Consider the following 72,089-nt stretch of genomic DNA (forward strand, 5'->3'; position numbering starts at 1 on the left):
TCCATGCAGTGCCTTTTTTGTTTCCTTATTGAGCCATGTAGTCACGAACGAGAAAATTGCACAGGCTCAGGGCACAACTAGAGTAAATCTTTGAGAATAACTCTCTTCCCGTTCACTATAGCAAGAAGAAAAATTAGACGTGCGAACGTATAATCTGATCCCTTGCCACACATCCGAAAACCAATGTATGCATGTTCTAATTTTATGTGATTGTGCCTTCCAAAAAATGCCATGTAGTTTTTAAAATCGTTCATGAATTTTAGAATGTTTATGTGTTTTAATGCTCACACCAATTGAAAATTGTTCACCTTTTTCTCAAATAAAATTGTTCAGGTAATTCTAAAAAGTGTTTACATGCTTGGGTGTATGAGAGATGGTGTATGTACTAGGTGCAGGCCGTAGCTCGGGAAGGGCACGTCCAGCTCAATGAGATTAGTTCTGAACGATTAGACATTCACTTGCGACGATGTTGTTCAATGGCAAGTGTGTGTGGGTTTAGTGTTTAGGTAGCGGCCGAGATCATCACCTTGGGATTGGCCACGTTCAGACACATTGCGATTAGGTGGACACCACGACCATGGTTGGCAGGAAAGAGGATAAGAGATAACACGGATATGGGCAATGTTAAAATATATAAGATGAACCCGTGAAGGGATCTTAAATTGTGCTTCTATTATACTAGAAGCATGCATTTCTTTTTCTTCCATTGCAACGCACGAGCATATTTGCTAGTCTATCCCTAATAATAAAGCACGGATTGACTCCGTGGGTTCACCGTCACAATACGTTTTTTCCCGTGAACTTACGCTTTCAGTTTTTTTTCACCTATATTATTTTTTACATCTGAGGTGGTACTATTTTACCTGTGTATCTATTACAATACGACAACGACTACCCCTCCGCTAGCCAGTCCAATCTCTCTCCCACCTCGATCATGACTGCTCAGACAACGACTACCCCTCCGCCAGCCAGTCTAGAAGCATGCATTTCTTTTTCTTCCATTTCAACGCACGGGCATGTTTGCTAGTCTATCCCTAATAATAAAGCACGGATTGACTCCGTGGGTTCACCGTCACAATACGCTTTTTCTCGTGAATTTACGCTTTCAGTTTTTTTCACCTATATTATTTTTTACATCCGAGGTGGTACTATTTTACCTGCGTATCTATTAAAATACGACAACGACTACCCCTCCGCCAGCCAGTCCAATCTCTCTCCCACCTCGATCATGACTGTCATGACTGCTCAGACAACGACTACCCCTCCGCCAGCCAGTCCAATCTCTCTCCACCTCGATCATGACTGCTCGACTGCGCAGTGCCTGACCCGTCCTCTCTGCGACACTCTGCTCTTTCCACACTCGCGGCGACCACCACCACAACATGCTTCCTCCGGATGGATCATAAGGATGGCGTGCAACGACGGCTGGATCGACCCACAAACCACCCCTTCCGCCTCAACACAAGCAAAAAAACACGTCAACAACGGAGCTCGACTGCACCTTGTGCCGGAATAGGTGGAGGCCACACTGCGGGTCATGAGAGATGGACAATGAGAGGCGGCCGAGGCTACCATGTCTCAAGCCAGTGCAGGATATGCTCCTGCTTGGCGGTCCAGCTAACCTCCGCGTCACGGCCGTCTCCGGCGCGCTGGGTGGACATTCGTATGTCTCCCCATCCCCACGCACTTAGGCAACCTTGCCGCGGTGCACGCGCGGACGAAGGATTGGAGCCGCTGCTAGGGGACGGGACCACGGTCCGCTATAGCGCAGCCTCAGCAGTGTTTTGGGCGGTGTGGAAGGGAGCTGGTGTACGCAGTACGCTCGCCTCCTGCACGAACGGGGGCCCTGCTCTTTCACGAGTTAGGAACCTCCGCGGCGGCGGTCGAGCCGCATGGCGGGGCAAAGCAGCGGACGGAAGGGGGGGTGCAATGGTGAAGCGGGGCCTTGAACCTGTTAATGAAGTGACGAATGGAAGCGGCAGCGCCATCGGCGGCTGGACGGGTGGACAAGGGCGTGGCGCAAGATGTCTGATCTCTGATGACGGACGAAGAAGAGAAAGGGGATTTTTCCCTTACCCACATGTGGGCACTTAATTCCTGATTGATTGTTGTTTACAATCTACTTAGAGCTGTCGAATAACCAGGGTTAGTTCGTTTCTTGATCCATCCTGTGTGAGATTAAAATGCTTTGTGCCTTTTTACATGTTTTCTCTTCACAGAGAATGTGATATACTGATATGCATATGTTGGTCTATGGTATTTGCTCACATACTTTGTCTATACATCTTGATAAGTACTCCCCTATTTCTGCTATTAATCTACAAGTTTTTGGCGTGAGTCATATGTTGTGTAAACCCGCATTCTTGCTATATCTTGAGTTGTCACAATGTCTTACTATATTCAGGATTCAACTTAGGAGAGTGTACAGAACATGCAGCTCTGTATTGTTTCCGGTGTATGTTGGTCATGCATCGGATATCACTCAGTTTCTAGGAATTTCGAGATGGCATGTAAGCTTCTCCTATTTTATGTATTTTTACTTTCTCGAAATCTCTTTATTAATACCAATTGTGATTTTATTTCTGTCTGATGACTTAATATCATATTGTTTTAGCAAAGAAACCGACAAACAAGGAGAGAAAACTTAAGGTCTCTTTTGGTTCATAGCATAGAATTATCGTATGAATATGAATTTTGTAGGAAATGTGATAACATGTATCTCAAATCTTATGAGTAGGAATAGAAAACGAGATGTCATTTGGTTGATACCAAAGAAAATTTTTCATTGAGTCTAGGCTCATTTTTATTTTCCTATGAAATATGAAGGATAGGAACCAATCCTATGTAGGAATAGAAATCCATTCCTATGAACCAAAGGGCTCTAAAGAAAAAAATCCTATAAGAATCCTATCTTCTAGAATTTCTATGAAATTCCTCCAAACCAAAGAAGGCCTAAACAAGAGAGATGTAGATGTTGGTGTCTCATCAAACATGTATTGTGTATGGACTTTGTGGAACAATGAAGTAGAAAACCATCAAATACAAAGGTTGTGTCCCAGCAGTAACTAGGATTTTTTTTAGTGAAAGCAGTAACTAGATTTGATTTAGTTGAGTGACAAATAACAGGTGAGGCCCTATCTGAGAATGTATATGTTTATCCAAGAATGACCCCCTGGTACTTTTAATTATTTTTTGCTATTTTGCAAATTTATTTTTTGGGTGATAAAGAACGGATTAAGTTTTTTGGGTGATAAAGTACGGATTAAGTTTCCGGATTCACCGTTACAATACGTTTTTTTTCATAAATTTACGCTTTCAATTTATCAATAAAAAAACGTTCGATCCACCGCCTCTGCGTCCGCAAGGAAAAATAAATTGTAGCGTGTGGGGATCGAACTCACGCCCTGTGTTAAAATCGACGGGACAGAAACCAACTGGGCTGGCTGCCCTTTCTTTCCTTTAAATGGGATATGTGCTATAGAAAAAGAGGACACGGAAGAGATCCAACACAGAGGGGATATTCGGATGAATTTCTTAGAAAGAAGACATACCCCATAATGAGAAGGTGCAGCAAGACCAAATAACTGAAGTCAAAGATTTCTTCATAAAAATTACATGCAAAGACCACATAATGGGAAGGTCCGCATGGATCTGCTGCACGCATGCAGCGTGCATATGGCCTACGCATAGTGGTATGTTTTTTTATCATATGTATGCTTTTTTACTAATTCTAAAACGTATTAAATGATACTAATTATTCGATTGATTATTTTAAAACAACACCCAAACTTTTTACTAAATCTAAAATAATTATAGATTAAGTGATACTAATTATTTGAGTTATTATTTTAAAACAACACCCAAACGAATTATACAAAAAAAATCGACCAGCGGAGATTTACTACTCATTTAAATGATGATGGAGAAGGGAGGTATTAATTGTTAGTTATTTTGTACTGTTGCAACGCACGGACACTTTTGCTATCTATATCTGTATCTATACCACCTATATATTAATAAAAGAGTTATTGCTTCTTACCACCGTAATTTCGTCCGTCCACCTCGTTCATGTAGTTTCGTATGGTTTGCCCGAGGTGGTACTATTTTTCTGCGCAGGTTCACGATCGTTCAATTTTATTTATGGACCACCAGCCGGCGTGTACGTCCGGCCAGGCTAGGCTGCAGCAAATGCACGAACTAGCCCATCTAGAAAGGGCTCTCGTAAAAACGGAAGAAAGTAAAATAGTCCCAACAAAAAGACACAGGTTTCTTCACGATAAAATAGTCCCACCTCGGCTTTTTTCATTGAATTCCACCGGTTCTTATAGTTCGCGTAAAATAGTCCCAACAAGTAGCTTGGGAATCAACAAAGATTGTGGGGCATACCATGCATGTTAAGGAGGTAACCAAGGAATCACATCAAACGGCAAGCTCCTTGGTTAATTAAGAGGTGGGATTGTGGGCAAGAATCAGTAAGCAATGAATGGTGGAAACCAAGGAATAACATGCATGGCATGATGCGGTACTCTGAATAAGAGAAGAAGGAATTGTGGGCAAGAATCACGAAGGAGAAAAATCTATGTGTGATGGCCAGCTAGGCCAGCGACTCCTGCATCCAGACGCCGAAGCTCGCAGGAAAGAGATGGTCGCTAGCAACATAGCGGCCGTCCATGGAGCCAAAGCAGCGACATGAAGTCAGCACGGTTTATACGCGCATGGATGGTGGCCTGAGCGGCTGCGCACATGCAACCTATTTGGGAATGGGTGCACGGGTATGGTACAAATGTTGGAAATATGCCCTAGAGGCAATAATAAATTGATTATTATTATATTTCCTTGTTCATGATAATCGTTTATTATCCATACTAGAATTGTATTGATAGGAAACTCAGATACATGTGTGGATACATAGACAACACCATGTCCCTAGTAAGCCTCTAGTTGACTAGCTCGTTGATCAATAGATGGTTACGGTTTCCTGACCATGGACATCACATCATTAGGAGAATGATGTGATGGACAAGACCCAATCCTAAGCATCGCACTAGATCGTGTAGTTCGTATGCTAAAGCTTTTCTAATGTCAAGTATCATTTCCTTAGACCATGAGATTGTGCAACTCCCGGATACCGTAGGAATGCTTTGGGTGTGCCAAACGTTACAACGTAACTGGGTGGCTATAAAGGTACACTACAGGTATCTCCGAAAGTGTCTGTTGGGTTGGCACGAATCAAGACTGGGATTTGTCACTCCGTGTGACGGAGAGGTATCTCTGGGCCCACTCGGTAGGACATCATCATAATGTGCATAATGTGATCAAGGAGTTGATTACGGGATGATGTGTTATGGAACGAGTAAAGAGACTTGCCGGTAACGAGATTGAACAAGGTATCGGGATACCGACGATCGAATCTCGGGCAAGTATCATACCGATAGACAAGGGAATTGTATACGGGATTGATTAAGTCCTTGACATCGTGGTTCATCCGATGAGATCATCGTGGAACATGTGGGAGCCAACATGGGTATCCAGATCCCGCTGTTGGTTATTGACCGGAGAACGTCTCGGTCATGTCTGCATGTCTCCCGAACCCGTAGGGTCTACACACTTAAGGTTCGATGACGCTAGGGTTATAAAGGAAGTTTGTATGTGGTTACCGAATGTTGTTCGGGGTCCCGGATGAGATCCCGGACGTCACAAGGAGTTCCGGAATGGTCCGGAGGTAAAGATTTATATATGGGAAGTCCTGTTTTGGTCACCGGACAAGTTTCGGGGTCACCGGTATTGTACCGGGACCACCGGAAGGGTCCCGGGGGTTCACCGGGTGGGGCCACCTGCCCCGGGGGGCCACATGGGCTGTAGGGGTGTGCGCCTTGGCCTATATGGGCCAAGGGCACCAGCCCCAAGAGGCCCATGCGCCAAGAGATAAGGAAAGGAAGAGTCCTAAAGGGGGAAGGCACCTCCTAGGTGCCTTGGGGAGGAGGGACTCCTCCCTGGCCGCACCCTTCCTTGGAGGAAGGGCCAAGGCTGCGCCCCCCTCTCTCCCTTGCCCCTATATATATGTGGGGGGTGGGAGGGCAGCCATACCAATGTTCTGGTGCAGCCCTCCCCTTCTCCCAAGTACTTCTCCTCTCCCATGGTGCTTGGCGAAGCCCTGCAGGATTGCCACGCTCCTCCACCACCACCACGCCGTTGTGCTATTGCTGGATGGAGTCTTCCTCAACCTCTCCCTCTCTCCTTGCTGGATCAAGGCGTGGGAGACATCGTCGGGCTGTACGTGTGTTGAACGCGGAGGTGCCGTCCGTTCGGCACTAGGATCTCCGGTGATTTGGATCACGACGAGTACGACTCCATCAACCCCGTTCTCTTGAACGCTTCCGCTTAGCGATCTACAAGGGTATGTAGATGCACTCTCCTTCCCTTCGTTGCTGGTCTCTCCATAGATAGATCTTGGTGACACGTAGGAAAATTTTGAATTTCTGCTACGTTCTCCAACAGTGGTATCAGAGCCAGGTTTATGCGTAGTTTCTATGCACGAGTAGAACACAAAGTAGTTATGGGCGTTGATTTTGTTCAATATGCTTGCCGTTACTAGTCCAATCTTGATTCGGTGGCATTGTGGGATGAAGCGGCCTGAACCAACCTTACACGTACGCTTACGTGAGACCAGTTCCACCGACTGACATGCACTAGTTGCATTAGGTGGCTGGCGGGTGTCTGTCTCTCCCACTTTAGTCGGATCGGATTCGATGAAAAGGGTCCTTATGAAGGGTAAATAGCAATTGGCATATCACGTTGTGGTTTTTGCGTAGGTAAGAAACGTTCTTGCTATAAACCCATAGCAGCCACGTAAAACATGCAAACAACAATTAGAGGGCGTCTAACTTGTTTTTGCAGGGTATGCTATGTGATGTGATATGGCCAAAAGGATGTGATGAATGATATATGTGATGTATGAGATTGATTGTTCTTGTAATAGGAATCACGACTTGCATGTCGATGAGTATGACAACGGCAGGAGCCATAGGAGTTGTCTTAATTTATTTATGACCTGCGTGTCAACATAAACGTCATGTAATTACTTTACTTTATTGCTAACCGTTAGGTATAGTAGTAGAAGTAATAGTTGACGAGACAACTTCATGAAGACACGATGATAGAGATCATGATGATGGAGACCATGGTGTCATGCCGGTGACAAGATGATCATGGAGCCCCAAGATGGAGATCAAAGGAGCTATATGATATTGGCCATATCATGTCACTATTATTTGATTGCATGTGATGTTTATCATGTTTATACATCTTATTTGCTTAGAACGACGGTAGTAAATAAGATGATCCCTCATTAAAATTTCAAGAAAGTGTTCCCCTAACTGTGCACCGTTGCTAAAAGTTCGTAGTTTCGAAGCACCACGTGATGATCGGGTGTGATAGATTCTTACGTTCATATACAACGGGTGTTGATGAGCCTAGCATGTACAGACATGGCCTCGGAACACATGCAAACACTTAGGTTGACTTGACGAGCCTAGCATGTACAGACATGGCCTCGGAACATAGAAGACCGAAAGGTCGAGCATGAGTCGTATGGCAGATACGATCAACATGAAGATGTTCACCGATGTTGACTAGTCCGTCTCACGTGATGATCGGACACGGCCTAGTTGACTCGGATCATGTAATCACTTAGATGACTAGAGGGATGTCTATCTGAGTGGGAGTTCATAAGATGAACTTAATTATCCTGAACATAGTCAAAAGGTCTTCGCAAATTATGTCGTAGCTCGCGCTTCAGTTCTACTGTTTAGATATGTTCCTAGAGAAAATTTAGTTGAAAGTTAATAGTAGCAATTATGCGGACTAGGTCCGTAAACTGAGGATTGTCCTCATTGCTTCATAGAAGGCTTATGTCCTTAATGCACCGCTCAGTGTGCTGAACCTCGAACGTCGTCTGTGGATGTTGCGAACATCTGACATACACATTTTGATAACTATGTGATAGTTCAGTTAAACGGTTTAGAATTGAGGCACCGAAGACGGTTTTGAAACGTCGCGAAACATATGAGATGTTTTGAGGGCTGAAATTGGGATTTCAGGCTCGTGCCCACGTCAAGAGGTATAAGACCTCCGACGATTTTCTTAGCCTGCAAACTAAGGGAGAAAAGCTCAATTGTTGAACTTGTGCTCAGATTGTCTGAGTGCAACAATCGCTTGAATCGAGTGGGAGTTGATCTTCCAGATGAAATAGTGATGGTTCTCCGAAGTCATTACCACCAAGCTGCTTGAGCTTCGTGATGAACTATAATATATCAGGGACATATATGATGATCCTTGAGATATTTGCGATGTTTGACACCACAAAAGTAGAGATCAAGAAGGAGCATCAATTGTTGATGGTTGGTGAAACCACTAGTTTCAAGAAGGGCAAGGGCAAGAAGGGGTACTTCATGAAACGGCAAAACAGTTGCTGCTCTAGTGAAGAAACCCAAGGTTGAGCCCAAACCTGAGACTAAGTGCTTCTGTAATAAGGGGAACAGCCACTGGAGCAGAATTACCCTAGATACTTGGTAGATGAGAAGGCTGGCAAGGTCGATAGAAGTATATTGGATATACATTGTGTTGATGTGTACTTTACTAGTACTCCTAGTAGCACCAGGGTATTAGATACCGGTTCGGTTGCTAAGTGTTAGTAACTCGAAATAAAAGCTACGGAATAAACGGAGACTAGCTAAAGGTGAGCTGACGATATGTGTTGGAAGTGTTTCCAATGTTGATATGATCAAGCATCGCACGCTCCCTCTACCATAGAGATTGGTGTTAAACCTAAATAATGGTTATTTGGTGTTTGCGTTGAGCATAGACATGATTGGATTATGCCTATCGCAATACGGCTATTCATTTAAGGAGAATAATCGTTACTCTGTTTATTTGAATAATACCTTCAATGGTCTTACGCCTAAAATGAATGGTTTATTGAATCTCGATCGTAGTGATACACATGTTCATGCCAAAAGATATAAGATAGTAATGATAGTACCACCTACTTGTGGCACTGCCACGTAAGTCATATCGGTATAAAACGCATGAAGAAGCTCCATGTTGATGGATCTTTGGGCTCACTCGTTTTTGAAAAGTTTGAGACATGCGAACCATGTCTATTGGTGTATATGCATGAAGAAACTCCATGCAAATGGACCATTTGAACTCACTTGATCTTGAATCACTTGAGACATGCAAATCATACCACATGGGCAAGATGACTGAAATCCTCGGTTTCAGTAAAATGGAACTAGAAAGCAACTTGTTGGAAGAAATACATTTTGATGTGTGCAGTCCAATGAGTGCTGAGGCGTGTAGTGGATATCGTTATGTTCTTACTTCACAGATGATTTGAGTAGATGTTGAGTACATTTACTTGATAAATCACGAGTCTGAATTATTGAAAGGTTCAAGTAATTTCAGGGTGAAGTTGAAAGATCGTCGTGACAAGAGGATAAAATATCTATGATATGATCATAGAGATGAATATCTGAATTACGAGTTTGGCACAGAATTAAGACATTGTGGAAATTGTTTCACAACTAATACAGCCTGGAACACCATAGTGTGATGGTGTGTCCGAACATCATAACTGCACCCTATTGGATATGATGCATACCATGATGTCTCTTATCGAATTACCATGATAGTTTATGGGTTAGGCATTAGAGACAACCACATTCACTTTAAATAGGGCACCACGTAATTCCGATGATATGACACCGTATGAACTATGGTTTAGAGAAACCTAAGCTGTCATTTCTTAAAAGTTTGGGGCTGCGACGCTTACGTGAAAAAGTTTCAGGCTGATAAGCTCGAACCCAAAGCGGATAAATGCATCTTCATAGGACACCCAAAACAGTTGGGTATACCTGCTGTCTCAGATCCGAATGCAATAAGGGATTGTTTCTAGAATCGGGTCCTTTCTCGAGAAAAAGTTTCTCTCGAAGGAATTGAGTGGGAGGATGGTGGAGACTTGATGAGGTTATTGAACCGTCACTTCAACTAGTGTATAGCAGGGCACAAAGAGTTGTTCCTGTGGCACCTACACCAATTGAAGTGGAAGCTTATGATATTGATCATGAGACTTCGGATCAAGTCACTCCCAAACCTCGTAGGATGACAAGGATGCGTACTACTTCAGAGTGGTACGTAATCCTGTCTTGGAAGTCATGTTGCTAGACAACAATGAACCTACGAGCCATGGAGAAGCGATGGTGGGCCCGGATTCCGATAAATGGCTCGAGGCCATAAAATCCGAGAGAGGATCCATGTATGAAAACAAAGTGTAGACTTTGGCGGAACAGCTCGATGGTCGTAAGGCTGTTGAGTACAGATGGATTTTAAAAGGAAGACGGACAATGATGGTAAGTATCACCATTAAGAAAGCTCGACTTGTCATTAAGATGTTTTCCGACAAGTTCAAGGAGTTGACTACGGTGAGACTTTCTCACTCGTAGCGATGCTAAGAGTCTGTTGGAATTATATTAGCGATTACTGCGTTATTTATGAAATCTTGCAGATAGGATGTCAAAACATTGTTTCCTCGATGATTTTTCTTGAGGAAAGGTTGTATGTGATACAACCGGAAGGTTTTGTCAATCCTGAAAGATGCTAATAAGTATGCAAAGCTCCAGCTATCCTTCTGAGGACTGGAGTAAGCATCTCGGAGTTGGAATGTATGCTTTGATGAGATGATCAAAGATTTTGGGTGTATACAAAGTTTATGAGAAACTTGTATTTCCGAAGAAGTGAGTGGGAGCACTATAGAATTTCTGATGAGTATATGTTGTTGACATATTGTTGATCAGAAATGACGTAGAATTTCTGAAAAGCATATAGGGTTATTTGGAAAGTGTTTTCAATGGAAAGCCTGGATTAAGCTGCTTGAGCATTGAGCATCAAGATCTATAAGGATAGATCAAAACACTTAATGGAACTTTCAAATGAGCACATACCTTGACATGATCTTGAAGGTGTTCAAGATGGATCAGTCAAAGAAGGAGTTCTTGCCTGAGTTGTAAGGTATGAAGTTAAGACTTAAAGCTCGACCATGGCAGAATAGAGAGAAAGGACGAAGGTCGTCCCCTATGCTTAAGACGTAGGCTCTACAGTATGCTATGCTGTGTACCGCACCTGAAGTGTGCCTTGCCATGAGTCAGTCAAGGGGTACAAGAGTGATCCAAGAATGGATCACAGGACAGCGGTCAAAGTTATCCTTAGTAACTAGTGGACTAAGGAATTTTCTCGATTATGGAGGTGGTAAAAGAGTTTGTCGTAAAGGGTTACGCCGATGCAAACTTTGACACTAATCCAGATTATTCTGAGTAGTAAACTGGATTCGTATAGTAGAACAATTATTTGGAATAGCTCCAAATAGAACGTGGTAGCTGCATCTAGGAGATGACATAGAGATTTGTAAAGCACACACGGATCTGAAAGGTTCAGACCCATTGACTATAACCTCTCTCACAAGCATAACATGATCAAACCCAGAACTCATCGAGTGTTAATCACATGGTAAATGTGAACTAGATTATTGACTCTAGTAAACTCTTTGGGTGTTAGTCACATGGGGATGTGACCTTGAGTGTTAATCACATATTGATGTGAACTAGATTATTGACTCTAGTGCAAGTGGGAGACTGTTGGAAATATGCCCTAGAGGCAATAATAAATTGATTATTATTATATTTCCTTGTTCATGATAATCATTTATTATCCATGCTAGAATTGTATTGATAGGAAACTCAGATACATGTGTGGATACATAGACAACACCATGTCCCTAGTAAGCCTCTAGTTGACTAGCTCGTTGATCAATAGATGGTTACGGTTTCCTGACCATGGATATTGGATGTCGTTGATAACGGGATCACATCATTAGGAGAATGATGTGATGGACAAGACCCAATCCTAAGCATAGCACTAGATCGTGTAGTTCGTATGCTAAAGCTTTTCTAATGTCAAGTATCATTTCCTTAGACCATGAGATTGTGCAACTCCCGGATACCGTAGGAATGCTTTGGGTGTGCCAAACATCACAACGTAACTGGGTGGCTATAAAGGTACACTACAGGTATCTCCGAAAGTGTCTGTTGGGTTGGCACGAATTGAGACTGGGATTTGTCACTCCGTGTGACGGAGAGGTATCTCTGGGCCCACTCGGTAGGACATCATCATAATGTGCATAATGTGATCAAGGAGTTGATCACGGGATGATGTGTTATGGAACGAGTAAAGAGACTTGCCGGTAACGAGATTGAACAAGGTATCGGGATACCGACGATCGAATCTCGGGCAAGTATCATACCGATAGACAAGGGAATTGTATACGGGATTGATTAAGTCCTTAACATCGTGGTTCATCCGATGAGATCATCGTGGAACATGTGGGAGACAACATGGGTATCCAGATCCCGCTGTTGGTTATTGACCGGAGAACGTCTCGGTCATGTCTGCATGTCTCCCGAACCCGTAGGGTCTACACACTTAAGGTTCGATGACGCTAGGGTTATAAAGGAAGTTTGTATGTGGTTACCGAATGTTGTTCGAAGTCCTAGATGAGATCCCGGACATCACGAGGAGTTCCGAAATGGTCCGGAGGTAAAGATTTATATATGGGAAGTCCTGTTTTGGTCACCGGACAAGTTTCGGGGTCACCGGTATTGTACCGGGACCACCGGAAGGGTCCCGGGGGTCCACCGGGTGGGGCCACCTGCCCCGGGGGGCCACATGGGCTGTAGGGGTGTGCGCCTTGGCCTATATGGGCCAAGGGCACCAGCCCCAAGAGGCCCATGCGCCAAGAGATAAGGAAAGGAAGAGTCCTAAAGAGGGAAGGCACCTCCTAGGTGCCTTGGGGAGGAGGGACTCCTCCCTGGCCGCACCCTTCCTTGGAGGAAGGGCCAAGGCTGCGCCCCCCCCCTCTCTCCCTTGCCCCTATATATATGTGGGGGGTGGGAGGACAGCCATACCAATGTTCTGGTGCAGCCCTCCCCTTCTCCCAAGTACTTCTCCTCTCCCATGATGCTTGGCGAAGCCGTGCAGGATTGCCACGCTCCTCCACCACCACCACGCTGTTGTGCTGCTGCTGGATGGAGTCTTCCTCAACCTCTCCCTCTCTCCTTGCTGGATCAAGGCGTGGGAGACATCGTCGGGTTGTACGTGTGTTGAACGCGGAGGTGCCGTCCGTTCGGCACTAGGATCTCCGGTGATTTGGATCACGACGAGTACGACTCCATCAACCCCGTTCTCTTGAACGCTTCCGCTTAGCGATCTACAAGGGTATGTAGATGCACTCTCCTTCCCTTCGTTGCTGGTCTCTCCATAGATAGATCTTGGTGACACGTAGGAAAATTTTGAATTTCTGCTACGTTCTGCAACAACAAACGGATACCACACTGGCTTGTGGCAACACTTGGGGCAGCTCCTAAGCATATTTGTATGTGCATATAACACACGTACCCATTTCATTTTCTTCCAAAGATTAATTTTCAAGTTTGATCGTACACACTGCCATTAGTATGAAGTCTGATAATAATGCAAGTCTCATTGCATGTTGTATATTTTTTCTTTGATAAATTACATAGCTTTCAAAGTGCACATATGACAACAAAGCTAGCTTCTATTGGATTTAATTATTATTGTGTTCAAGCTTCAGTGTGGATCTTTAGCACTTAATTTTCTGCCATGCTTGTAGAGGTAGAGAGACCATTTTGCCTCAGATGCCTGAAAGCTACTTAAGAATTTGGTGCAACTTAAGCATATAATATTTCTTTTCTATCGTTTTTTTATCACGGGACTAATTGAGTCGGAGGCGACGGCGAAGGAGGCGAGGCGATGTATGATCCACGCCGCCAAGGTTCGGCAGTCATGACCGAAGTGACGGAACCATCTTTTGAGGAAATTCGAAAGTATTCATGGGAGGAGAAAAAAGGAGGGGCGTCCCAATCCTGGCCCAAGTGGCAAGTTGATGATTTACTTTGCGCAACAGTGAAGTGAGGCACTAAGTGTTTATAATTCAAATTTTATTTATTTTATACCCGTTGCAACACATGGGCCCTTTTGCTAGTCTTTTTCTAATCTTTCCCTAATAATAAAGCACGGATTGACTCCGTGGATTCACCGTCACAATACGCTTCTTCCCGTGATTTTACGCTTTCACTTTGAATTTAAAACATATGCGAGGTGGTACTAAATTTTGTTTTCTTTCATTTGTCAGAGTCGATCGATTCGCTCAATCTGTTTATAATCCACGTCCTGGGCTATTTTTCCGGCCCATCCAGCCCAACCGTGCAAAAATAATAATGGTTGCACGCAGAATCGAGCTTGCAACCTCGTGCCTAACAACCTTTGACACAACCAACTAAGCTAGCTCCATCTGTGCTATAAGGAAAGTTCATTCAGGTTTCAAATAGTCCCACATCGCTCCCTCCAAACCAAACTTTGTAATTTAAAAGGATCTTCGAGTTTCCTGGGAATCAAGGAGCAGATTCGGGAATCAATAAGGAAGGAAATAATTTGCCCAATAAGGAAGGAAAAGAGGAAGAAATAATGATGGAAAGAGAGGGAAAAGAAAGGAAAGAGTGGATAGGTAAATAAGGAAGCAAATGGAGAAGGAAAGAGGGAAGAGCAGATAAGCAAATGGAATTGAATTCATAGAAGGAAAAAGAGAGGGATTTCGGTCTTGAAGAAGGAAAGAGGGAAGCAAATGAAATTGAATCCAAGAAGGAAAGAGGGATTTCGCTATTGAAAAAAATTGGACTGGTGGTGTTACTGTAAAAGTACATCCTAATCGGCCGGACGTGCTCGCTATGCACAACTATGGCCACCGGCTCCATCATCCCCTTTTCCTTCCACCTAATCATGAAAGTTTTTAATTAGAAACCATTTAGGTCATAATGAGATATCTTTTTAGTTCTTTTAGAAACTGATTTCAAATATTTTTCTGAAAAACCAATTCGTGTAGAACTTGGAGTAGAGCGAGCGATCCGTCTACAACTCGGAGTAGAACATAGGATTTGGAGGAGAGTGAGCGATTCGTCTACAACTCGAAGTAGAACAAAGGACTTGGAGCAGAGCGATATCGATGGAAGCTTTCAGGTTCAGCTTCGATCTAGAAACGCCGCTCGCTTTCAAGCTGATAAAATTTAGCTTTCTTTGAAATATGAAAATATTGTATTGCTGCTTTTCTTTACGAAAAAGTTTAAATTCTTCTTGTCATGCCTATTAGTAAGGTTGTGAATTTCTTAGTGTCCACTATATAAAAACAATAGTTTGACATATGTGAGCAATCTTCACTATCCAGATGCCTAAACAGTAATCAATGATATATCTAGCATGTACTATGTCATGTTTCATGTTCCGAACTACCATTTTGAATAACTCAACTATCATTCGGTCCATTGTTATTGTCATCAGCAACATGTCTCCCATGACCCAGTTTGTCGACCTTGCCACCCCTGATTCATAACAACATGCACTTGCTCTATACAAAAGCACATACATCCCTGAGCTTCGACCTTGCCACCCCTGATTAATTGTAAATGAAGACCAACAATGCTATCTGATGTGCATAGGATCCTAAAGGCAGTTTGATATGCTATCTAAGGAAGAATAGGATCATATGTCTCCGAGCATTGATTCACATCCCGTTGCAACGATGTATGTGCAAAACAGTCCTTGCACTTTTAGGTGACCTTGCCACCCCTGATTCATAACAACATGCACTTGCTCTGTACAAAAGCACATACATCCCCGAGCTTCGACCTTGCCACCCCTGATTAATTGTAAATGAAGACCAACAATGCTATCTGATGTGCATAGGATCCTAAAGGCAGTTTGACATGCTATCTAAGGAAGAATAGGATCGTATGTCTCCGAGCCTTTGATTCACATCCCGTTGCAACGATGTATGTGCAAAACAGTCCTTGCACTTTTAGGTATTAAACCCGCAATCCACATATAAGTAAAATAACGATTCGTTAGAAAGAAACATCAGTCGTAGGTTCCTTCCTTATCCTGAACTCTCGATCGCCGCCCTCCCTTAAAAAAAATGCTCCCCCCCACACACACCTCCCACCGACCTCCAGCGGCGCTCTTGCGCCCCAACCTCCCAACCCTGTCCTCACGCCTCCCACCCCAACCTCCGACGCGCCCCTGCGCTCTGCACTGCGTTCAAGCCCCTGTCCTGGCCGGTCTCCTCCGTGAGCACCTCCCACCCCAACCTTCTCCGTGTCGCCTATCACGCCCCATCACCGGTGTCTTCCCTCGGCACGCAGGAGAGCGCCAACACATAGCGAAGGGAACAATGAAGGTTTCGATGGTGGGGGCGCGGGCTCGGTCGCGGTTGCATTCATCCACCTCGCCAGCAGAGCAGCGCAAGGTCGGAGGCGTACCTCGTTTAGCATGGTTGTGGCCGATGTGTGCAACTTCTAGGAAGAGGTCGTGGGGGAGTGGAGGCCACGCCAGCGAGGCGTTCCCACCTACCACCCCGACCTTCGGCGCCGGCGGCACTCCTCCCGCCCCGATGTTCGGCGGCGCTGCAAAAATGGAGCCCAAACTACTGCTTCTCTCCTTCTCCTTCTCCTTTTCCCTCTGTTCTCCTCCCGAAACTCGCAGCAGAAGTTAAGTCGGGTTAGAAAGTCTCGGTTGTGTCCTGCTATAATATTTTATAGCACTCCTTCCTTTTCGGATGAGCACTAATATTTTGATGTTTAATCTTACTATAGATGTTTATTAAATTTGGATATAAAAACTGATGCACAATGGCACATGAAGCTGGTTGTGCCTTTATTTGCCCGGTGCAACGCATGGGCACGGATTGACTCCGTGGGTTCACCGTCACAATACACTTTCTTCTCATGTCATAATACGCTTTTACAATTTGTATAGACAAAATTGTAATATAAACAAGGTGATACTAATAATCTTTTCACTAATAATAAAGCGGCTATCATGGAAATAACGTTTCGTATTTTTTTCTTCCTATCGCAGCATGGATCTCTAGCAACACATAGTCGGCCCGCTCGGCCTCATCGCACGCACGTCCCCCCGCGAGCGCTTTTCTTCACCACCACCGGCTCCCCCCTCATCATCGCTGCATCCCGACCGCAAAGCTACCGGCCGGCACGAATCTGCGCCGCCCGTCCGATAACCTTCCTCTAGCAACCGCGCAACATCGGATCGAGCTATCCTCGGGTCCCTAACCTCAGTGGTCGTCACCATCGGGGCAGGTGGTGGACTGGCGGCGTGGACGTGGTGCCTGGCGGGGGAGGGGAGTGCCGCACTGCGAGCCTCGCTCCGGCGGGTTGCGCGCTCGCCTCGCCGGTACAGGAGTGGGCAGGCAGTGGTCGCCATGGCGCGGCCTGGGTGCCCGCTGTTCTCCTTGCGCACATGGTGCCACGGCTGGATCCGCAGCACCACCGCCCGCCGCCCATGCCGGCGCTCCCACAGCCACGTTCCCGTCCACCGTCGCCCGCACCCGCCTGCGCTCATCCATAGCGGCGTTCTTAATGGCTTCAGTGACCACGCCGCCTCGGCTGTGACCCAGGCCTGCTTGGCCGCCGGATGGATGGATACCGGCACTACAGGGCACAGACTTCATGCTCGTGCCGACGGAGTTCATCCTCGATGCCCTGGCTGCGACCCATATTGATTGGCCACCGGCTGGAAGGGGACGTCCTGCTCCTCCCGACTAAGCTTGATCGATGTGGGGCGGTGGTACAACCTGGTATGTGCGGCCTGCGGACACGCATCTTCTCTTGTTGTCCTGATGCTCTCTGCGCTAAATTTGTTATCTTATCTTACTGATTAGCAGGTGTTTAGCAGGACCACATGAGCGGTGACTAGCATCCAGTAGGAGGCAGCAAGGAGCAGTGAAAACTCTGAGCTAGCTGCTAGCAATGCACCCCCTCCGCTCTCATCTAAGTACATGGATTTTCAATGGCCAAACTACTCTCTTGTTTCTTTCTCTAGCGTTTCCAGTTTTCACTAACAATCCGTATTTGGTAAACCGTGAACCATGTTCATGAGTATCTGCCCACAACCTGTTTGATGATATGCATACGAAGGATTGAGATACATTCTAATTTTTAGGTCAAGCTCTTACCTCTGTTTAGAAAATCAATATGAAGAAACAGGTGTATCTGGTGTATGATCTACACTTAGAACAAGTGTATCTGTTGTTCCAAGCTGCCGGCATTGACGGCCAAAGAGTCGGCGAGGGTCCACGGTTCATTTGTTTTCGTGGGGATTATTCAGTACAATGCGATCTACACTTAAGCCAATCCGATCCAGGTGAAATCGGAAGTTGGTAGATTATTCCGACGACGGGGCTTTTACTTGTGCGGCTCTGTATGTATGCTTTCAACTTGAAAATTGCCTGATTTTATCAATTATTGCTTGATGAAAGACCAACCAGTTTATGCCTAACATTTGCATCTCTACATTTATGCAGTACCATTCCATAGCTCTCAAGGCATCAGGTCTGCTTTAGAGACAAACTCTCGCTCGGTTTAGTTTCCATGTTGTGTTATATTCCGATGAACTATATTCATTACAAACGGTAAGCTGAAGTAGATTAATTAAAAAGGATAATAAATTTGCTCAATCCATGGTCAGTTGCTGAACTGACCAGGAGCTGCACTTCAAGGAGCTAACTGTTCACTATAAAATAGCCATAAATTTGTTAGTGTTTAGGGTATTCATCCACTCGGTGTCCTGTATCTGAATTTTGTGATCTGGAAAATTTTACCGGTTATTTCATAGTAAAATTATAGAGTTGTTCTCCCTCTATTTTGCTAATCTGCTCACTTGCTTACAGTAAATAAATAATTATATTATCAGAAGTGGTGATTTCAAGGAAAAGAAACAAACATTTTGAGGTCTCTGCTATCGCACCTGTACTGGCAGTACATGGTGACATTTGTTGGTGCTCTATTCAGTTCAGTGGAGATTGCTCCTTCAGTCACCATGCGAATCCATGTCTAGCATGTTTAGTCACATTGAACTCTTCCAACTTTTCTTAAGCTATGTTGTACAGACACACAAGTTTGCTGCTGAATATGAATCAATTTACTGTGATTTTTCATTATCATGTAACGTGTTCTTTTATCTGCTGAACAATAATATAATTTCATGCCTAAAATCATAGTTTGGGCATGTATCTCTCTGCCATCTAATTTCGCTTAATTAATTGAAGAGACAGCCGACCACCCCCTTTCTATTGTATAGTTATTCCGTGCACGTGATTACGTGAATGTTTATGTTACATCTTTGATATTTTTTATGCACTCGGTTTTTTCCGTGTGTGAACTTTGCATACTCAACACTGGGTAGGAGGAAATATTTGCATTTCTAAAGGGTCAGTGCATTGTTGTAAATGAGTTCCCATCAAAGAGGTTCTCACATTTTCTGTTGAAAGTAGTGGCTCAAGCTATCTCATAAAGCTATATTGTAGATGTCCCTTCGTGCTGATTTTTCATGGTTACTACATGGTAGACACATTTACCAACCATCCTCCGAGAAAGGGAAACTACAATAATTCATATCAAAACATTTCTTACAACCTGAGGCAATATCCATCATTCAATAAACATTCAAGACGAGGGCCTCGGTCCAAAATCAATTTTGTGTAACATATATCTTGAAGATGCATATTCTATGGTTCAATACCAATTTTCTGTACATCAAAAATCATTGCCGGCCTTTTTTTTTACTGTTGAGTTACTCGTCTCCACTGCCGACAATGATGCTTGATGTACAAAAAATTGGTATTGAACCATAGAATATGCGTCTTCAAGATATATGTTACACAAAATCGATTTTGGACCATAGATATTTATGCCCCTTGCAACGCACGGGCTCATTTTCTTTATATGATAGTTCTAATTTCTTTGATTCTATATATGATGATTTTCCATTGAAACCATCTAAGTATTTTATTTGATGGCCGTTGGTTTCATGTATTTCCCTTTTTGCTTGAGTTTCTTTAGAAAGGGAAAATAATATGCATGGTTTGTTCATGTCGTTTTTTATCATGTGACGAGCTTTTGGCTGTTCCTCTATGTTGGCACGTGGTAGATGCAATGCATCCCTTTAACAACTTTCTAAGACTTGTGTGCTTGAGAGTTCAGATGACTGATTCCGAGATGTCAACTTGGAGGAACGGGGTGAGCGCGGGGCATGTGGTGGCTGAGCTTGGGATTTACCATGTCTAGATGTATTGTGATAGGGTGGACAACACAACCGCTTTCGGCAAGGGCCAGGAGAAAGATAATCGGCAACACAGGTGCATCGCCGAGTTAAAATATGGGACATGGATCAATGGATCATGAGTCATATTTATTGGGCTAACAACAATGTGATTTCTTTTATACAATGAACAATAATATAATTTCATGCCTAAAATCATAGTTTGGGAATGTATCTGTCTGCCATCTAATTTTGCTTAATTAATTGAAGAGATAGCCGACCACCCCCTCTCTATTATATAGTTATTTCGTGTATGTGATTACGTGAATGTTTTGGTAATATATTTGATATTTTTTATTCACTCAATTTTTTCCCATGTGTGAACTTTGCAAAATCAACACTAGGTAGGATGGAAAATGTGCATTTCTATGAGTTCCCATCAAAGAGGTTCTCACATTTTCTGTTGAAAGTAGTGGCTCAAGCTATCTCATAAAGCTATATTGTAGATGTCTCTCGTGCTGATTTTTTATGGTTACTACATGGTAGACACATTTACCAACCATCCTCGAAGAAAAGGAAACTAGAATAATTCACATTAAAACATTTCTTACAACCTGAGGTAACATCCATCATTCAATATCCATTCAAGACGAGGAATATATAGTGCCTCGGTCCATAGCCCTAGGCAACATGAACCTCTTTTCTCGGAAGATCACACAGAAGAGAGAGTCATTGTAAGATGACTTAAGACTCAGAGACGCAGAGATGTGGGATGGAGGAAAAGGAGTACCTCAACAGTAGAAAAAGACCGACAATGATGCCTGATGCACACAAAATTGGTATTGAACCATAGAATATGCATCTTCAAGATATATGTTAAACAAAATTGATTTTGTACCATAGATATGTATGCCCCCTTGCAACGCAAGGGTGCATTTACTTTATATGATAGTTCCAATTTCTTTGATTATATATATGATGATTGTCCATTGAACCCATCTAAGTATTTTATTTGCTGGCCGTTGGTTTCAGGTATTTTCCTTTTTGCTTGAGTTTCTTTAGAAAGGGAAAATAATATGCATGGTTTGTTCATGTCATTTTTTATCATGTGAAGAGCTTTTGGCTGTTCCTCTATGTTGGCACGTGGTAGATGCAATGCATCCCTTTAACAACTTTCTAAGACTTGTGTGCTTGAGAGTTCAGATGACTGATTCTGAGATGTCAACATGGAGGAGCGGGGTGAGCGCAGGGCATGTGGTGGCTGAGCTTGGGATTGACCATGTCCAGACGTATTGTGATAGGGTGGACAACACAACCACTTTTGGCAAGGGCCAAGAGAAAGATAATCGGTAACACAGGTGCATCGCCGTGTTAAAATATGGGACATGGATCAATGGATCATGAGCCATATTTATATATTGGGCTAACGACAATATGATTTCTTCTCCCCCGTTGCAACGCACGGGCTTTGTGCTAGTATAATATAATAATTAATAATAATAAAGTACAGATTGACTTTGTCGGGTTCACCGTCACAATACGTTTCTTTCCGTGAATTTATGTTTTCAGTTTAAATTTAAACATATACGTGAGATGGTACTAATTCGGTGAATCACGTCATGTGCATCAAACGATGCCCGCCCTTGCGCTTCGGCCCAATAAACCAGGCCCACATACCCCGTTTGCATTAGAAAACAAAGTACCAATCGATCGATGCGTTCCCGAAGAAAACGCCGATCATTTCTCGATCAAATGCTTAAAAGAATCCCAATCGATCGATGCGTTCCCGGAAGAAAAAAATGCCGATCGTTTCCTAGCGCACGTACACATATTGCACCGGTCAGTTCAGTGGCAAATAGCGATCGATCTTCACCGGGATCGTTTTTTTTCATGGTTCACCAGGATCGATCTCCTGGCTGCCACCCAGCGCACGTACAACATATCCCACGGAAAGATCTTCGGCAGGATCGTACTACTATGTTTTTCCTTTTGAGAAACAATCGTGTACGTGCAAATGCACGTATCTAAATAAAATTGATCCTTGTTCTGTTTTCACGCTGGCATAAATCTGAACATATAATTTTAGTTATCTAAAACATCTTATAGTTGTTTATAGAGGGTGTGTCTTTTATTCAAAATTGTTGCTACTATAGATATCTTTTTTGAAGATGGAACCATTCAAATATACAGACGATCTTTTTACGGGAATATATTCACAAGGTTCACAGCAAACATCAATAAAAAGATTCTTTATATTAATATTTCAAATGATTTAAGTAACTTCCACTATACATCGGAAAACTGGAAATATGTCTATGCTTATATGATTGGCTTACAATTCCATGCATTATTCGATTACATTGTTTGATACTCCATCCAGCTCTAACTCTTCTATATAACAAGACATACCTTGTACCACTCTTCACATCTTCCAATTGATGGCAGAAAAATGACTATCATGGCAACTATGCCACCGCTTCATATCCAAACGCAAGATGAAATGAATAAAAGATGGGAACTACCTGTCAGCATCTCTCTTACTCCCAAGATTATGCTTCTCTCTCTTTCCTTCCCTTCTCCCGATTCTTTTAATCAAATGAACAACATGAAGGAGAAAATCAACCAAGCAGAACAGAAAAGAGATATAAAATATAAGAACATGAGTAAACCTTATCTCACTTCAATACAAATCAGGGATGATTGTGGGCACCCAGCCGGTGATTATGTAAAATTACCTAGAAGATTCAGCTCTGATGGTTACACAAGCAAGTATATTGTCTGAATATAATAGTTCTAGGGGCAAACTATTAGATGCCCCTGAGGCACTGTAAGGCCTTGCAGTGTTAGCTCGAACAGCCCAACAGTATGGACATGTAAATCAGGTATCAACATGAAAACCTGGAGGAAGATTCTATATATTTTTGTAGGTGAAAAATGAATTTCGGTTAGTAGTTGTCGCAAGTATATATGTATTGAAAGATTCTACATACAGTATGATATATCAATAGTAAAAGTACATATTGTAACATTGTACAAATAGTTAGATATTTGCTCAAGATAACACATCGATTCACAAAACCAAGTCCCCAAAAGTGAGATCATTCATCTATATATTTGCACGGCAACACAATATAGTCAGACATATGGAAAACTTATTTGCATGTCAAAATCATACTATTAGAATCCATTAACCTTTAGAAGTATATACTTGTTTTATCTAATTCAATCATCAAAAGCATATTGGTGTTCTTAACATCTCTTTGGCTATTCTCTTCTCCTTCCAGATGATCTGTTGAGATCCTTTTTTAGAAGCACATTCAGTAGAACAAAAAAATACTTTGAAGGAGAACCATATTTTGATAAAGAAAAACAGAAAAAAAATCAGTACAGGTAAGGTTTAGTAGCTCCAGATTTTTCAAGTTATTTATGCAACTCAGAAAGACCACAAAATATAACCAGGACTGAACAATTGTACAAGGAAAAGAGTAGCGAGTGTCGAGTAAGTAAAACTTGGCACATGATCTAGGTTACTAACTAATGAAGAGATTGAAAGGAAGTATCGCTACATGCATATATAATGAACAATACAGTTAAGACATGTCAGAAAGCACAGGTCAGTGAGTTTGAACATTGTTATTTTTGTAACTATAAAAACTAAGAATAAAGACTGGAATCATTTGTAATGAGTAAGAAGCCAATCCTGGAATTTTAGAAGATGTACACAAAAACAATTAAAATCAAAGTTCAATGCAAAACAGAAAGATGTCCATTAAGAGACGTACGCCTGTTCCAAGTTCCTTATGGTCACATTTACCACACCATCGATGTCAATAAGCTCATACGCAGCTTTGGAATCAGGCCCCTGGATTATAAGAGAACATACATTTGACACTTCAGTAAAATGATGCTTCATGAAAAGCTACATGCATATGTACCAGTCTGAACATGACACCTCCAGATTGCAGAAGTTTGTGACCTCTTGAGTTACAAATGTCCAAGCACAAGGATGAAGAAGATATAAAGGGAAAGAAGGAAAAAAAATACACCAAGCTGCATCTGCGTGACTACTATAGCAATTAGCAATGTCATCATGCATCAGCAAGTCTTCTGAAAACCTCTCCGATTTCAGTAGGTCATTACAGCCCGGTTTCATGAAATGTCTCCAAAGTGGCAAAGCTAGGAGATAGCACATTTGTAGTGAGAAAATCATTACTGTAACAATCTTTTGAAATGCATGCTTCAGTTCAGAGTAGTTGTTTAAAGAAACCAAACAACAACCCCATTAAAAAATGCCAACTATACAAATTAAGTAACAGACTGATTGCGGGCTTCAGAATTCTCGGAAGTCAAAATTGATAAAACAGAATTTAGCTCAAATTACTATTTTAGAACAGATATGTGACACAAGAACTCCATAGGCTGACCCATGTCTGTGACTCTGCGTACACCTCTATCACACTTTGTGTGATCCCACAGCTCATCAACAAATTACCAACTAAGTGTGCTTCTGACATTATTTATTTGAGCATTTATTGATTTTGCATTTAATCCCTTGTTGGGAGACCCATCTGCTTCCGACATTGCATGCGGGTATAGTCACTCTAGCTACAGTTATGAGCTAGAAACCATCAATTGACCCAAGTAACAATCTAATTCACAGATCAACTCTGAAATACCAATCCATTTTATTAAGATTTGCATGCTACACCTCTGAGAATTTCAGCCAAAAAAAGTTAAAATATTAGTCACAATGTATGAATAGTAAGATACTTGATAGACTGTCATCTATCTGTTTGCCTAGAAACGAACAAACAAACATCACTCCAGATCAGAGTAGCAAGCCAAACATAATATAGATTATAAGCAGACGGAAATTATATAAATAAGTTAGAGTGCCTATAGATGTATAGCTCTAGAACACCAGCTAGCATTAGAGCAAGGTAACTATCATGTGGTAATCAACGCATACATGCAACAGTGATACTGTTTTGGCAGACCTATGTGTACAGCTTGTACCTCAAAGTTGTTCCTACACTACTGTAAGACTCATCATTTGTAACTTTGTTGCTGAAGTACCAATGACGCAAACTCTTTGCTCAAGTCATCAAAATCATTAGTGGTAAAAATATAATAAACATGTACTTATACATATCAGACAAACAAATAAAGCACCTGGCTTGTTTTCCTCATAAAAAATATCATCCATGCCCTGCAACAATCTCACATTTTGCAGCACTTGAATAAATTCAGCATCACACAGGATTCCTTGTAAAATTTGGATCCACAATAGGCAGAAAATATACAAACGCATAACAAAGATACATAATGTAATACACAACAATGGAAACAGATTACATATTGTAAAATTAGGTAAAAAGAAACTACATCCTGTAGTCCGTGAACAATTGAAGAAACTTGATACATGTAAACTCTCAAGTGTTGAAGTAAATATGAAAATGTGACAAAAATACCTCAGATGCTGCAAATGCTGATGAGTGGAAATTTTCTAAACCTGTAGAAATAAAGTATGCGTTGTTAGGGAGGAGGCGGCAAAAAGAAGATATAAAATATTCTTAGTGAGATTGCCTAAATTTCATATATTAGTGGATCATTGAAAACATGTTCAGAAGGTTCAGAAGCTGTTGCGTAGTAATTTTCTTGCCACTTGATGAATGAGTCATGGTAGCTTGGGAATGTGCAGATTTGTGAGAGCATTGAAAAGGTAGTTCGAGTGACAGAGTATATTTTGTGAACCATTTTGGGAATATGCAGAATTCCTAGAGCATTGTGTTGGATCATGATAATTCCCGTTTTAACTACGACAATTGTTTGTTGTGTGGAAGGATCATGTACTAAAATAATGAGAATCAGTTCACATTGAATCGTTGGGAAAAGTATAGTGAAAGCGCTGGAATATCAGGAGCAGAACATGATGCACTAAATGTGACTAAATGCTCTTGTGTATGGAACATAAACTTGATCATATACTGGGCAATCCCATTCTTGATACTACCTCACTGTTCACAATGCTTTTGTATCAAGTCTTACTGGTGAAGTTGCTCAATCCCATAACATTGGTCACCTACATGGGAGTTCTAATATCCCTTTGGTTCAAACACAAACACTGGTGAAGTTGCTCAATCCCATAACATTGGTCACCTACATGGGAGTTCTAATATCCCTTTGGTTCAAACACAAACACCGGGAAATGTGAAACAGAGCTGCATGTAAGGTGCTAAGAGGGCCAACATTTAGAACGCAAAATGGTAGGTAGTGTGTAGTCTGCAGATTAGGAATAGTTGAGCTTCAGTGTACCGGCGGCGAGGATGGTGGAGCCGGTGGAGATGTTGACGGTGCCTATGCCATCACTGCCGGTACCGACAATGTCGACGGCGTCGTGCAGGCCCTCGACACGGACGCAGTTTCTCATCATGGCCTTAGCCAGCCCGACGATCTGAAGAACGGCTTGACAAAACTCGAAATTAGCGGCCGCAGAAATCTCTCTCCATTTCTGCTCATTCAGAAATCACGAATCACGGGAGGACGCGCACGCACCTCTTCGTAGGTCTCGCCCTTGGCCCGGAGCAGCACGAGGAAGGCGGCGATCTGCTGCGCCCCGTTCTTCTTGTTGAGCGGCAGCTGCAGCGTCGCCTCCACCTTGTCCTCCGAGAAGTCGGCCCCGTCGATCAGCTGCTCCAGCACCTGGCATCGTCGCGGCCACAAGACAGGAGATTGAAAGGAAACCCGGTCAGTCAATCACCGGACGGAACAGATAGAGGGGATGCGGGAGGCATTGCGGCCTGTGGGCCGGAGGGAGGCACCGGGCGGGGCCGATGGGCCGCGCAGTGCTGGGGCGGCAGAGGAGGGGCGAGGGGTTTGGGGGAGCAGAGCTTGAGCGAGGCGGCCGCCATTGGATGGATTCAGGGGACGTGCGTGGGTTTGGTGGGGAGGGAGATCCCGGTGGTGGCAGAAGAGGGAGGCACCGGCGTCAGGCATTTTTATATGCGGCCGGCGCCAGGCTTGGATTTTTGTCACTCCGAGGGAGGCCCGCCGTCTGCCTTGTGATCCTGTCCGTCTGCAGCAGCAGAGGAGGACCTCCCGTGTTCTTGGGGCAGCAGAGGAGGACCAGCAGGGGCGCTCGCATTTGGCCGCCGGGAAGCAGAAGAGGACCGCCGGACCGGGGGCGGCAAACGGCGCGGAAGGCGGCGGGAGGAATCGGCATGCGACAGCCCACCCGTGTTGTGGCATCCGTTGGGAGGAGGAGCATGGTCGAGAGGTCGTGCGGGCGTGGGCGATAGGTCGTGTGGTGTGGTGTTGGCGTGCGTTGTTGGCAGCGGTTTTTTTCTTCAAACGGCTGGCAGGGTTAGCGATCGATGAATTAGTGGCTTAAGCCATGACTTGCAGGGTTAAACATCGGAGGATTAGAGGCCATTAGATCTTGTTAATGGATGAATGTGATTATTTGAATCTGCCTCTTTTTTTTTATAGAGGTAGTAGATACAACTAGATGGATGGCTGGTTATTTTCGCTGGTGTCATCAGTTTACATGATCCGACCACACTAATTGGTCTAACTAAGGCCTTATTCGATGTTCATCTGCTCCGCTCCGGAAACGGACGAAGCTGCAGTAAAAAGTTTTGGAGTGAGCGAAACGATACTCCGCAGATCCACGGATTTTAAAAAGCCGGCGCATTGCCGAACGGGGCCTAAGCTAACGACAAGAGTCGAGCGTCGAGCGCAATGCGCCATTGACCGAGTCTAGCCGGGCGGCCAGCCAGACGACGTGGACGGAGACCAAGCAAACATACGCACGACAATGCGTACGCCCTTCACCGATTCATGCATTCCACTTTATGTGACCACGTGCTCAGCGTTGAGCGGCCCCGTGATAGCACGCGGCAAGGTTGCAAGAGAGACATGAAGAGGAAGAGGCTAGCAAATACAAACAGAGGTATATATTAAAAAAAAATCATACTACAGAACAATCCTCTACAAGTTCGACAACAATATCTACCTTGATTCTCACCCATGCCTAGATGATCAGCCCTTAATTTGACTAAAAAAAATTTCATTTTCACGAGTAGTCTGTTGTACACATAATATGAGTAACCGTAAGTTTTTTTAATATTAATATAGTAGAAAAGAATGGCTAGGGGACAGTCTACTGGATTTATTTTCTGTCGATTTGTTCCTAGCCGTTGGATGAAAAAGGAATCGTCGGATCTTCTTATCTACCTCTTGAAAAACTTGTTCATCGTCTTCCTTCCCACGACCTTGATGTGAACCACCTGCCTCCGGCGGCACGGCCGGTCGCGCTCCCACGACCGCCTCACCCTTCCCCCACCATCGAGTTTGCCGCTGCCTCCACTCATCCCTCCAAAGCCGGTGAAGTACCCAGTTCTCCAGCTACTTGCACCACTGCACTCTAAGATAGACAGAGAAGGTTGGGCTCCCCCCTGCACCCTAAGATAGACAAGGATACTTTTGCTCCCCCTGCACCCTAAGATAGACAAGATAAAACCTACTGTCGGCGGCCTCAGTGCTCCATAGTTGTTGCTTCCTTCTCCACCAAATCGTCTAACCCAAATTCGAATTACAGGCAACTGTCGTCCAGCAAAATTGATAATAGAAATTGTAAGCTTCATGCCATCAAAGATGAAGATGGTTGGCAACCTTGTCTCCGAGCAAGGGTTGTAGTTGATCGATCCATGTCCATCCTCTCTATTTTCTCCCATTGCGACACACGGGCATATGTGCTAGTATAGCTAAATTCTACAACACATCCATTTTTGGTGTACCTTCTAGAAGGTTCCAACAAGAATTTCCACATGTTTTTAGAACCTTCTAGAATGTTCGGGAACTGTTTTTTTCCATTGGTTTTTGGAAGATTCACTTTTTAGAAAATGTTCGTAATTTTGAAATTTTTCCCACAGTTTTAAATTGTTTGAAATTGAGAAAATACAGTTTTCCAAAATTGTTCAGAATTTTAATGTTAAAAAAATTCTGGTTTTTTAATTTTATTTGCTTTTTCCCAAAAAATATCTGAAATTTCAAAAGCTGTTAAATTTTTAAGAAAATGCTCAGAATTTTAGAAATTGTTCACATTTTATAAGAAGTGTTTGAAAATTTCAAAAATATTCAAATCTACCACTGCACTTAGTTCACACTAACACTTATCAGCTGCAGTGGCCCAATCAGGTTGTTCCCCTATGCGTTGCCCTGTTATTGGACCCAATGAGCGTCTAATAGGAGCACTCGTGCCTCTGCTCTGTCTTGATCATTGGCGTCTTTTTTTACAAAGGAACTAAGAAGGCTACCAGTGCTATCTTATAGTTAATTAAAAATCGGGCATGAAAGATGCCTCATTAAAGTACTGCATCCATTCTTGAATTTTAAGTGCATGAAAATTCAAGATATTTTCCATCGAAAGTAAAAGTTATAAAATCATTATTTTTGAAAGAAATGGAAAAAGCATTGCCATATTTCATTAATTAAGAATAAGCAAATTTATGTAGAAGAGCAAGGCCGTAGCAACAAATAAGGATTACTCTCCCGGAATTACCAAATTACAACTCTAAGATGATCTGCCCTGCTTCTACCCAAAACCCCATCTTTTTAACACAACCCCGTTTCTTTCTTGATGGGCGAGAAAATGATGTTGGGCATTGTGGATTTGTTCTGGAAGATCGCAGTGTTGTGCTAATTCCAAGTTTCCCAAGCTACCAACATCCTCAGAGATAACTGACATTTGAAGAGGAGGTGGGTCATAGTCTTCGCCTCACGCTTGCAAAGTTGACAAGTATCACATTTAGGCCATCCCCATCTAGCCAAGCGGCTCGCTATCCAAACCCTGTTTTGGTTGATGAGCCACATGAATAAATTGTATTTAGGAGGGGCCAATGGCTTTCGAATTATAGGCTTCTGGATGGTTTATGCGATTTCGACGAATTGGCTGCATTATGTGGATCCGATGGAGTAGCACACATTGGCCGTGAGTTCCACGAGATGGGGTCCTGGACACCCTCATGGAGCTAAATGTGTTGCAAGAGAGCCCAAAAATTAGACAATGGGTTGATGTGGTCAACCATTAGGTCGGAAGAGATGTCAATTAGGTTCACCAAAGAGTTGTTCCACAACACATTCTTGACATTCAAACTCTTCTTCTTCAAGGACACATGAATAAAAAGGCCATTAAGCCAAGGAGAGTCCCAAAAGATGGCCTTCGCATTGTCGCCAATAGTGAGCTTGGTTAAGAAATGGAAGAGGATCATGTCCTCCTCGTTGCGTTGGTTGTCAAGCCCTACCCAAGTTTTCTCCGGCACGGTCCATGTGAACCAATGCCACCTCAACCTTAGAAACATGAAAAAAATTCGAGCTGAAGGATTCCCAAACCTCCAGGATTAGTATGCCCGCAAACGGTTTTCCATTTTACCTTGCATTTTCCACCGTTGACCTTATCTGTACCCACCCAAAAGAAAGCATGTCCTAACTTGTCAGCATACTGCTTAACACCGTTGGAGACATCGAGGGTCATAAGATGGTAAATTATTTGGGACAGATCACAAATTTGATCAAAACTCTATGTCCAACGACGGTGAAGTGCTTCCCCTACCAATATTTCAGCTTGCCAACTATCTTATCTTTGAAGCGTTGGTAGTGTATGCATTTGACGTTCTTAAATGAAGCGCTAGCCCAAGGTATCTAATGGGAATGCGGAGATCATTGCCAGAGGGCCCGGAATAATGACATCCAACCAACGCATTGGTGTCTAATTGGCGCTACAAGACTATTGGAAATTTGTGACAAGGATGGCAAACTGACTGAAGTTGACATGGATCTGCTGGAGGGCATCAATGTCCTCCTTTATTGGGCCCACATAAATGGCATCATAGCCAGCATACATGCAGTTTCTAAACCAGATTTCTCTCGCCGATAGCTGGTGAAGGCTCCCAAAATTAGTGATCCGGTCGAAGATGCAATATAGAGGGTTGATGTGTAACGCCCCGGCCATAGCCACCGGTTCCCAACTGTTATGCCTGGCGGGATCTAGACTATTCCCACAGACCAACACTAGTCTTTTCTTCGCACTTTGTCCTTAGTCGTGCGCACCCGAGAGCAACTTTATGATCGGTCACCCATTCTAGAATCGCTCCAAGTCAAGCACGTTTAACTTTGGAGTTCTTTTCGAATGGGCTCCCAGAAAAGAAGGAATTCTTTATTAATACGAGTAGTCTATCATTCTATTAAGCAAGGCTCTTACACGATGATAATTTTTTTCAAAACGGAGGCATAAGCTTTGCCTCATCCATCAATTAAGAAGGAGAATAGAGTTTGTTTGTTACACCACACATATTACATGAGGTCCATTACTCTCCCGGCATTATGTTACCCAATTTGTGTGCACCCGCAGTAACCCAAAGTCTAGCTTCTCTTTTGATGGTGTCGAAGATGACCGACGCAGGTGTTGACTTGTGCCTGAATATACGAGCGTTTCTCTCATTCCAAATGTTCCACCCAACTAGCATAGTGAGGGATGCCATGTCCTTTCTATTGGGGATGTTGCTTCCAGACACGTTTCTCCACCAAAGCGAGAGAGAGTGCAAATTGTCCCAAGTTGCCATGTCAATCATGTGGAGACCAATCCAATTTTTGATGAGGTTCCAAATCCTAAGGGTGAAGCGACACTTGTAGAAAAGATGGGCTCCATTTTCTTGCACACGCTGGCAAAGCGGACACAGTCCACAATTTTGCCAACCCTCCTAGAGATTCTGTCAGCCATCCAAATCCTATTACAGGTTGCAAGCCAAGTAAAGAATTTCACCTTCGGCGGAGCCCAAGCGCCCCAAATGTAGCAGTGGAAGGTGGTGCCCATAGACCCAATGAATTGTGCGTGATAAGTCGATGCCGACGAACAAAATCACTTGTTGAGTGCTTCCAAACCATCTCGTCGATGGCATCCTCGCGTAGGTGGGTGTCGCGAATTTGCTCCCAAAGTGTGAGAAATTGCCTAAGGTGCTCCATGGTCAGAATCATATTGAGGTTTATCTTGCGAATCCAAGCATCATCCGCCAAGGCCTCCTTGACTTTCCAATTTTTTCACGAGGAGGCCAAGTAAATGAGAGGAGCAATGTCCTTCGGTTTCTTTCCATTGATCCAAGGGGAACCCCAAAAGGGGGCAATGGCACCATTGCCAATTGAGATGATGGTAGAGGCGTAGAATAGGTTGATGTCCACCTTGTCGCATGGGTTCCCCATACCCACCCAAAGCTTGCCCGGGTCTTTCCACTCATACCAAAGCCAACACAAACACAAGGCCCGAGCAAACTTGTCAAGGTCGAGCACACCAAATCCACCAAGATGCTTTGGTCGACACACAGTAGCCCAATTAACCTTGCACTTTGCGCCGGTGATTTTGTCTGTTCCCGCCCAAAGGAAAGCCCTCTCGATTTTGTTGATGCTCTTTATTATGGGTGGTGGGATGATAAGTGGAGTGGCATGGTAGATGACTTGCGAGGTGAGCACCGACTTGACAAGGCTACCACGACCCATAGTGGTGACGTTCTGCCCATCCCAAGGTACCAGCCTTGCGGCAACCTTATCTTCAAGGAATTGAAAATCTGCTCTCTTGAGTTGCCATATGGATAGGGGTAGTCCCAAGTAACGGACGGGAAAGTGAGCTCGGGTCACCGGCATGTTATGGAGGATCTCTCCTAGGTTGCGGTTGCTACACCGGATGAGGACATAGGAGTTCTTTTGGAAGTTTGTCTCTAGACCGGCGACGTCACCAAAGCAGCGCAAGATGGACGACAGGTTGTCCATATCTTGTTTGATGGGGTCCATGAATACCATTGCATCATCAGCATAGAGTGAGGTCCTACAAACAACCCCACGACCTCTGATCTTATGGAGTAAGCCATGAGCAGTGGCCAAATCCAACACTTGTTGGAGAGGGTCAATGGCGATGACGAACAATAGAGGCGAGAACGGGTCTCCTTGCCTGAGGCCACGGCTAGGACGATGACAATTACAAACTGAAAGGGATAAAGTGGGTTTCCTTGCCCGAGGCCACGGCTACGACGAGTCGCGTTTTCGGACACTTCATTAAGGAGGATGTGTGAAGTGGAGGAAGCAAAGAGGGCAGCCACCCAATTTCGCAACATTGAAGGGAACCCCCTACGATATAACAACCAAGAATGTAATCCCACCGAACCGAGTCAAAGGTTTTTTATTGTCATGCTTGAGGAGGAGCATGGATTTCTTGGTACGGTGCAATTTTATTAATATACATGTATATTATCTTGTTGTTTCTAAGACATGCAAGGCTTGTTATGGCATCATTTTTGTTTGCAAATGAGGTGTTTTATGGCATCCAACCGTGTCTCCCAAAGGACCACAGACAACGTATTTCCATTGATATTTTATTAGATTAGTTTTATACAACGAAAGGTCCCCAAGACAACTAAAAAAATATCTAATCTAATCCGCCCGTTGGAGGTGAGGTCGAGTACCCGTGTCGGACGGCCCAGTTTCATCGTCATTGGTGGCCGGAAATGCTGTCGTGTGCCTCACTGCCATCACCGCCTGTGTTACTTCGGGGCCTCGTCGTCCCCGCCCTTCGGCTCGTCAAAGAGCCAGGCGCAACATGTGTTGTCGATGCGGAGTGTGTGTGGACGCTCTGCATGGATGCGAGCACCGCCCGGTTCACGCTGACGACGTCCGGCTCCGTCTCAACAGTGGCCGTGACTGCAGCGTCGGACGCGCTCCGCCTCCAGTTGCTTCTCCGCCTAGTGCTGCTCCTCCAGGAGCGCCATGTTATACTGATGCTCCGCGTGCAACACGATGAACCCGGACGTTAGTGTGGCGTCGATGGCCATCGCCTCCTCCTCCTCCGCTTTTCGGACGCTCCGCGTGCAGTATGATGAACCATTCAGCATGATAAATGGTGGTAGACGGACGGATTGTCAAACGGCGCGAACGCGAGGCCCTTAGAACCATCAACATGATGTCATAGCAAAAACAACGAGTGCGTGTCACCGGAAAAAACAGCACTGAAAAGGTTGCTATACTAGCCAATAGTGCCTCTCTCTATGTAGTAGTACCACTACGTACACACTAGCGAAGATTCCCCGAAGCACATAGCCACATACCAGTGCCACCTCTAAAAGCTAATCTTTGTTGGGTGCGTGAGGCACGAGGGAAACATATAGAGTACTACATGATCTTGAACAGGCAAGCTTCAGACTTTTGGTGCGTGATGAGGCACCATGCAAGGCACGTAGCATGTTTGTTGGTGCAGTGTCCCTTTCCTTACTCGGACACATAGACCGGCCTGTTGCTACCAGTTAAGCGAGCAAGCTTCACGTCTGGTCTGGAGTCAAGACTACTGAGCTAGATTAGCATTTGTGGTTGCGGTAGTTTCGACATGTTCCTACCATCCATGAATTAATTGTCTCGCTTCGTGCGACGAAAAGCTAGCAGCGTGTAAAGTCTTTTTCTCATAAAGGTAGATAGACAGCGACGCCATTTTAATTCCATGGAGTATGCGTACATATTTTCTATGTGAACAACCGCGTTGTGTGATTCTGACACGTACATAAAATGTGACATGCACGTCGTGACATGCTTCATGTCACCAGCGAAAACAACAGAGCATGGGCACAACAAGCTGGTGGTAGAAATCTGACGCGTCTGTACCCAGTAAAATTTGAGGGGCCGGAGCTACTCCTATTTGGCCCTGAATCCCTGATATTTTTTTTTTTGGAAAATCGTCCGATCTATACATCAAATATTACGGTAGTTCATATAACACAACAAGCAATAGAAATTACATCCATGTCCATAGGTCACGTAGCGATGATCATAAGAGCATCTATAGCCGGACTTGGTAAATCCGCCCCCTCAAACGCCTACCGACGCGTCTGGACGCGTTCGCAGACACTGACCGGGCACTCCTCAAATAACTCTCTCTGCATCCAAACATCTCATTGGGGGGGGGGGGGGGGGGGGGGGGGTAGACGCAACTCCGGTTCCTCCTCTGCCTCGCTTCCATCTCATCGAAGAGCGCATCGGTCTCAGCCTGTTCTTACTGGAGGAAGCGTCGGTCGGACTCCGTGTATGCCTAATCCTAGATGAACTTTAGGATGGCTGTCTGCTCTCCGCCATCTTCGCCGCTTGAGCGACGATGAACTCCGCCATGGCCTCCCCCATGGTGAAGCCCGCAACTGGCGCCCGCCCCTCCTCTGGCTCCGTCGCGTCCGCCTGCTCTGGATCCGTCCCGTCCATGGGCTCCGGCTGCGGCTGCCCCTCCTCCTCCTCCTCCAGATCTGGTGAGTCCGGAAATAGGCCCGCTGTGATTCGGGCCGCGTGCCTCACCCAGATCTCCTCGTCAAGCTGGGAGCGACGCTCCGGTGTTAGCAGAGCATAGCTAGTCTTCTTCTACCGGGCCATGTCGGACGGTGAGGGAAGAGGAAGGTGGAGACGGAGAGAAATGTGCTTGGGCTAGCGGTGTGGCGAGGGAGGAAGAGGTTGTGGCTAGGGTTGGGGACGCTGACCGGCTTAAATAGCCGGACTTTGCCCTCAGGTGGCGCCACACAACATTCACACCCCCACCGAAGAAGACGCGCGTCGGACTTTCGGGTTTCCAGGCGATTCCGTGTGGGACTCGTTCGTCAGTCTGATGTGGCGAACGCACCCGGTCACTCCCGGGCCTCCCCATAACCGCCCCATATTTGGGCTGAATATGAGGGGTACCGGTCAGCACATACATTTGAGGCCCGTTTGAGGCGCCCGCTCGGGTCTGTTTTTTTACCAGTCAGTAACCCAGGCCGTCTGCCACTACTAGGGATAATCCTAGTAGTGGCACAGGGTAAAAGCCTAGTAGTAGCGCGGGGGCGGCGCTACTACTAGCTAGTGCTATAGCTAACTAGTTAGTAGTAGGGCGGGCCTGGACCCATGCTACTACTTATGTTAGCAGCAGCGTGGTGTTTGACCCACACTACTACTAAATAGTTGTAGCGCTGGGTAGTACCCCGCGCCACTATTAAATTTGTGTATTTCATTTCTGCATATTTATATGGTACTTATACAACCTTATATAGATTTTTATACACTAGCAATGATATAACAACTCAGCATCATCATAATGATATAAGAACTCATCATCATCATAGTGATATAACAACTCATCATCATCAAAATGATATAACAACTCATCATCATCATAACAATATAACAATGTCTCATCGTCATCATCATCATCATCATAAGTTAACCACTACTAGCTAATTGTTATCATCCTAAGTAAATAACTTCCGAACACATGACAAGTACTATGACTACTCCCCTCTCTTAGGTAAACTATAATAAAACAGGAAAAACCCTCCATATCCATGATGGACTAGAGAGATCCACGGTCTCCAGTTTGTGGCCTATGCTCATTGACTATTCGCCTCCATCCTTTGATTTTGAGGCATCCATTTGGTTGATTTTCAGTCGAGTATGTATGTTTGAAACTGGTCTTCAAAGGGCAAACAATTGTCATCTCACCTTTAACATCCATCAGTGGAGGTACAACAACATTTGGGAGCTTCTGTTGAAGGACATAATAGTAACATAGTTAGCAATGTAGTTTACTTAAGAAGAATGTATGAAAAAGATGGACTAGGGATCCAATAGTAAAAAATGTTACCATGATATTTCTACGAATGTTAATTAGCATCGCTCGACTTATGGACCAGTGGCACGTATCCTATAGTATTTCGGCTAGCTCCATAGATGCTCTTAATAAAATACAGAATATCATTAACAAACGAGACAAGAGAATTCTTCTCCTCCCAAGTTAGCTCTGAGCCAACAGTGTAATATGTCTCGTCTACTATCTTCCATGTATTTCTTGAAGATAGAAATAAGTTGCCAATTATAAATAAATTAACAACTTGAGTAGGGGTGAATAACAACTATTTTAAAATAAGGAATATAGATTATTTAAAAAAATTGTTTAACAAACTCACATGGAGGTAGAATTAGAATTATGTTGGGATCCACCCAAATGTGTTTATCATGTTGAGGACTGGTGACTGAGTCATATTGACGAATGCCAATATTGAAGGTTATTCTCATACCTTCCTCAAATCCGTAAGCCTTGCACAATCCTCTCCAATTTGCACAACCAAAATATATGTGACCTACTTTATTTAAGAACTTAACCTCAAAAATGAAACAATGTTTCGTTTGAAGGTAAGCTTTTTTCGTATTCACTTCTTCCCAGTCATCGAAAGAGAGCTTCTCTAGGACATAATGTCTTGCATATAGCAAGGGATACACTAGTTGAATTATAAAAAACAGATATTACGTGTTAAAGCAAAAATCTTAAGCCATGCTTAATTAAGAAGAAATTTGTGCCAATGAAGTTACATACCGTAAAATATTCAGAGACCTCCTTAAGCATGAGAGAGAGGCACCTATCATTTTCTAAGTGAGGATTGTCGCACATACCCCTGTCGTTGGAACAGTCATCACACTCGAGGATCCTATCGCTGCCATCCATTTGATGTGCTCATATTTGTAAGATTAAAAAATGGACGGCAAATAATAGAAAGTCCACGCAAAGATCACTATTCAGCATGGGTTGATGTTCGGTCTGTCGAGTCTCCCCTGAATAACTCTCATCTCTCAAGTGGTGGTGTATATGGTGGGCACTTCCTCACTGATATTTCGACCATCGATGATGGTCGCTTCTTTTTCCCCGAGTGCATTACCAAAAAGTCTAGCACAAGGAGAAGAAGGAAAAGCGACCCCCACGACAGTAGTCGGGACCCTTCCCTCAAGAACATCGATCTACACTAATACTAATAATGTTGGTGCATATATGATGGACACTCCCTCAATCATATTTTGACCGTCAGTGATGGTTGCTACTCCTCCTTTCCCTAGTTCATTATCAAAAGGTCTAGCATAAGGAAAAGAAGAAGAAGCGACCCCCACAACAACAGCCGAGATCCTTCCTCCAAGAACATCAATCTATCACACAGGGAGCCCCATTAGACCGAAAGTCAACCCTAAGCATAGATCAACATTACATATAACAAAATGCACAGAAAACAAATGGACCATCATTTTTCATACATGTGGCAGCGTTTTCATAGATCATCATTTTTTGCTGCCATGCCAGTGTTTTCTTTCTTTCATTGTTTTCCTAGTATGGGTACTCCTATCCATACTAGAACTACTCCTAGTTCTCCTAGGGTAGGGAACTTTCCAAAATCCATGAAAAATTTCGGCATGACCTTTGCTAAAGTAGAACATAATGAGCGCTTGAAACTTTTCAGAACGAAAATGAATCAACGTTCCGGCAAAAGATAGGCCACTCGAAGGTGTTCCCTGCAAAATCATGTATCATGGGACTTGTCTTTCTTTGAAAGTCAACATAGCATACAAAACAAAAAGCACTCCAGACTTGTTACTTCTGACTTGCCACTTGCCTAGATTAGTAAAGTTTCTAGCAAAACATAGGAACTCATGCATCGCTACACCATTGACCACACACATTCATCGCTATAACATCCCGGCCCGGCCGAACCGTGATTTCTTTATTGGCACACCAAAGCTCACTTCGACTTGGTGGTAGCCGACAGTACCCATGGATGCAACATAACCTACCTACCTAACGACCGACCTACCGAATCGCACCTTGGGCACTTTTTTTTACCGAATTGTACGCACTAGTGTATGAAGTATATGTACTCTATTCAACCTCGCATATTTTGGTAGTTCTTTCTTCCATGGTCATGTTTAGCAATGAATTCACATGTTATGTCACATATAATACTACTACATGCCAACATTAAAAAAAAATCAATACTACAAGCCAACATTTGAAAAAAAAAATCAATACTACAAGCCAACATTTGAAAAAAAAATCAATACTACAAGCCAACATTTGAAAAAAAATCAATACTACAAGCCAACATTTGAAAAAAAGTGAAGCTGTTGTGGCACCGGCTCAGAGAAACCGGAACACCCCGTATTCCAGCCTAGAGATCAAGTCTTCTCGAATACGGCATTGTTTGGTATAGAAAAAATCAGCTCTTATTACAAAGGATAATGGTACAAGGGTCTAATGGAACAAAGGATCACATCAGCACGACGACCCTACACTTGCTAAGGTAGCTTTATACTAGCAGTGGAACAACTCGTAGCAGCGGAAAATTCCTAGCAGCGAAACAACGACGACGGTGCTGAACTCCACTCCGCATGGACTTTGGCTGGGACACGATCTAGTTCAGAAGCTCGGTATCCTCGACAAGTAATCAATCTCGACATCACCTGCAATCTGTCATGACACACCGGGTAAGTACTTTGAATGTACTCACAAGCTCACAACAACCAAAAGCATCAAGGTAAAACAACAACATAGCATTTAACAGGTTAACTTAATTAACAACTATGGTGAGGAAGCATCTATTAAGCATGATAAGGAACTACTAGAATACTGATAAACCAAAATTTCGGATCTTCAAGAACCATCTCACTCTTGGCTATCCGGCCAGACAATATGTCACCTTGATCACCTCATGATCAAAACCTCCTCATGATCACCGTGTGATCACAACTCAAACTGAATGATCATCCTCAAGATCATCCCCACTTCAACATCGGCATCCTGCCAAACTATTACTTGCTCACATAACAACATATAAATCACCTAATAAGTCATTCCGTCATTGTGAGTGTTGATCCAGCAGTGTGACCTAGTACGAACCGTGTCCATGACCGAGGATGCGACTATCGATAGTTTATACACACTCTGCAGAGGTTAGTACACTGTACCCACACCACAGAACCCATGGCCTCGTGCTCCCATTCGGGTGTACCAACGGCGTTCCGATAAAACCAATCTATTGCATGACACTCTCCTAGCCACTCCGACAAACTACCATTTGGGCTCAGTCATGGGTGGCCCCGGATGCCACTCTGGACATCAAATGGCCACCGTCATGGCAAAACAAAACAAAAATGGTCCCAAACAGGGACAAAGGCGCCTAAAACAACTCGGGCACACAAGGCTAACACTATTAGTGAAAACCTTATACACAGAATCTTAGCAGCAGCGCGGTCTAAAAACAGACGCTACTGCTAATTAGCAGCAACGAGCTTTAGAAAAGAGCGCTGCTAATGACTGAGTAGCAGTAGCGCTCTAGGTGAAAAGAGCGCTACTACTATAATTGCCACGGTGTTGCCTCCAGGAAAGATATAGTAGTAGCGCCCTTTCCGTGGACGCGCTACTGCTAAAGAACTTAGTAGCAGCGGTTTTGCTCAAAACTCGCTGCTGCTAAGTATGACCGCAACTAATTAAGTTTAGTCCCACACTGCTAAGCGAACAAGGTGTTTACCACCTTAAATATGTTGCTTCTCAACCTATCTCGAGCACTTGGTCTTCATTGAACTATATGTGTATGATTTGTGGTTGCAATATGAATCCTCGCCTGTACCTATACAGGTACAGTGAGGATTCATGTTGACTATTTAGATTATACACAAAAAGATCAATGATGACCAATGTATATTTTTGATATTTTTACTAAACAAAAGAAATAACTGCTTCCGTTAGCAGTAGCGGTTTTCCCCAAAACGCGTTGTAGATAAGTTAGCTATAGCGCGTCTTCTGTACGTGCGCTACTGCTAGTTCGAGTTAACCACCCCCTCGCATCAAAATTTTGCTAAGTCCTCCTCCCCCCCACCGGCCTGTTCCCCTACTCCCTGTCGCCGCCGCCCGAGCCCGAGCGCGCCTGCGCCCTCACCGCCGCCGCCGCCACCCTCCCTCAACCTCACCGCCGCCGCTCTCGACCACACTGTCGCCGCCCTCGACCTCACCGCCGCCGCCCTCGACCGAGCCCGCCGCCCTCCCGATCCCGTGCCCGCCCTCGCCGCCCCTCCGTCGCCGAGCACCTCCCCGCCACCGTCTCTCCCTCTGTAAGCCCCCCACCCTCCCCAACCCCCTCTCTCTTTGCTTAGTTAGTAGATGATTTTAGTAGTAGTAGATGTTAATTTAGGGTTCATAGATAATGATTTTTAGAAGTAGTGGATATTAGTTACTAGTAGTGATGGTAAACTAGTTGTATAATTAGCAGTAGTACATGTTAATTAGTAGTAGATGTAGTAGTTAGATGTTAATTAGTAGTAGTAGATGTGCTAGTTTCTTTCTACTTATAGTAAGTTTATATTTAGTAAGAACTAGTTGAATTAATAGAACTAGTTTAGTTTTAGTTGAACTAGTTAAGTTTTAGTTGAACTAGTATAGTAAGTAAATTAATAACTAGTTGAACTACTTCATTTTTAGAAAGAACTAGTTTTTTTTTCTTTTTATACTAAGTTTATATTTAGTAAGAACTAGTTGAATTAATAGAACTAGTTGAACATGCCATATTTGGTGTTATTTTTTAGTTTAAGCAATTATTTCATGTTTTGGTTACACCTTCAAGTGGCCTATGTTTTGTCAGAGTGTTGATTAATTTCCGTTCCGGCAAATTTCAGGCGCTCAATATGTCCTTTTTTAGCAAAGGTCATACCGGATTTTTCCGTGAATTCTGGCATGACTTGTGCTAGAATATGTACAAGTTTAATCTTTGAATTATGAACGCAGGAAATGTCGTACTCGGACGACGACAGTCTCCCGGGGGAGTGCAGTTGGTGCCACGATGATCGAGGTATGTGCGACAGGTTCGTTCAGCTAGATGAAGATCGGCGCTTCAGCATTAAGCTCGAGGAGACCTTCGATGTTGAAACGGTACGCAACAACGACAAGTGTTTTTTTCGTAATTAAGCATGACTTCAACTATTTCAACGTCTAATTTTCATCTTTTACAATTCGACTAGCTTATCCCATGCCATGCAAGACGCTATGTCTTGGAGAGGATGGGTTTTGAAGACCATGAAAATTTTCAAACAAAGAAAATACACCTAAGGACCCATCATGATATCGATTTTGAAGTAAATCTGTACAATTCTCAGAGCGTAACCCATTTTGGTTGCCAAAATTGGGAAGCACTTTGCAAAATGTATGGTTTTTATGAGGGTATGATTGTCAGCATGGATCTTGGTGATCCTGACATCGAGCAAGACAATATGGACATTTGGGTCCTTGTTGATACGCTTCCGATTCTACCGCAATGTGAGTTTCTCAAATATAGTTATTAACTAATTTATATTGTTTATTTCAAAATAGTTGACAGCTTATTTCCATTGACAGCTTATTTTGAATCTTCAAAGAATGTGCAGAAGATGGTAGACAAAACCCACTACATTGATGGCTCTGAATTAACTTATAAGAAGAAAAATCATCTGATTGCTTATTGTACTTTTTTTGAGAATTACAATACCTATTATCGAACTCCTCCAAATTATGGTGAATACGTGCCACTAGTGCACGTGTTGAACCATGATAACTTCTATGGAGATACCCTGGTAAGATATTTTACTATTAAGACATCCGTGCATCTTTTGCATACTTCTAAAACTAGTACATCATTGCTAACTACGAAGTTATTACTATGTTTTTCAACAGAAAATCCCGATGGATTGTGTGCCTCATCTGATGTATTACAATGGTCGCCTTGAAGTTCTGAACCTACAGCCAGGTCATCCTACGGATCTCACCTGTGCATATCGAATTTCTGAAACCGGTGAACACATGCTAATCAAAGAGTGGAAATTTTTTTTGGACATTCGTAAGGAGGTTCTTGGAAGCAACATTAAGTGAAAGGCAAGAATTGGAGACAGGATAATCTGCATTCTCCATAATGGAGAGCGAGGGGCTATCTTGTTTTTTGCTATTTTACCTTAGAGAATATAGTAGGTCCTAAGAGAATGTAGTAGGTCCTATGAGGTACAATATGTTTATTATGTGATACAATGTGTTAGAGTTGAAGATGTGAGGAGTACTTGTGATTACGACTAGTGACCAATGATATGATGATGATGATGATAAGTTGTTAATGATATGATGATGATGATATTTATTATATCATTGGGTGAAAGAACCGCAGATTAGTTTCAAGTGGATGTCCGTCCACTTGAAACTAGTCCACACGGTTCTTTCACCCCGTGATGTAATAACTCATTATGATGTAAAAACAATTTGTAAATTCCTGTTGTATGAAAATTTGTGTAAAGGTGTACGAATACAACATGAAATAAAAAAGAAATAAAATATGAAATAATAGTAGCAGCGCGGGCAGAGAGAAGCGCTACTACTAATTACCAGCAGCGCTCCTCCTGGAACTCGCTTCTACTAAGTCGATTTAGCTGTAGCGTGGGTGGAGGCACGCTACTGCTATTCGTTAGCTATAGCGCCTTATCAGTAGCGCACCACCCCGCGCTACTGATAGGTCTAAAACCCGCGCTGCTGCTAGCCTTTTCCCTAATAGTGTAATGGCCGCCCACCTGATAAGGGTAGCGTGTGCACATAACCTTCCCTAGTTGGAGGCACCAACGAGATGCATGACAATAGACCGCATTAGGGCCTTCCCATAAAGGAAAATTTGGTTGCACTGGAAAAATCCGGTTCAGTGGCACCTAACCAACGAAATGATGGAATTTGTCCCCAAGGTATATCGGTGATAACTGATACTCCAATATCATATAATAACTTGTGATCTAAGTCATAGCAATATCCACCGAATACTCTATGGAACAATATAGTTGCAACAATATAAACTCCAAAGGTAGCTAATATCATGAATCCAAGTATAATGATGCTCCTAAACCAATATCAATATATATCAAGATATTAACCTAAGATCCACATGTTAGCATCAAATCCAAAATAATACTCCCAAGCATAATATCAAATACTATCATGATGAAAATAATAATGGCCACTAATAATCCAATGGCAACATGTTATCCTCAGTATGCAAAACATCAGTCATAGAAATCCAAGCATCATCATGGCAATAACCAGATCAAATATCACCCCAAGAAATGCCATGAACAAATCATATGTAGCTAATGCAAATTTTAAGCAAGTTTAAATAAATAAACCATGCCATTGCATTGCAGTCATGCAAATGGAGGGTGTGGCTTGCCTGGGATGGATGGATTCGCCGGGAAGAAATGTGAGGAACTCGCGGAAAGAATTGCCGGAAAAGATTCTCTCTCGGAGGAGCTGAATAAAGGGCAGGGGCAAAATGGTCATTTTAAAATATTACAACATGGTGAAAATTATACCATCAAAACGGGCTCAACGGATAGAGATCATGGGATTTGGAATCACCCGAGTCGGAGTTGTGAGTGAAAAGATATAAGGGTTTTTCTGCCAGGGACCTTTCTGTAAAATATATCCACAAACAAGTCCCTAACTGGAAAACAGAATGCATTTGGCGAAATACGCTTTTGAGAATAAGAAAGCGCATTCCGGCCTCAGGTCACGCCATTTTATGCATTCGGTAAGGAAAGCCTACTGTGGTGAGTACGTTTCCACTTAACCACGTCAGCGGGCCGGGTCACAATCTGTCTGGCTGACTGGTTGGGGTCGCGAGGAGGTGGGGCCTGCCTGGCCTGGCTACTTCTTCAACCTCCCGCTCGCCCATGTGGAACAAAGCACAGGGCCGGCGAAGGCGCCCGTCCTGGCAGCTCCGGCCATCCCCGATGGAGCTCGGACCACCGGCGGAATCGGGAGGACGAGGCGCATCCGTTTAGGTATGGCTCGGGCCTCGGGGAGGTCGACGATGAGTGCCCCCACGAGCACGGCGGAGACCAGCAATGGGCGAGCTTGGGCTTGGAGGCACAACACACCGGAGGAGGAGGAGAGGTACTGGGGTGACTTTAGGGTGGTGGTGGGAGGAGGGGGAGCCGGGCTCGACTTCGACTAAATTTAGCCTGCGGTGGCCTTGCTGGCAATGGAGGGTGAGGAGAGTTCCTGGAGTTCGGGGAAGAGGCCGGGGAGGGCTAGAGGAGGAGGGTGAAGCGGATGGTGAGCTCGCGAGGGTCGAGTGTGATACGTTGATACCGAAGGAAATATGCCCTAGAGGCAATAATAAAGTTGTTAGTTATATTTCCTTATATCGTGATAAATGTTTATTATTCATTCTAGAATTGTATTAACCGTAAACTTAGTACATGTGTGAATACATAGACAAATAGAATGTCACTAGTATGCCTCTACTTGACTAGCTCGTTGAATCAATGATGGTTATGTTTCCTAACCATAGACATGAGTTGTCATTTGATTAACAGGATCACTTCATTAGAGAATGATGTGATTGACTTGACCCATCCGTTAGCTTAGCATGATGATCGTTTAGTTTGTTGCTATTGCTTTCTCCATAACTTATACTCGTTCCTATGACTATGAGATCATGCAACTCCCGAATACCGGAGGAACACTTTGTGTGCTACCAAACATCACAACATAACTGGGTGATTATAAAGGTGCTCTACAGGTGTCTCCGATGGTGTTTGTTGAGTTGGCATAGATCGAGATTAGGATTTGTCACTCCGATTGTCCGAGAGGTATCTTTGGGCCCTCTCGGTAATACACATCAATATAAGCCTTGCAAGCAATGTGACTAATGAGTTAGTTGCGGGATGATGCATTACGGGACAAGTAAAGAGACTTGTCGGTAACGAGATTGAACTAGGTATTGAGATACCAATGATCAAATCTCGGGCAAGTAACATACCGATGATAAAGGGAACAACGTATATCGTTATGCGGTTTGACCGATAAAGATCTCCGTAGAATACATGGGAGCCAATATGAACATCTAGGTTCCGCTATTGGTTATTGACCGGAGATGTGTCTCGGTCATGTCTACATAGTTCTCGAACCCGTAGGGTCCGCACGCTTAACGTTCGGTGACGATCGATATTCTGAGTTTATGTGTTTTGATGTACTAAAGGTAGTTTGTGAAGGAAATATGCCCTAGAGGCAATAATAAAGTTGTTATTTATATTTCCTTATATCATGATAAATGTTTATTATTCATGCTAGAATTGTATTAACAGGAAACTTAGTACATGTGTGAATACATAGACAAACAAAGTGTCACTAGTATGCCTCTACTTGACTAGCTCGTTGAATCAAAGATGGTTAAGTTTCCTAACCATAGACATGAGTTGTCATTTGATTAACGGGATCACATCATTACAGAATGATGTGATTGACTTGACCCATTCCGTTAGCTTAGCACTTGATCGTTTAGTATATTGCTATTTCTTCCTTCATGACTTATACAAGTTCCTATGACTATGAGATTATGCAACTCCCGAATACCGGAGGAACACTTTGTGTGCTACCAAATGTCACAACATTACTGGGTGATTATAAAGGTGCTCTACAGGTGTCTCCGATGGTACTTGTTGATTTGGCATAGATCGAGATTAGGATTTGTCACTCCAATTGTCGGAGAGGTATCTCTGGGCCCTCTCGGTAATTCACATCACTATAAGCCTTGCAAGCAATGCAACTAATGAGTTAGTTGCGGGATGATGTATTACGGAACGAGTAAATAGACTTGCCGGTAACGAGATTGAACTGGGTATTGAGATACCGACGATCGAATCTCGGGCAAGTAACATACCGATGACAAAAGAAACAACGTATGTTGTTATGCGGTTTGACCGATAAAGATCTTCGTAGAACATGTAGGAACCAATATGAGCATCCATGTTCCGCTATTGGCTATTGACCGGAGATGAGTCTCGGTCATGTCTACATAATTCTCGAACCCGTAGGGTCCGCACGCTTAACGTTTGGTGACGATTGGTATTATGAGTTTATGTGTTTTGATGTACCGAAGGTAGTTCGGAGTCCCAGATGTGATCACGGACATGACGAGGAGTCTCGAAATGGTCGATACATAAAGATTGATATATTGGACGGCTACATTCGGACACCAGAAGGATTTTGGGTGATCTCGGAGAAAACCGGAGTGCCGGAGGGGTTACCAGAACCCCCCGGGGACTAATGGGCCTTAATGGTCCCTAGTGGAGAGAGAGAGGGGCCGGCCAGGGCAGGCCGCGCGCCCCCTCCCCTTGAGTCCGAATAGGACAAGGAAGGGGGGCCCTTGCCTTTCCCCTCTCCCACTCCTTCCTTCCCCCTCCTAGTGGGACTAGGAAAGGGGACTCCTACTCCCACTAGGAGGAGGACTCCTCCTCTTGGCGTGCCCTCCTAGGGCCGGCCGGCCTCCCCCTTGCTCCTTTATATACGGGTGCAAGGGGGCACCCCATGACACACAAGTTGATCATTGATCTTTTAGCCGTGTGCGGTGCCCCCCTCCACCATAATGCACCTCGGTCATATCGTAGTGGTGCTTAGGCGAAGCCCTGCGTCGATAGCTTCATCAACACTGTCATCACGCCGCCGTGCTGACGGAACTATCCCTCGAAGCTCTACTGTATCGTGAGTTCGTGGGACGTCACCGAGCTGAACGTGTGCAGATCGCGGAGGTGCCGTACGTTCGGTACTAGGATCGGTCGATCGTGAAGACGTACGACTACATCAATCGTGTTGTCATAACGCATCCACTTACGGTCTACGAGGGTACGTGGACGACACTCTCCCCTCTTGTTGCTATGCATCACCATGATCTTGCATGTGCGTAGGATTTTCTTGAAATTACTGCGTTCCCCAACAGTGGCATCAGAGCCAGGTTTATGCATAGATGTCATATGCACGAGTAGAACACAAAGGAGTTGTGGGCATGGATATATACATATTGCTTGTCGTCACTAGTTGATTCTTGATTCAGCGGCATTGTTGGATGAAGCGGCCCACACCGACATTACGCGCACGCTTACGCGAGACTGGTTCTACCGATGTGCTTCGCACATAGGTGGCTAGTGGGTGTCTATTTCTCCAGCTTTAGTTGAATCGGATTCAATGAACGTGGTTCTTTCTGAAGATCAAAAAGCAATCACTATACCACGTTGTGGTTTTTGATGCGTAGGTAAGAACGGTTCTTGCTCAGCCCATAGCAGCCACGTAAAACTTGCAACAAAAAAGTAGAGGACGTCTAACTTGTTTTTGCAAGGCATGTTGTGATGTGATATGGTCAAGACATGATGCTAAATTTTATTGTATGAGATGATCATGTTTTGTAACACAGTTATCGGCAACTGGCAGGAGCCATATGGTTGTCGCTTTATTGTATGAAATGCAATCGCCATGTAATTACTTTACTTTATCACTAAGCGGTAGCGATAGTCGTGGAGGCAATAGCTGGCGTGACGACAATGATGCTTCAATGGAGATCAAGGTGTCAAGCCGGTGACGATGGTGATCATGACGGTGCTTTGGAGATGGAGATCAAAGGCACAAGATGATGATGGCCATATCATATCACTTATATTGATTGCATGTGATGTTTATCTTTTATGCATCTTATTTTGCTTAGATCGGCGGTAGCATTATAAGATGATCTCTCACTAAATTTTAAGGTATAAGTGTTCTCCCTGAGTATGCACCGTTGCGAAAGTTCCTTGTGCCGAGACACCACGTGATGATCGGGTGTGATAAGCTCTACGTTCACATACAACGGGTGCAAGCCAGTTTTGCACACGCAGAATATTCGGGTTAAACTTGACGAGCCTAGCATATGCAGAGATGGCCTCGGAAACTGGAGACCAAAAGGTCGAGCGTGAATCATATAGTAGATATGATCAACATAGTGATGTTCACCATTGAAAACTACTCCATCTCACGTGATGATCGGACATGGTTTAGTTAATGTGGATCACGTGATCACTTAGATGATTAGAGGGATGTCTATCTAAGTGGGAGTTCTTAAATTAATTTGATTAATTGAACTTTAATTTATCGTGAACTTAGTACCTGGTAGTATTTTGCATGTCTATGTTGTTGTAGATAGATGGCCCGTGCTGTTGTTCCGTTGAATTTTAATGCGTTCCTTGAGAAAGCAAAGTTGAAATATGATGGTAGCAATTACACGGACTGGGTTCGTAAATTGAGGATTATTCTCATTGTTGCACAGAACAATTACGTCCTAGAAGCACCGCTAGGTGCCAAACCTGTTGCAGGAGCAACGCCAGATGTTATGAACGTCTAGCAGAGCAAAGCTGATGACTAGTCGATAGTTCAGTGTGCCATGCTTTACGGCTTAGAACCGAGACTTCAACGATGTTTTGAACGTCATGGAGCATATGAGATGCTCCAGGAGTTGAAGTTAATATTTCAAGCAAATGCCCGGATTGAGAGATATGAAGTCTCCAATAAGTTCTACAGCTGCAAGATGGAGGAGAATAGTTCTATCAGTGAACATATACTCAAAATGTCTAGGTATAATAATCATTTGATTCAACTGGGAGTTAATCTTCTGGATGATAGTGACATTGACAAAATTCTTCAATCACTACCACCAAGCTACAAGAGCTTCGTGATGAACTATAATATGCAAGGGATGGATAAGACTATTCCCGAGCTCTTCCTGATGCTAAAAACTGCGGAGGTAGAAATCAAGAAGGAGCATCAAGTGTTGATGGTCAACAAGACCACCAGTTTCAATAAAAAGGGTAAAGGGAAGAAGGGGAACTTCAAGAAGAACAGCAAGCAAGTTGTTGCTCAAGTGAATAAGCCCAAGTCTGGACATAAGCCTGAGACTGAGTGCTTCTACTGCAAAGGGACTGGTCACCAGAAGCGGAACTGCCCAAGTATTTGGTGGATAAGAAGGATGGCAAGGGGAACAAAGGTATATGTGATATACATGTTATTGATGTGTACCTTACTAATGCTCACAGTAGCACCTGGGTATTTGATACTGGTTCTGTTGCTAATATCTGCAACTCGAAACAGGGACTACAGATTAAGCGAAGATTGGCTAAGGACGAGGTGACGATGCGCGTGGGAAATGGTTCCAAAGTCGATGTGATCGCGGTCGGCACGCTACCTCTACATCTACCTTCAAGATTAGTTTTAGACCTAAATAATTGTTATTTGGTGCCAACGTTGAGCATGAACATTATATCTGGATCTTGTTTGATGCGAGACGGTTATTCATTTAAATATGAGAATAATGGTTGTTCTATTTATATGAGTAATATCTTTTATGGTCATGCACCCTTGAAGAGTGGTCTATTTTCGATGAATCTCGATAGTAGTGATACACATATTCATAATATTGAAGCCAAAAGATGCAGAGTTGATAATGATAGTGCAATTTATTTGTGGCATTACTGTTTAGGTCATATTGGTGTAAAGCGCATGAAGAAACTCCATTCTGATGGACTTTTGGAATCACTTGATTATGAATCACTTGGTACTTGCGAACCATGCCTCATGGGCAAGATGACTAAAACGCCATTCTCCAGAACAATGGAGCAAGCAACAGATTTGTTGGACATCATACATACTGATGTATGTGGTCCGATGAATATTAAGGCTCGCGACAGGTATCATTATTTTCTGATCTTCACAGATGATTTGAGCAGATATGAGTATATCTACTTGATGAAACACAAGTCTGAAACATTTGAAAAATTCAAAGAATTTCAGAGTGAAGTGGAGAATCATCGTAACAAGAAAATAAAGTTTCTATGATCTGATCGTGGAGGAGAATATTTGAGTTACGTGTTTGGTCTTCATTTGAAACAATGCGGAATAGTTTTGCAACTCACGCCACCCAGAACACCACAGGGTAATGGTGTGTCTGAACGTCGTAATCATACTTTACTAGATATGGTGCGATCTATGATGTCCCTTACTGATTTACCGCTATCATTTTGGGGTTATGCTTCAGAGACGGCTACATTCACATTAAATAGGGTACCATCTAAATCCATTGAGACGACACCTTATGAACTGTGGTTTGGCAAGAAACCCAAGTTGTCGTTTCTTGAAGTTTGGGGCTGCGATGCTTATGTGAATAAGCTTCAACCTAATAATCTCGAACCCAAATCGGAGAAATGTGTCTTCATAGAATACCCAAAGGAGACTGTTGGGTACACCTTCTATCACATATCCGAAGGCAAGATATTCGTTGCTAAGAATGGATCCTTTCTAGAGAAGGAGTTTCTCTCGAAAGAAGTGAGTGGAAGGAAAGTAGAACTTGATGAGGTAATTGTACCTGCTCCCTTATTGGAAAGTAGTTCATCACTGAAATCAGTTCTAGTGATTCCTACACCATTAAGTGAGGAAGCTAATGATGATGATCATGAAACTTCTGATCAAGTTACTACCGAACCTCGTAGGTCAACTAGAGTAAGATCCGCACTAGAGTGGTATGGTAATCCTGTTCTGGAGGTCATGTTACTTGATCATAAGGAACCTACGAACTATGGGGAAGCGATGATGAGCCCAGATTCCGCAAAATGGCTTGAGGCCATGAAATCTGAGATGGGATCCATGTATGAGAACAAAGTGTAGACTTTGGTTGACTTGCCCGATGATCGGCAGGCCATAGATAATAAATGGATCTTCAAGAAGAAGACTGACGCTGACGGTAATGTTACTGTCTACAAAGCTCGACTTGTTGCAAAAGGTTTTCGACAAGTTCAACGAGTTGACTACGATGAGACCTTCTCACCCGTAGCGATGCTTAAGTCCGTTCGAATCATGTTAGCAATTGCCGCATTTTATGATTATGAAATTTGGCAAATGGATGTCAAAACTGCATTCCTTAATGGATATCTTAAAGAAGAGTTGTATATGATGCAATCGGAAGGTTTTGTCGACCCAAAAGGTGCTAACAAAGTGTGGAAGATCCAGCGATCCATTTATGAACTGGTGCAAGCCTCTCGGAGTTGGAATATACGCTTTGATAGTGTGATCAAAGCATATGGTTTTATACAGACTTTTGGAGAAGCCTATATTTACAAGAAAGTGAGTGGGAGCTCTGTAGTATTTCTGATATTATATGTAGATGACATATTGTTGATCGAAAATGATACTGAATTTCTGAATAGCATAAAAGGATATTTGAATACGAATTTTTCAATGAAATACGTCGGTGAAGCTGCTTATATATTAGGCATCAAGATCTATAGAGATAGATTAAGACACTTAATTGGACTTTCACAAAACACATACCTTGATAAAGTTTTGAAGAAGTTCAAAATGGATCAAGCAAAGAAAGGGTTCTTGCCTATTTTACAAGGTGTGAAGTTGAGTCAGACTCAATGCCCGACCACTGCAGAAGATAGAGAGAAAATGAAAGGTGTTCCCTATGCTTCAGCCATAGGCTCTATCATGTATGCAATGTTGTGTACCAGACCTGATGTGTGCCTTTCTATCCGTTTAGCAGGGAGGTACCAAAGTAATCCAGGAGTGGATCACTGGACAGCGGTCAAGAACATCCTGAAATACCTGAAAAGGATTAAGGATATGTTTCTCGTATATGGAGGTGACAAAGAGGTCGTCGTAAACGGTTACGTCGATGCAAGCTTTGACACTGATCCGGATGACTCTAAGTCACAAACCAGATACGTGTTTTTATTAAATGGTGGAGTTGTTAGTTGGTGCAGTTCCAAGCAGAGCGTCATGGCAGGATCTACGTGTGAAGCGGAGTACATAGCTGCTTCAGAAGCAACAACTGAAGGAGTCTGGATGAAGGAGTTCATATCCGATCTAGGTGTCATACCTAGTGCATCGGGTGTAATGAAAATCTTGTGTGACAATACTGGTACAATTGCCTTGGCAAAGGAATCCAGATTTCACCAGAGAACCAAGCACATCAAGAGACGCTTCAATTCCATCCGCGATCAAGTCAAGGAGGGAGACATAGAGATTTTCAAGATACATACAGATCTGAATGTTGTAGACCCGTTGACTAAGCCTCTCTCACGAGCAAAACATGATCAACACCAAGACTCCATGGGTGTTTGAATCATTACAATGTAATCTAGATTATCGACTCTAGTGCAAGTGGGAGACTGAAGGAAATATGCCCTAGAGGCAATAATAAAGTTGTTATTCATATTTCCTTATATCATGATAAATGTTTATTATTCATGCTAGAATTGTATTAACCGAAAACTTAGTACATGTGTGAATAGGTAGACAAACAGAATGTCACTAGTATGCCTCTAGTTGACTAGCTCATTGAATCCATGATGGTTATGTTTCCTAACCATAGACATGAGTTGTCATTTGATAAACGGGATCACATCATTAGAGAATGATGTGATTGACTTGACCCATCCGTTAGCTTAGCACAATGATCATTTAGTTTGTTGCTAATACATGTTCCTATGACTATGAGATCATTTTTGAGAAAACGCAAATGGCTTTTGCGTTTCATTGCATTGGAAAGAAAGGGGAATTTTCACCCTCCAAGGAGGTAGTTTTACACAGCCAAGAGGGCCTTAGTGGACATCCCAGGATGGTGGCAAAACGACCCTGAGCCCTTGAGCTCCGACCTTTGCCCAACATCGGGTCTCGTCTTTAATCCTGTGTACCAACTCATTCAGCGAAGGCCTCACATGGTCGAAAACACACGCGTTCCTATGCTTCCAAACCATCCACGGTACCAAGAGCGCAACAGATTTGAGCGCCTTGCGAAGTGCTGGTGGTGTCAATTCCTTTGCGCGCAGCCACCAATCCATGAGCGAGCCGTCGTGCTCGGGCGCTGGTGCCGGTAGGCGTAGCCAAGAAAGGACCTCATGCCAAGTCTGCCTAGTGAATGGGCACGTAAGCATCAGGTGTCCAATCGTCTCCGATTCCTGGTCGCACAGAAGGCACCATGGGTGGTGTTGTAGGCCACGGCACACGAGTCTCTCCGCGGTCCAGCAGCGATCCTGACACGCCAACCAGTGGAAGAACTTCACCTTGGGTGGTGCCCAGCTCCTCCAGATGAGTTTCCAGGAGTTGCAGCTCGTCGCGCCCTGGAAGGTTGCCCGGTAGCAAGATTGGGCCGTGTAAACCCCGTTGGCTGTCCATCTCCAGAGCAGCCTGTCCAGCTCATTGGACAGCTCGACATGCTGAACTAGGTGCCAGAGCTTTAGGTATAGTCCAATCTCCGGGAGGCCGATCAGGCCATGGATGTCACGTGCCCAGCTGTTGCCGGCGAGGGCCTCCACCACCGTTCTGGACTTCCTGCGTTGTTTGGGTATGCACTAGATAAGCATGGGCGCAAGCTCGTGGACGGATTGGCCGTCGAGCGAGCGATCCTCCCAGAAAAAGGGCTGTCCTGCCATCACCGATGGCCATGGCCGTGGAGGCGTAGAAAAGCGCTCACTCCTCCGTCGTGAATTGCAGGTCCAGCCCCTGCCAAGCTCGATCTAAGTCCGTTTGCGCGAGCCAGAGCCAGCACAGCCGGAGCGATAGTCCCGTGCGCTCGAGGTCCCAGACGCCGAGGCCACCATATTCAAGCGGACGGCAGACCCGACGCCAGCTGACATGGCAGTGACCACCGTGGGCGTCCGCGCAGCCGACCCAAAGAAAACCGCGCTGAATCTTCTCCAGTTGCTTCAGGGTTTTCTTTGGAGGCGCTAGCGCTAACAGTTGATGGATCAGTATCGCGCTAAGCACTGACTTGACGAGCGCTAGACGTCCCGCTTTGTTCATCAGCCAAGCTTTCCAGGAGGGTAGCCGGCCCGCCACCGCGTCGACGAGGGGTTGCAGCTGGGCTGTGGATGGGCGGCGAGTGGAGAGCGGATGCCCAGATAGGTGACCGGCAAGGCCACGACGGGGCACCCAAGTGGCTCCAACAGCCCCTCGCCGTGGTCGTCGGCATGAAGGATCGTGGCCGAGCTCTTGGCGTAATTCACCCGCAGCCCAGACGCCGTACCGAACACGTCCAGAATGCCTTTGACAATGGCATTCTCCTCGGTAGTGGCATGGCAGAAAAGCATCACATAGTCGGCATAAAGAGATATCGCCGGAATGGCTCGCCGAGGGTGCAGCTGCTGGAGGATACCCGTGTGCAGAGCGAGACGCATCAGCCTCCCAAGGGTGTCCACCGCCAGCACGAAGAGTTGTGGGGAGGTGGAGTCGCCTTGTCTCAGGTCGCGACGGTGCCAGATTGGAGGGCCGGGGACTCCATTGACCATGACCCGCGTGCTAGCCGAGGAGAGCAGAATGGCCAACCACTCCCGGAATCGCTCCCCGAACCCATACTGGCGCAACACTTCAAAGAGAAAGGGCCATGAGATGGAGTCGAAGGCGCGTGTGAGGTCGAGCTTTAGCATGATCCTGGGCGCGCCAAGTTGGTGCAGCATCTTGAGGGATTGCCGGACTAGAACGAAGTTGTCGTGGAGGCTACGCCCGACGATGAACGCATTTTGGTTGCGGTTGACTAGGGTGTCGAGCTTGGGGGTGAGGCGCAATGACAGGACCTTCGCGAAGATCTTGTCCACAATGTGGATCAGGCAGATCGGCCGGTAGTCACCAAGCTTGTGAGCGTCCGCGCGCTTAGGCAGCAAGGTTAGCAACGCTTGGTTAAGCTTGCTGAACCCGTGGCCATGCAGCGTGTATAGCAATTCGAAGATGTCCCATATGCCGTGGCGGATGATGCTCCAACAGGCGCGTAGGAACTCCGTTGTGAAGCCATCCGGACCGGGTGCTTTGCGCGCCGACATGCGTTGTGCCGTGTCCCATATTTCCTCCTAGCTGAATGGCATGTCCAGGCGTGCGAGGTCGCCGGGCGCGATGAGTTGGGAGAGGTCCAGTGTGTGCGCCTGGTCTACAGCAGTGCCCAGCAAGCCATCGAAGTGTGAAAACACTGCGTTGGCCGTCTCCTCTTGATCCGAGAGCACCTGCCCGTCGATGTTAAGGCTATGTATGCGGTTCTTCTGGTGCCGATAGGAGCATTGCCGGTGGAAGAAGCTCGTGTTGGCGTCGTCGTCCTTAAGTGCCGCGATCCGGGCACGCTACCGAGCGATCGTGCGCTCCATGGATGCCATGCCGAGGTAGGCGAGCTTGAGTTGCTTGCGGAGCCATTCCTCTGGAGGCGAGAGCACTGTATCCTCCTGCGCTTTGTCAAAGCGCATGATCAGCTCGCGGGATATGGCTAGCTTGTCCCGAATGTTGCCCGTGGCCTTGGCGCTCCAGCTTGATAGGCGGCGAGCAGTGGCCTGGAGATGCTTGACCAGCCGCCGGAATGGTTCGTCATCATGCACCGAGCTCCATGCCACGGTAACGGTGTCATGGAAGCTGTCAAGTGTGAGCCAATAGTCCTCGAAGTGGAAGCGTTTGTGCGCAGACGGCATGGGGGAGCAATCTAGAAGCAGCGGGCAGTGATCCGACACGACCGAAGCGAGGCACCGGAGGTGGCATTCGCCGTGCGCATCTTCCCAGTCCGACGTGCAAAGGACGCGGTCAAGGTGCACTAGCGTGGGCGGCGATTGCTCGTTCGACCATGTGAAGCGATGCCCGTTGAGATATATCTCCTTCAGGGCGAGGTCATTGATGGCGCGGCGGAATCTACCCATCATGCGCCGATGCAGGCCAGCCGTGTTCTTGTCCTCGTTGCGGTATATGAGGTTGAAATCACCACATAGAATCCATGGGCCGGGGCATGCCGGCCGAATATCGCGAAGCTCTTAGAGGAACAAGATTTTATCCGCGTCGTCTTGGGGTCCGTAGACTTTCGTCAGCCACCACAGTGTCCCGGAGGCCACGGATACTTTGGCCGTGAGCGCGTTCCGCGTGAACATTGGGTCGGAGATCGTGACAGCCCTGCTCTTCCAGGCCAAGAGAATGCCGCCTCGCGTGCCATCAGCCGGCAGGTATGTGAAGTCGTCAAACTCGGAGCTGAGAATGTCAAGCACAGTGGGCGAGTAGATCAAAGCCATCTTTGTTTCCTGAAGCCATACAATGGAGGCTCCGGTAGTGCCCAACAGTGAACGGATGGCACTACGTCGGGCGCGCGAGTTGAGGCCACGTACATTCCAAACAGCGATTTTTAGTCCGTGATCCATGAACAAGAGGTCGACGATGGGTGGCTGGCAGCCCTAACTATCTCCGGCAACGGCCGTGCGCGTGGGAGAAGCAAAGCACGCTAGGATCTCCCTATCGACCAGGGCAGCGATGGCCTTGAGCACGGACATGGGGACTGGCGCCGCGAACATGTCGTCGTAGGCCTTCATCTCGATGGTAGTGATCTTCTGGTTAGTGCCAACAATCCCAAGTGTGCGTAGGATCTGCACATGGGCCCTCCGTTCTGCCGTCGGCAGCGCCGCCGCAGGTGCGGCCGTAGCTGCAGAGCGGCCTCGCCGTGGGGCAAAGTTGAGGGGACGGCGTGGCCTCTTCCCTGGAGTCGGCAGTGACGCGCTTATGTGCTCCGTGGCCGCGGCCAGAAACTCGCCAAGCGTCCAGGCCTGCTGCGTGGTCGCACGGCTGCGTGAGCGGCGCATCGTGAACGATGGCGATGCGAACCGTCCCGGTGCCGGAGAGCGGGGCTCAGATGCAGGTGCAGGCTATCTCTGAACATCATTGGGCGTTGGCATGGAGGATCCTCTGGGCCTCTGCAGGATGGAAATTGGCCTCTGGACCCCAGCTTCCGGAAGCCCAGTAGCGGGCGGCCCGTCATGAGCTGCAAGAGGGAGCACGGTTGGGGATTCGGCCATTGCATGGAGCGGCCCAGCCCCATTCGGCCCATCAGGCCCATCAGTGGCGCTGCAATGGGGGGTCACGGCTGCTGGTGTGATGGCGGTTTGGGCGGCAATGCAGCTCGACCGATAAAGATCCTCATAGAATATGTGGGAGCCAATATGAACATCCAGGTTCCGCTATTGGTTATTGACCGGAGACGTGTCTCGGTCATGTCTACATAGTTCTCGAACCCGTAGGGTCCGCACGCTTAACGTTCGGTGACGATCGATATTATGAGTTTATGTGTTTTGATGTACCGAAGGTAGTTCGGAGTCCCGGATGTGATCATGGACATGACGAGGAGTCTCGAAGTGGTCGAGACATAAAGATCGATATATTGGATGACTGTGTTTGGACATCGAAAAGGTTTTGAGAGAGCTCGGGCATATACCGGAGTACCGGGGGGTTACCGGAACCCCCGGGGAGTCAATGGGCCTTAATGGGCCATAGTGGAAAGGAGGAGGAGGCGTCCAAGGTGGGGGCGTGCCCTCCCAAGCCCAATCTGAATTGGGAAGGGGGGCCGGCCCCCCTTTCCTTCTCTCCCTCTCCCCCTTCCTTCCCTCTTGTACTCCAACTAGGGAAGGGGGAATCCTACTCCCACCGGGAGTAGGACTCCCCCTTTGGGCGCGCCTAGGAGGCCGGCCCTCTCCCCCTCCTCCACTCCTTTATATACGGGGGAGGGGGCACCCTATAGACACACAAGTTTATCATTGATCTCTTAGCCGTGTGCGGGGCCCCCTCCACCATAATCCACCTCGGTCATATCGTCGTAGTGCTTAGGCGAAGCCCTGTGCCGGTAGCTTCATCATCACCGTCATCACGCCGTTGATACGTCTCCAACATATCTATAATTTTTGATTGTTCCATGCTATTATATTATCAACCTTGGATGTTTTATATGCATTTATATGCTATTTTATATGATTTTTGGGACTAACCTATTAACCTAGAGCCCAGTGCCAGTTTTTGTTTTTTTCCTTGTTTCTGAGTTTCACAGAAAAGGAAAATCAAACGGAGTCCAATTGACCTGAAACTTCACGGAACTTATTTTTGGACCAGAAGAAGGCCATGGAGTAAAAGAGTTGGGCCAGAAGAGTCTCGGGCTGCCCACGAGGGTGGGTGCGCGCCACCCCCTGGGCGCGTCTCCCTACCTCGTGGATAGCCCGAAGACCCCGCTGACTTGTTCTCGACGCCAAAACCTCTTATATATATATTGAAACTTCCAGAAAGAAACCTAGATCGGGAGTTCCGCCGCCGCAAGCCTCTGTAGCCATCGAAAACCAATCTAGACCCGTTCCGGCACCCTGCCGGAAGGGGGGATCCCTCTCCGGTGGCCATCTTCATCATCTCGGCGCTCTCCATGATGAGGAGGGAGTAGTTCACCCTCGGGGCTGAGGGTATGTACCAGTAGCTATGTGTTTGATCTCTCTCTCTCTCTCTCTCGTGTTCTTTATTCGGCATGATCTTGATGTATCGCGAGCTTTGCTATTATAGTTTGATCTTATGATGTTTCTCCCCCTCTACTCTCTTCTGACGAATTGAGTTTTCCCTTTGAAGTTATCTTATCGGATTGAGTCTTTAAGGATTTGAGAACACTTGATGTATGTCTTGCATGTGCTTATCTGTGGTGACAATGGGATTTCACGTGATCCACTTGATGTATGTTTTGGTGATCAACTTGCGAGTTTCGTGACCTCGTGAACTTATGCATAGGAGTTGGCACACGTTTTCGTCTTGACTCTCCGGTAGAAAGTTTGGTTCACTCTTTGAAGTTCTTTGTGTTGGTTGAATAGATGAATCTGAGATTGTGTGATGCATATCGTATAATCATACCCACGGATACTTGGGGTGACATTGGAGTATCTAGGTGACATTAGGGTTTTGGTTGATTTGTGTCTTAAGGTGTTATTCTAGTACGAACTCTAGGATAGATTAAACGGAAAGAATAGCTTCGTGTTATTTTACTACGGACTCTTGAATAGATCGATCAGAAAGGATAACTTTGAGGTGGTTTCGTACCCTACAATAATCTCTTCGTTTGTTCTCCGCTATTAGTGACTTTGGAGTGACTCTTTGTTGCATGTTGAGGGATAGTTTTATGATCCAGTTATGTTATTATTGTTGAGAGAACTTGCACTAGTGAAAGTATGAACCCTAGGCCTTGTTTCAACACATTGCAACACCGTTTTCACTCACTTTTACCATTAGTTACCTTGCTGTTTTATATTTTCAGATTACAAAAACCTTTATTTACCATCCATATTGCACTTGTATCACCATCACTTCGTGGAACTAGTGCACCTATACAATTTACCATTGTATTGGGTGTGTTGGGGACACAAGAGACTTTTTGCTATTTGGTGGCAGGGTTGTTTGAGAGAGACCATCTTCATCCTACGCCTCCCACAGATTGATAAACCTTAGGTCACCCACTTTAGGGAAATTTGCTACTGTTCTACAAACCTCTGCACTTGGAGGCCCAACAACGTCTACAAGAAGAAGGTTGTGTAGTAGACATCAAGCTCTTTTCTGGCGCCGTTGCCGGGGAGGTTAGCACTTGAAGGTATATCTGTAGATCTTGCAATCGAATATTTAGTTTCTTGTTTTATCACTAGTTTAGTCTATAAAAGAAAACTACAAAAAAATGGAATTGAGGGTACCTCATATGCTTCATCTTTTTAATGTCTTTCATGAAAATATGGATTCCGATAATTGTGCCAAAATGCTAGAAGAAGAATGTATAAAAATGTTTGGCACTAAATCTTTGGATGATGAGCATGATTGCAATGTTGTTAGTATGAATTCTTTGAATATCCATGATGCTAATGATATGCAAAGCCACAAGCTTGGGGATGCTATGTTTGATGAAGATGATATTTTTTGTCCCCCAAGTTTGGATGAGAAAAATTATTTTGATGATAGCATGCCTCCTGTTTATGATGATTATATTGATGAAAGTGGGTTTGGAAGAGTGTCAACTTTAGGAAGTAATGATCCCACTATTTTGGAGGGTGTTGAATCTTATTGTGATAATTATGAAAGTGGGTTTGGAGAGGTCATGACTTTAGTTAATGTTAATCCCACTATTTTGGAAGAGTGTCAACTTTGCATACATGTGGATCATGTTGAATATGTTTTGTGATAGCTATATTGTTGAATTTTCTTATGATCCTACATGTAATTATTATGAGGGAGGAACATATGCTTGTAGGAATTTTAATAATATCAAGTTTCCTCTCTATGTGTTGAAAATCTTGAAGATTTGCTTGTTTTACCTTCCTATGCAAGTTGATTCTTGTTCCCATAAGTTGTTTGTTCACAAAGTCCCTATGCATAGGAAGTAGGTTAGACTTAAATTTGCTAGTCATATTCTACATGATGCTCTCTTTATGTTTCAATTCTTATCTTTTATGTGAGCATCATTGAAATCATCATGCCTAGCTAGGGGCGTTAAACGATAGCGCTTGTTGGGAGGCAACCCCATATTATTTGTGTTCCATGCTTTTTGATCCTGTTTAGTAATAAATAATTCATCTAGCCTCTGTTTAGATGTAGTTTTATCTTCTAATTAGTGTTTGTGCCCAGTAGAACCTTTGGGAAGACCTGGGGGAAGTTTATGTGATCTTGCTGTAAAAACAGAAACTTTAGCGCTCACGAGATTTGCTGCCATTTTTGACTGGAGAGTGCGATTAGGTTGAATATTTTTGAAGATGATTAATAGACAAATTACTCACGTCCACCAATTTATTTCAGAATTTTTGGGGTTACAGAAGTATACGTTTGAGATAGATTGCTACAGACTGTTCTGTTTTTGACAGATTCTGTTTTTCGTGTGTTGTTTGCTTATTTTGATGAATCTATGAGTAGTATCGGAGGGTATGAACCATAGAGAAGTTGAAATACAGTATATATTACACCAATATGAATTTAGAATGAGTCCACAACAGTACCTAAGTGGTGATTTGTTTTCTTATACTAACGGAGCTTACGAGTTTTCTGTTAAGTTTTGTGTTGTGAAGTTTTCATGTTTTGGGTAAAGATTCGATGGACTATGGAATAAGGAGTGGCAAGAGCCTAAGCTTGGGGATGCCCAAGGCACCCCAAGGTAATATTCAAGTACAACCAAGAGCCTAAGCTTGGGGATGCCCCGGATGGCATCCCCTCTTTCGTCTTCGTTCATCGGTAACTTTACTTGGAGCTATATTTTTATTCACCACATGAGATGTGTTTTGCCTGGAGCGTCATTTTATTTTATTTTGTTTTGCTTGCTGTTTGAATAAAATACCAAGATCTTAAATTCTTAAATGTTAGAGTCTTCACATAGTTACATAATTATTCAACTACTCATTGATCTTCACTTATATCTTTCGGAGTAGTTTGTCATTTGCTCTAGTGCTTCACTTATATCCTTTTAGAGCACGGCGGTGGTTTTATTTTCAAGAAATAGATGAGCTCTCGTGCTTCACTTATATTATTTTGAGAGTCTTTATAAAAGTATGGTAATTTGCGTTGGTTATGAATTTAGTCCTAATATGATGGGCATCCAAGACGGATATAGTGCATTGAATACTATGAGAAGTTTGATACTTGATAATTGTTTTGAGACATGAAGATGGTAATATTAGAGTCGTGCTAGTTGAGTAATTGTGAATTTGGGAAATACTTGTGTTAAAGTTTGTGATTCACGTAGCATGCATGTATGGTGAACCGTTATGTGATGAAGTCGGAGCATGATTTTTTTTGATTGTCTTCCTTATGAGTGGCGGTCGGGGACGAGCGATGGTCTTTCCTACCAATCTATCCCCTAGGAGCATGCGCGTAGTACTTTGTTTTGATAACTAATAGATTTTTGCAATAAGTATGTGAGTTCTTTATGACTAATATTGAGTCCATGGATTATACGCACTCTCACCCTTCCACCATTGCTAGCCTCTCTAGTACCGCGCAGCTTTCGCCGATACCATAAACCCACCATCAAAACAGCCACCATCCCTACCTATTATGGCATTTCCATAGCCATTCCGAGATATATTGCCATGCAACTTTCCACCATTCCGTTTATTATGACACGCTCCATCATTGTCATATTGCTTTGCATGATCATGTAGTTGACATCGCATTTGTGGCAAAGCCACCGTTCATAATTCTTTCATACATGTCACTCATGAGTCATTGCACATCCTGGTACACCGCCGGAGGCATTCATATAGAGTCATATATTGTTCTAAGTATCGAGTTGTAATTCTTGAGTTGTAAGTAAATAAAAGTGTGATGATCATCATTATTAGAGCATTGTCCCAGTGAGGAAAGGATGATGGAGACTATGATTCCCCCAAAAGTCGGGATGAGACTCCGGACGAAAAAAAGAGAGAAAAAGAGGCCATAAAAAAAAGAGAAGGCCCAACAAAAAACAAAAAAATGAGAGAAAAAGAAAGAAGGGGAAATGCTACTATCCTTTTACCACACTTCTGCTTCAAAGTAGCACCATGATCTTCATGATAGAGAGTCTCCTATGTTGTCAATTTCATAGTAGTGGGAATCTTTCATTATAGGACTTGGATTGTATATTCCAATGATGGGCTTCCTCAAAATGCCCTAGGTCTTCGTGAGCAAGCGAGTTGGATGCACACCCACTTAGTTTCTTTTTGAGCTTTCATACACTTATAGCTCTAGTGCATCCGTTGCATGGAAATCCGTACTCACTCACATTGATATCTATTGATGGGCATATCCATAGCCCGTTGATACACCTAGTTCATGTGAGACTGTCTTCTCCTTTTTGTCTTCTCCACAACCACCATTCTATTCCACCTATAGTGCTATGTACATGGCTCACGCTCATGTATTGCGTGAAAATTGAAAAAGTTTGAGAACATCAAAAGTATGAAACAATTGCTTGGCTTGTCATCGGGGTTGTGCATGATTTAAATATTTTGTGTGATGAAAATAGAGCATAGCCAGACTATATGATTTTGTAGGGATAGCTTTCTTTGGCCATGTTATTTTGAGAAGACATAATTTCTTGGTTAGTATGCTTGAAGTATTATTATTTTTATGTCAATATTAAACTTTTGTCTTGAATCTTTCGGATCTGAATATTCATGCCACAATAAAGAAAATTACATCGAGAAATATGATAGGTAGCATTCCACATCAAAAATTCTATTTTTATCATTTACCTACTCGAGGACGAGCAGGAATTAAGCTTGGCGATGCTTGATACGTCTCCAACGTATCTATATTTTTTTATTGTTCCATGCTATTATATTATTAACCTTGGATGTTTTATATGCATTTATATGCTATTTTATATGATTTTTGAGACTAACCTATTAACCTAGAGCCCAGTGCCAGTTTCTGTTTTTTCCTTGTTTTTGAGTTTTACAGAAAAGGAAAATCAAACAGAGTCCAATTGACCTGAAACTTCACGGAACTTATTTTTGGACCAGAAGAAGGCCATGGAGTAAAAGAGTTGGGCCAGAAGAGTCCCGGGCTGCCCACGAGGGTGGGGGGCGCGCCTCCCTACCTCGTGGACAGTCCGGAGACCCCCCTGATTTGTTCTTGATGCCAAAACCTCTTATATACACTGAGACTTCCAGAAAGAAACCTAGATCGGGATTTCCGCCGCTGCAAGCCTCTATAGCCACCGAAAACCAATCATAACCCGTTCCGGCACCCTGCCGGAGGGGGGATCCCTCTCCGGTGGCGATCTTCATCATCCCTGCGCTCTCCATGAAGAGGAGGGAGTAGTTCACCCTCAGGACTGAGGGTATGTACCAGTAGCTATGTGTTTGATCTCTCTCTCTCTCTCTCTCTCGTGTTCTTGATTCGGCACAATCTTTATGTATCGTGAGCTTTGCTATTATAGTTTAATCTTATGATGTTTCTCCCCCTCTACTCTCTTGTGATGAATTGAGTTTTCCCTTTGAAGTTATCTTATCGGATTGAGTCTTTAAGGATTTGAAAACACTTAATGTATGTCTTGCATGTGCTTGTCTGTGGTGACAATGGGATATCACGTGATCCACTTGATGTATGTTTTGGTGATCAACTTGCGAGTTCCGTGACCTCGTGAACTTATGCATAGGGGTTGGCACATGTTTTCGTCTTGACTCTCCGGTAGAAACTTTGGGGCACTCTTTGAAGTTCTTTGTGTTCATTGAATAGATGAATCTGAGATTGTGTGATGCATATCGTATAATCATACCCACGGATACTTGAGGTGACATTGGAGTATCTAGGTGACATTAGGGTTTTGGTTTATTTGTGTCTTAAGGTGTTATTCTAGTACGAACTCCAGGATAGATTGAACGGAAAGAATAGCTTCGTGTTATTTTACTAGGCCTCTTGAATAGATCGATCAGAAAGGATAACTTTGAGGTGGTTTCGTACCCTACGATAATCTCTTCGTTTGTTCTCCGCTATTAGTGACTTTGGAGTGACTCTTTGTTGCATGTTGAGGGATAGTTATATGATCCAGTTATGCTATTATTGTTGAGATAACTTGCACTAGTGAAATTATAAAACCTAGGCCTTGTTTCAACACATTGCAATACCGTTTTCGCTCACTTTTATCATTAGTTACCTTGCTGTTTTTATATTTTCAGATTACAAAAACCTTTATCTACCATCCATATTGCACTTGTATCACCATCTCTTTGCCGAACTAGTGCACCTATACAATTTACCATTGTATTGGGTGTGTTGGGGACACAAGAGACTCTTTCTATTTGGTTGCAGGGTTGTTTGAGAGAGACCATCTTCATCCTTCGCCTCCCACGGATTGATAAACCTTAGGTCATCCACTCGAGGGGAATTTGCTACTGTCCTACAAACCTCTGCACTTGGAGGCCCAACAACGTCTACAAGAAGAAGGTTGTGTAGTAGACATCAGACGTCGTGCTGATGAAGCTCTCCCTCTACACTCAGCAGGATCGAGAGTTCATGGGACGTCACCGAGCCGAACGTGTGCAGATCGCGGAGGTGATGTACTTTCGGTACTAGGATCGGTCGGATCGTGAAGACATACGACTACATCAACCGCATTGTCATAATGCTTCCGCTTATGGTCTATGAGGGTACGTGGACAACACTGGCTTGTGCGTTGTCATAATGCTTCCCCTCTCGTTGCTATGCATCACCATGATAGATCTTGCGTGTGCGTAGGAATTTTTTTCAAATTACTGCGTTCCCCAACAAATACGTCTCTAATGTATCTATAATTTTTGTTGTTCCATGATGTTATATTATCATTCTTGGACGTTGTACAATCATTTTATAGCAAATTTATATCATTTTTTGGGAGTAACCTATTGACATAGTGCCTAGTGCCAACTGCTATTTTTTGCTTGTTTTTTTACTTCACAGAAAATCAATACCAAACGGAGTCCAAACGCAGTGAAACTTTTTGGAGATTTTTTCTGTGCCAGAAGACACATGATGGTCCAAAGATGTACCAAAGGGGTGCCCTGAGGGGGGCAGAACCCACCTGGGCGTGCCTGGGGGCCCAAGCGCGCCCTGGTGGGTTGTGCCCACCTCAGTGGCCTCCCGCACCACCCTTTGCTCTATAAATACCCCAATATTCTAAAAACCCTAGGGGAGTCGATGAAACACAATTCTAGTCGCCGCAAGTTCTAAAAACCACAGGTCCAATCTAGACACCATCACGGAGGGGTTCATCATACCCATTGGTGATGAAGCTATGTACCTAGGGTAGGGTCATGGATCTGTCCAACATACCCTCCCCAAGGACATCTCTACAAAGAATCAGAAGCAGTCAAAGAGAAACCATCATCCACTCGACCATGAAGATGTGCTCACTCGACCACCTTGAAGACACTCGACCACCAGAAGATGAGAAACCCTCCACTCTGCAACGGTCAGGATTTAAACCATAGCTTTATGGGCATTTACAACACTTTACTGCAGACGTTACCAGTAATGCCCCTCCTTTATGAACATTGAACCTTGTGTAACGGAGGGGAGCTGGGGTCCTGGCGTACTCTATATAAGCCACCCCCTCCTCTGGGACAGGGGTTCGCACTTTCTATAATTCACACACATATATTCAGTCGACCGCCTCCGGGCTCCGAGACGTAGGGCTGTTACTTCCTCCGAGAAGGGCCTGAACTCGTAAAACTCGTGTGTACAACTCCTCCATAGCTAGGATCTTGCCTCTACATTCCTACCCCCCTATTCTACTATCAGTCTTAGAACCACAACAGTTGGCGCCCACCTTGGGGCCGGTGTCTTAGCGACTTGTTGGAGAAGTTGCAATTTTTCCGATCCCCTTCATCATGGTTCCAGGCGGAGGTTTGGCTGAGGTCCGCGAGATCCATCTCGGCGCGCTCGTGTTTGTCGCCGACGACTCCGCTTGGCTTCAGGAGGCACCACTCGATGCCGACGCACTCCCCGCCCGCGGGGCAACGCACTTTCGCGCGTGCATCCGCGGCGTCCTCCTGCCGCAGCCATCGACCCAATATCAGTCGACTCTAGCGGCTTTCCCCCTCCCCGCGGCCCGCCGGAGCAAACGCTTCGGTCGGTCGAGTCTTCAGCGGTGGGTGAAGCATGCGGTGGCCCGCCAGTCGGCCACCCCTCAAGTCGCGGCGATCGAGCCCGACGAAACTCTCTACGGCCTGTTTGATCTGTCGACTGGCTCCGTAGAGACCGCATCCGAGTGCGACAGTAGCGACCCGGCGGCGGAAGTACTGATGGTTAATGGACCACGCAGCCCTCCTGGCTACAACCGTGAAGACGGAGGCGACGGGAACGGCGATCCGTCGCGCGTTCACGAGGAGTACCGCCCCGAACCTCTCTCCTCGTGGCAGAGGGAGGAACTTCGCTGCCGGAACATGGATGCACTGCATACTCCTATAGTTGGAGAAACCCCTGAGGCCCAGGCCTTGGAGCAGGCGCGCTTGGCCAACCTGGCTGAGCGCACTCAACTGGAGAACCTCCAGCGCGCACTCAATGATCGCGTTCGACAACGTGCTCCTGAGTCCAGTCAACGCCATCTTTTTCCACCTCCGCCTCAGGTATACCGAACACCGATCCAGAATCTAGCAGCTGCTGCCCGGATAGTAGAGTCGATCCAACCTTCCCAATCAGAAGCTGGCCGAGGTCTAGTGCAGATCAGAGCCTTACTCCGGGCAGCGGGAGAGCAGAATACGGTTGTATCTCAGTCGCGGAATAGGATCCATAGCAGATTCGTGGTCGCAGAAATAGTTCAGTCGGCCCATAGCCCAAGATCGCCCCCGAGGCGTAAGGGACATGGAGATCGGCGTGATCAGTACAGAAACCGAGAGTAGTATGATCGCCGTGCCGATCGCGATGATCGCCGTCGAGTGCCCACGCCTCCTCCAAGAAGTGGGTCATACGTGCCTCGGCAACATGAAGACAGACGCCCTCATAGTGTCGGACGAGGAATTCCAGTCGACCCTAGGGAGCCAGGCTTTGATGCGAGATCTATTCTCGTGCAGGGCTTGGTCGACAGAAACAGAGCTCATCGAGAGGGCCATGACAGAGATCCACAAACCAGCAACAGGGTGCATGTCTCTGGTCCAGAGTGCTTCAGCAGAGCTATCAGAGCTGCGGTGATTCCCCCCCAACTTCAGGTTGGCAACTGGAGTCAGTAAGTTCACCGGAGAGTCCAAGCCTGACACTTGGCTTGAAGACTACCGAGTGGCTGTCCAGATTGGTGGCGGCAATGATGAAGTGGCCATGAAACACCTTCCTCTGATGTTGGAGGGCTCGGCTAGAGCATGGATGAATCAGTTAGCGCCTGGCAGCATCTATACTTGGGAAGATCTCGCCTGAGTGTTTTTCAGAACATTCGAGGGCACTTGCAAACGGCCGGCAGGTTTGACAGAATTACAGTGTTGTGTTCAGAAACCGAATGAAACTTTGAGGGATTATATCCAGAGATGGATCACCCTACACCACACGGTAGAAGATGTGTCAGATCATCAGGCAATTTGTGCCTTTAAGGAAGGCGTTAGGTATCGGGAGTTGAATATGAAATTCAGCCAAACAGGAAATATGACTCTGGCTCGGATGATGGAAATTGCCACCAAGTATGCCAATGGTGAAGAAGAAGAGCGACTCTGGAGTGGCAAGCACAAAGCAGTCACCCACGAAGCCGGAGGAGGAAACTCCGGTCGGAAACAGAAGCGCAAGGCCGAGCCAGCTACTCCGGGTGAAGCCTTGGTTGTGGTTCAAGGAAAGTTCAAGGGGAAGCCCAAAGGGCCGTGGAACCCCAAGAAAGTAAAAGATCAAGATGGAAATGACGTGTTGGATCTGCCGTGCCATATCCACACCAAAAAAGATGAAGAAGGTAATTTGATTTACCCGAAGCACACCACTCGGCAGTGTCGGCTCCTAATCCAGCAGTTCCGAGAGAAACAGCCCAAGGAAAAGGAGAAGGAAGCAGACAAGGCTGAGGATGAGGAAGAGGATGATGATGGTTATACCCACGTGAATTCCACTCTGATGATTTTTGTTGACGTTGAGAGCAAAAGTCGATTGAAAGTCATCAACAGGGAAGTGAACATGGTCGCTCCGGTGACACCCAGTTACTTGAAGTGGTCACAGACTGCCATTACATTCGACCAGTCTGACCATCCAGCGCACATAGCCACCCCTGGGAGGCAAGCACTGGTGGTTGACCCGGTGGTCGAAGGCACTCGACTGACAAAGGTCCTGATGGACGATGGCAGTGGCCTGAACATACTGTATGCAAAGACGTTGAAGGGAATGGGCATTCCGATGTCCAGACTCAGTGAAAGCCATATGAGTTTCCATGGGGTCCTTCCAGGCAAGAAGGGCTCGACGTGGTTTTCGGTGATTCCAAAAATTACCGCAAAGAAAAGTTGACATTTGAAGTTGTGGATTTCCAGAGTGCTTATCATGCAATTCTGGGCAGGCCAGCTTATGCACGATTTATGGCTCGACCGTGTTACGTGTACCTCAAACTGAAGATGCCTGGTCCCAAAGGAGTGATCACTATCTCTGGTAATCAGAATAAGGCAGAAGAGTGCTTCCAGAAGGGCTCAAAGATCACCGATGCTCCGATGGCCGTGGTAGAATTGCATGAATACCAGAAAAATGCAGATCCGAGTGACTTGTTGCGAGCCAAGAAGCCAGCCACAGATTCAGCTTTCCAGTCATCCGGTGAAACAAAGTCGATTCACATTCACCCGACAGATCCCAAAGCTGCTCCGACTCACATTTCAACCACACTCGACTCCAAATAGGAAGAAGCGCTCATCCAGTTCCTCCGTGAGAACTGGGACATCTTTGCATGGAAGTCTTATGACATGCCGGGTGTTCCCAGGGGACTGGCTGAGCATCGTTTGCGAGTCGACCCGAAGGTGAAACTAGTCAAAGAGCATCTTCGACGGTCCGCCGTACAGAAAAGAAAGGCAATCGGTGAAGAGGTGGCTCGGCTTTTGGCAGCTGAGTTTATCCGAGAGATTTACCACTCCGAGTGGTTAGCCAATGTTGTCATGGTCCCAAAGAAAGACGACTCACTTCGCATGTGCATTGATTTCAAGCATATCAATCGGGCCTGCCCCAAAAATCACTTTTCTCTCCCTCGCATCGATCAGATAGTCGACTCGACTACAGGGTGCGAGCATTTGTCCTTTTTGGACGCCTACTCCGGGTACCACCAGATCCGTCTGTACGGACCCGACGAGATAAAGACAGCTTTTATCACCCCGTTTGGGTGCTTCTGTTATGTCACAATGCCATTCGGTTTGAAGAATGCCAGAGCCACATTCATGCGGATGATTCAGAAGTGCCTGGTCACTCAGATCAGTCGGAATGTGGAAGCATACATGGATGACATTGTGGTCAAGTCACGTAAAGGTTCCGACCTACTGACTGACCTTGCTGAAACCTTTGCCAACCTCAGAAGGTATGATATCAAGCTCAATCGATCAAAGTGCATGTTTGGAGTTCCAAGCGGAAAGTTACTCGGTTTCCTTGTTTCCGAACGAGGAATCGATGTTAACCCAGAGAAAGTAGGCGCTATACTCCGAATGAAGCGCCCTGTGCGTGTGCATGATGTCCAGAAGCTTACTGGTTGCTTGGCCGCCCTAAGTCGATTCATTTCTCACCTCGGTGAAAAGGCGCTGCCTCTTTACCGACTGAAGAAATCAGATAAGTTGGAGTGGACCCCAGAAGCTGATGGAGCGTTTGCAGAGCTAAAAGCCCTACTTTCCACCCAGCTAGTGCTTGCTGCTCCAATCAGCAAAGAGCCTGTACTGCTTTATATAGCAGCCACTGGAAAAGTCGTCAGTACAGTACTTACGGTCGAGCGGGAAGAAGAAGGAAAAGCTTATAAAGTTCAATGCCCAGTTTATTATATTTCTAAAGTCCTGACCCCGTCAAAGCAGAGATATCCTCATTATCAGAAGCTTGTCTATGGGATTTACATGACCACGAAGAAGGTGCACACTATTTCTCGGATCACTCTGTTACAGTTGTCAGCGACGCTCCATTGTCAGAGATTCTGCACAACAGAGATGCAACTGGTCGAGTGGCAAAATGGGCGATTGAACTCCTTCCCTTGGACATCAAGTTTGAGTCAAAGAAAGCTATCAAGTCCCAAGCAATAGCAGATTTCCTCGCCAAGTGGATCGAACAGCAACTGCTGACTCAAGTTCACTCTGAGCACTGGACCATGTTCTTTGACGGATCCAAAATGCTGAATAGTTCTGGTGCTGGGGTAGTTCTGGTATCCCTCTGAGGAGACAGGCTCAGATATGTCCTCCAGATTCACTTTGATTCCTCCAACAATGAAGCAGAATATGAAGCACTCTTGTATGGGTTGCGCATGGCCATCTCACTCGGCGTCCGTCGCCTCATGGTCTATGGCGACTCAGATTTGGTAGTTAATCAAGTGATGAAGGAGTGGGACGTCAGAAGCCCAGCCATGACTGGTTACTGCAACGCGGTGAGAAAGCTTGAGAAGAAGTTTGAGGGGTTAGAACTCCACCACATACCCCGACTGAAAAATCAAGCAGCCGATGACTTGGCAAAGATAGGTTCCAAGAGAGAAGCCATTCCAAGCAATGCGTTTTTGGAGCATATTCACTCACCGACAGTTCAGGAAGATCCTTTTACTGAGGAGCCCCCGCAACCTAAGAGCGCCACAGATCCGACTGAAGTCGAGGTCCCAGCCGTGGTCGACCTGATCATGGAGGTTCTGGCCATTACTCCCGACTGGACGGTGCCCTACATTGTGTACATCCTCAGGAAAGATCTCCCAGAGGATGAAGAAGAGGCTCAACAGATCGTCCGTCAATCC

General features: G+C 44.9%; 2 long non-coding RNA genes across 3 annotated transcripts; one reads left to right on the top strand and one right to left on the bottom strand.

Moving 5' to 3' along the window:
* Window positions 1–17,070: 17,070 nt before the first annotated feature.
* LOC125508740 (uncharacterized) lies at window positions 17,071–19,696 on the top strand. The gene is made up of 3 exons (XR_007283742.2): window positions 17,071–17,773; window positions 17,861–18,396; window positions 18,500–19,696. It is a non-coding gene; the product is annotated as an uncharacterized LOC125508740 (long non-coding RNA).
* Window positions 19,697–22,473: 2,777 nt separating this feature from the next.
* LOC125508741 (uncharacterized) lies at window positions 22,474–27,562 on the bottom strand. Of its 2 annotated transcripts, XR_007283743.2 has the most exons (3): window positions 26,791–27,558; window positions 26,551–26,689; window positions 22,474–25,747 (listed from the first exon to the last, which is right to left on the bottom strand). It is a non-coding gene; the product is annotated as an uncharacterized LOC125508741 (long non-coding RNA). The 2 variants fall into 2 exon arrangements; XR_015604586.1 differs by having other exon boundaries at window positions 22,474–26,689; window positions 26,791–27,562.
* Window positions 27,563–72,089: the final 44,527 nt, after the last annotated feature.

Source organism: Triticum urartu, chromosome 5A (assembly GCF_056163025.1).
Source record: "Triticum urartu cultivar PI428250 chromosome 5A, HENAU_Tu73, whole genome shotgun sequence".
In the NCBI taxonomy this organism is placed as follows: domain Eukaryota; kingdom Viridiplantae; phylum Streptophyta; class Magnoliopsida; order Poales; family Poaceae; genus Triticum; species Triticum urartu.